The following is a 72,089-nucleotide window of genomic DNA, read 5'->3' on the forward strand; positions in this document are numbered from 1 at the left end:
TTGACTCAAGACATTTCAGCTATTAATTATTTTGTATTAATAAAAAATAAAACAAATATAAAAACATAATTCCACTTTGACATTATGGGGTATTGTGTGTAGATGAGTGACACAAAATCTAAATGTAATCCAATTCAAATTTAGGCTGTAACASAACAAAATATGGAAAAAGTAAAGGGGTGTGAAAACTTTTTTAAGGCACTATAAATTTAGAGTTCGCATGTTAATTAAGAACAATCACTTGTAAAAATCGACTTTGCAGTTTCATATGTGAAAAACATTGACATTCAAATATCTCACTTTCACATGTGGAATTGCAAGTTCCAATATGAAAATCAATCACGTGAAAATCTAATTTGCAGGTTCACATGTAAGAAAATTCCACATATGAAAATCTGAATTTTACACGTGGGAATTGCATTTTCACATGTGAAAACCATTCACGTTAAAATCACATTTGCAGTTTCATATGTGAAAAACGCCCCCATAGTTTTTCATGTGAACTTGCAATATCCACATGTGAAAGTGAAAATCAAATATGCCGTTTCACATGTAAGAAAACTCCAACTGTGAAAATCTCACTTTCGCATGTGGAACTGCAGATTCTCATATGGGGTTGAAATAATGTTATTCTCCTCACATGTGAAAAAATGGTGCTAAAACATGTTGTAGTAGCAATGTTTCCACCGGTGGAATAAGGGTGACCACATCTAAAGAGTCAAAATGCGGGACAAGGGAACAATTTTGCGGGACATTCGCGGAACAGTGGACAGAATACATTTTTGGGGGGCAGGTTAGTGGATCACTTTCAAATGGCGACACACAGTAGTTCTGCTGTATGAAGATTCACTGCCTTTTAAAGACGCCATCCTTAGTTGCTACAMCCAAGGTAAACAACTACTGTATAGATTAAAAAACATGGTTAAAACTATAATATTGATATCATGGATGGTCAGTCCTTGCATCCATAGCGAAGRCTATGGATTTGAGAGCGGTTGCATTTCTCCAGCCCCATCCCTCAGCTTTTTACTGAAACGGGGAGAACACTTTGTTAGTGTTTCAATTAAAGATTGCCGCTTTAAACACCTTTAGTAMAGTCATAGTGTTATTATATGGTGCAATTCCTTAGTGGGGCGAGTTACTTTGTGCAATTAATATTAAAGAAATATGTGCTCTAAGCAAATTGTCTGAATTACTGTCTGAATTATTATTATATCTAAATCTGAATTATTCATTTTGGGTGATTTTAATCTGGATTGGTTGATGCCAGTTTCAGATAGGCTGAAAGTATAAGGCTGAAATATATTTGTACTGAGCTAAATATAACTTATCTGATAACTAAACCTACTCGCTCCAACTTTAAAGTTACAGACGTGCAAATATCATACCCCCAAGACATGCATTTTTTGGGGGGGGGTATGATATTTGTGCGTCTAACTTTCTCACTCATCCTTATTCACGATTCATTCAGGACTATCCGTAATCATAGTAGTATCAACATTAATGTAGAAGTGTTTAGAAACATATTATATTCTTATTTAAAATAAATGTGACTCCAAAATGACACAATACATGATTTACTATTCCTTTCTATTGGGCACAAAATAATCTGAAACTCAACCAAAACAAACAACAAATGCATCCAACAAGTTTATAGTCACAAGCTTTATGTAATCATTGTGTGCTAGYAATATGAGACCAAATACTAAACTTTTGACTACTTTAATACAAGCTCTGTCAGGTTGGATGGGGAGCGTCGCTACACAGCTATTTTCAGGTCTCTCCAGAGATGTTCGATAAGATTCAAGTCCGTGCTCTGGATGMGCCACTCAAGGACATTCAGAGACTTGTCCCGAGCCACTCCTACGTTGTCTTGGCTGTGTCCTTTGGGTTGTTGTCCTGTTTGAAAGTGAACCTTCACCCCAGTCTGAGGTGCTGAGCACTCTGGAGCAGGTTTTCATCAAAGATCTCTCTGTACTTTGCTCCGTTCATCTTTCCCTCGATCCTGACTAGTCTCCCAGTCCCTGCCACTGAAAAACATCCCCACAGCATGATGCTGCCACCACCATGCTTCACCGTAAGGATGGTGRCAGGTTTCCTCCAGACGTGAAGCTTGGCATTCAGGCCAAAGAGTTCCATCTTGGTTTGATCAGACCAGAGAATCTTTTGGCAACTCTAAGCGAGCTGTCATGTGTATTTTACTGAAGAGTGGCTTCCATCTGGCCACTCGACCATAAAGGCCTGATTGGTGGAGTGCTGCAGAGATGGTTGTCCTTCTGGAAGGTTCTRCCATCTCCACAGAGGAACTCTGGAGCTCTGTCAGAGTGACCATCGGGTTCTTGGTCACCTCCCTGACCAAGGCCCTTCTCCCCAATTGCTCATTTTGGCCGGGTGGCCAGCTCTAGGTAGAGTCTTTGTGYTTCCAAACTTTTTCCATTTAAGATTGATGGAGGCCATTGTGTTCTTGGGGACCTTCAATGCTGCAGAAATTGTTTGATACCCTTCCCCAGATTTGTGCCTCAACACAATCCTGTCTTGGAGCTCTACAGACAATACCTCCAACCTCATTGCTTGGTTTTTGCTCTGACATGCACTGTCAACTGAGGGACCAACTGAGGGACACAGGTGTGTGCCTTTCCGAATCATGTCACATCCATCGAATTTACCACAGGTGGACTCCAATCAAGTTGTAGAAACATCTCAAGGATGATCAATGGAAACAAGATTCACCTGAGCTCAATTTCGAGTCTCATAGCAGAGGGGCTGAATACTTATGTAAATAAGGATTTATTTTTATTTTTTACTGTTAACACATTTGCAAAAATGTATAAAAAACAGATTTTTCCTTTGTCATTATCAGGTATTGTGTGTAGATTGTTGAGAATTTTGTTTATTTAATCAAGTTAAGAATAAGGCTGCAACATAACAAAATGTGGAAAAAGGGAAGGGGTCTGAATACTTTCCGAATGCACTGTATCTRGCCCTTCCAAAGGTTTAGAATCCCTGGCCAGCTCTCAGGTAATTATTTTTAAACTTCTCATTCTATTCTAAATGTGCACCCGTCTGGTTTTAGACCTGGATTTAGCACCGTTTCAGCTGCTACACTTGTTTTAGATGTGTTAAATTGCCTAGATCATTAAAAACATTGTGCTGTCTTATTTATAGACCTTTCCAGGGCCTTCAACACTGTTGACCGTAACATTCTTATTCAAAGCCTGACTGAAAGAAGCCTGGATCAGGCTTCTTGCCAGTGATTTGAGAATGATCCTTCAGATAGGACACAACGTGTGATTTCTGATGGWGTCAAGTCTAGTTTCCTGGATATTACAAAAGGTGTACCGCAGGGGTRGGTATTGGGACCTGTTCTCTTGACTGTTTATATAAATAGTTCTCTTGTAATATTCATCTGTATGCAGATGACACTTATGTTTGCCATTGCCCCAACTGTTGACCAGGCTATGTTAGAGCTGCAATCTGACTTTGTTGCCTGACAGAAAGCCCTGTTCGGTTTTAAAATGTTTACTTAATGCGGGCAAGTCTAAATATACAGAATGCTGTTCTCTAATTCTCAAAAACAAAAAATCAGATGGACTACATATTTATTCATTGGATGGTTCTTCCATCGACCGGGTTCCCCCCTATAAATATCTGGGCACTTGGATCGACAAAGATGTAATGTTAACAAAACACATGGATGAGCTAGTTAAAAAGCTAAGATTTAAAGCGGGCTTCTTTTTAAGAAATAGATCTTGCCTCATAGCAGGAAGCAGATTGTACAGTCAACTTTCCTGCCAGTTTTTGACTATGGTGACACCGTTTAACAGATTGCAGCTACTCTTAAACCTTTGGATGTTGTCTAKTACAGCGCCCTTCGATTTATCACAGGGGACAGTTTTAATACTCAACACTGCATCCTGTATCAAAAGGTTGGRTGGTCCTCATTAAAGTCCCGTAGATCACCTCATTATTCCCTTTCTGTTTGCAAATCTCTACTGCACCAGCTTCAGACTTCCCTAACTTTCCTGTTCCAAATATAAAAAACATGAGATACCAAACCCGTTCACAAGGTTGGTTAACTCTTGAGGTTCCTCGGGTCCCAACCGAACTAGGTAAATCCGTTTTTTAAGTTTTAAAGCACATTTTGATTTAGAAATTGTGTATGCAAGGCTCCCTTGTGAAAGGAGACCCTGGTCTCAATGGTGACTCCCTGCTTAAATAAATGAAGAACAAAATTCCTAGTATTGCAAACAAAAAMAATGATATTGAAATAGAAACATAAACCCCAAAGTATTCATAGCAAGGCAAAATAATGCAAGGAAATAATTTATAAATGCGCGTAACAAATGATTTGTAAATGGATGCGCGATTGAATAAAACACCTCCCTCTTTCCTGTAATTGTCCCTATCGATGGCTGTTATACTAGCCTTTGCTTTTGCTGCCTTTTTCCAGTTGCAAGTTTCAAAGAAGGAATACTATAGCACCCTGCGTCCCACTGCTYGTTTGTTTCTAAAGCTAAGCAGGGATGGTCCCTGGATGGGAGACCAGATGTAGCTGAAAGGGGTGAAAAAGAAATGTGTGGAAATGAGGTGAAAACAATAACATGAGGGAAAGTTTTATGTGAAACTTCACACATATGTCTGAAAACCACATATCTGACTCATGAGAATTATTGTGACATTTTTCACGTGATTTGCTCACGTGTTTTTTGTTGTTGTTCTAAGGGCCGTTTCATGGGACCCTCGACATCTCATCACAGTTTATGAGTGATGCTGGAGGGGAGTCAAACAGAGTTCCACCCCTCTCCATCCCCTCCGCCATGTCTTCTGAACCTGGCTGTCCCAGTACATATGAGRCACACCCGCTCGCTTTTCACAGCCCCATCATCAACACATAGACACACTCCACAGGACCCACAAATATAACGAGTCTCAACCCATTCCCATCACCACAGCTCTGATCCAATTTACCTTTGACTCAACATCACAAGAAACATAACTTTACTGTAGCTTATGTAATACTGTGGATGCTGACAAGTAAGAACGTTCATGCTCATTGGGGGACAAGACACTATGAATATCAGGAATGGCTGAATTGCAATGCTCTTTTAATGTTATTTCTGCCAGCCCAGACACCACAAGCAGAACCAACAGGGTTTTGACCAGAGGTCYTCTAGTTCCCCACCCTTGTCCAGGACATATCCTGTTTACCTTCCATGTTACTGGCACATGTCATGCTACRGCCAGTGCTACAGCACATCCCCATTATGGCTGAGAAACGAGAGCGACCAGCAGTTGGCGGGAGAAAGATCAACAGTACAGTAATAGTGGACTGCAGCACACTGGTGCTGGAAGGCAAAGAAAGCCACATTAGTCACAAGAGACAATGTTCTTTACTGAATAATCCCRGAACAAGACTCCCAATTCTCATTGTCCTGTTGACAAAATATATTGGCAATCTTTGGGGATGTTTGTTAACCAGAGTTGGCTGTAGAGAGCCATCTTTCTGTGGGAACACATTGTCCTCTATCCTGAACCGTACTGGTGGGGAAAAGATCCAGCTGAGTTCTACCWTTTCTCTTAGTAGGTGCAGAAGTGCTGCTGTATGGTCCGTTAAATTGATTAAGAAGCTTAGAAGTGTCGACCAAGTGCTGACGAAGCAAGTGTAGCTCTTTCTAACAGATTAAGGGACTGTAAAGTTGCGCAAGGAGACCTCAGGGGCKCAGCAGTGGTGCTTCAGCAGCGCAGTCTGGAAGTTTATAGGTCTGTGTTGGTGTTTAGAGTAGACGGTTGGTTGGAAAACGTGAGCCGAAGTGACATTGATGTCAAATTTACGTAATCTCTTGTAACATTTATTGTTCACTTTCATTTCATCTGGGAGCGATTATTATTTTTTACAACAGGAAATAAACTATACACGTGGGGGAAATGAAGTTAATTACAGCAATGCAGTGACAGAGTGGAGAGCTAACTATTCCAGGTCAATTTAACTACAGTTTTGTTTTGAACATTGTTTTGGTAGTGGAGGTCTTGGACTGTTTGTGTCTTTATCCGAATTTAGATCATGTGATRGAACATATTGCTTGCCAGCTGTGTCTGGCAACATCATAGAAGATATGGAAGAAGAAACTGGAAGCCAGGCATGCAAAGCAGTGATTAGCTAAGCAGGAAATGTATTGGCCATATTATGTCACATGTACTGTAATGTCTGGGGTTTCTCAGAACCAGTCAAATGTATATAGAGGTAGCATCATATCTAACATTCAGATACACTTTTGCTCCATCACATTGTAACAGCTGGAATCAAGCATCTCTTAAGTAACACTAAAGTGGGTGTGTTAGTGACCACACACACACACACACACACACACACACACACACACACACACACACACCCACCACACACACACACACACACACACACACACACACACACACACACACACACACACACACACACACACACACACACACACACACACACACACACACACAGCTCTTGTACAGCTAACCTTGTGGGACATACAATTCAGTCCCATTCAAAATCCTATTTTCCCTAACCCCTAACCCTAAACCTAAACCTAACCCTAATCCTAACCCGTACTCTTACCCTAACCCTAACCCTAACCTTAACCCTAACCCTAACCCTAACCCAAAAACCTAAACTTTATCCTAACCCTAAACCTAACCCTAGCTCCTAACCCTAACCCTACAACTAACCCTAGCTCCTAACCTTAATATTTAACTTAATTCTAACCCTAACACTAATTCTAACCTTACCCTAAACCCCCTAGAAATAGCATTTGACCTTGTGGGGACTAACAAAAATGTCCCCAGTTGGTCAATTTTTACTTTGTTTACTATTCTTGTAGGGACTTCTGGTCCCCACAAGAATAGTTAAACACGTCCACACACACACACACACACACTCTCACACACACACACACACACACACACACACACATCTACCATTAAGCACCCAGGGACCAGTGTGGAGAAATCCTCAGCACCCTAGGAAAATAATGAGCTGGACCCAGCCTAGGGCTGGACGCGGCCATTGACACGCATTGGGGCGGACCATGCAGGCTCTGTTTACTCCCGTTGTTGTGGTTACAGAGTTCATCCAGCTGTTTATGTTGTCCTTGACTCACTTAGAGGCCTCTGTTAGGGGCCATGTCATCATTGCTGACATCATCACTCCCCGCCAAGGGCTCTGGGTTTGACAGGATGGACCTGATTCGTACAACTAGCCCTAAATATTTAGAAAAGGCCTGGGATCAGAACGGACCTGATGCGTACACCTGGCCCTAACAGCCATGGGTCAGCAGAACAGGCCTGGGATCAGAACGGACCAGATGCGTATAACTAGACCTGGCAGCCAAGGGACAGCAGGACAGACCTGGGATCAGTGGCTAGAGACCATGCTGTCTTCATAGCATCATTACACTGTGGTGTCCAACCTGCATGACTAGGTCACTAGTTCCCCATGTGACCAAAACAACTCTGCGCCTGTTATGTAACTACAGATAACAGCTAGGGGGCTCTTCGAGATGAGAGCAGAGGCCAGCTTGAAGATTCATGTTTACGCTATCATCCACATYAAACGATGGCCTGAAGTGCAACCCGCCAGCACTGTTTATTTTAACTGGCATTGGTGGCATCAGAGGAGAGGTCAACTGTTCAACTTCACTCACCGCAGTCATCAACATAGATAGATTCCCCAGTGGTCGTTTCCCTCTGGGCAAACACTGGTTGAATCCACGTTGTTTCCACATCACTTCAATGAAATGACGTTGAACCGACGTGGAATAGACGTTGAATTGACGTCTGTGCCCAGTGGGTCTCCTGCTTGTGTTCTTTAGAGTTCCACTATCTGGCAAGCACATCCTTCTCAAAACGAGCCCATTACGTGTGAACTGACACTTCTAATGAAGCACTACGAATGTCCGTTTGAGTCAAAGTCACTCAAACCTGAACTCGGGAATGGCGAGGGATTCCAATTGTTGAGTCCTCAATGCAATTTGCTACAACAAGCTTTGGCCACACCAAATCCCTGCCAGTAACATCCAAACTCTGAGACCTGTTCCAATATGTTTAAGCAGTTTGTTATTTCTGAGTGTTTTTATTGGATGTACGTTTGTGTAATAGTAAGYCTAATAGAGGCAGAAAAGGAGTGCCTAGCATCATTAGTACATGGTTGGAATAATGAGCCCCCTGCTCTTTCTCAATTGGTTCCCCATCCAAACAAGAGCTTTTGAGCAGGATTTGTTTCCTCATACCTGGCTCTGTGCATCATAACACTGTGACAGTGAGTCAGGCCTGGCCTGCTCCCAGAGCARGATGGATTCCAGCTGGGTTTACTACGAGATAGCAGGGACATCTCGGTCACAACAGACAGCTCCTTCCAACTGGTCTAAGTTTAGGTTTTGTGCACTACTTTTCACCAGATCCGTATGGGCTCTGGGGCACTATACAGGAAATAGGGTTCCATTTTGGACGCACTCTTAAGTGTATGATGTGGCCTTGATCATTCAGACTGATGGAATTCACCTTTGTTCGGAACACCAAATTGAGATGAATGAGAGACATTTGGTAAATATCTCAGTTGGCCATATATGCCAAAAAGCAAGGCCAACAGATGGCAGTAGAGCCCTGCGTTGCCAAGTCCTTTCCTATGGTCTTACCAGGCCTTGATGTGTCAACTTTTAAAACACTGTAAAAATGAGTTACACCTCTAAATGCAATTTACAATAACATGGTGGAAAAGTTGGGGGTTACAAAAGAAGTGAACATAGCAGACATTGCATGTAATAGAAACATATTTGAYCAAAACACTGGCTTGTGGTTCCTTCCTTCAGCACTAGTGTCAATTTTCTGTTTTGACCGCATCCAACCTAAAAAAAAGAAAGACATTATTTAAATGATTCGAGTCAACACAAATAAGAAGCAAAGTCACTCCAACTTGAATCCATTGATTTATTTTCAAACTCCACTTAATAAATAATGCACATGATTCAGAACATCAGGTACACAATTAAAAGGGTCAAAATATCTTTATTTTTTTCCTTCTCTCTATAAAGAGAACGCAGGCACTTTACCAGCTATACAGTAGAGGTGTGCAACACAGTAACAAGTTACAGGAACAGTACAGCTGAGAGGCACAGAACGCCTKCCCACAGACACACAAACTGTCACAGCGTACGGAAAAGTAGTAAAATAGTCGCACAGTAGAAAAGAGAAGAGGACCACAAAGGAACACCCATAAAACAGACCAAGGGCAGTGAGCAGCTTATCTGCCCACAAAGTGCCATTTGAAAGGCCCTGCCAAGAGGCCTATAGATGTGTTGTACATATACATGTCCTGTTTATGTCCTCCTGAGGGAGAAGTCTCTATTCAAATGCATGCTAACATTGGCAGGCACGTACAATACAGTGCAGGACTTCATTTGGCAAAAAAAAACTGAGGTGTGACAGTGTGTGTGTGTGTGTGTGACAGAGATAGAGGGAGAACGAGAGAGCGCCTAAAACACAACAGGTGTAACTCTCATATGAACAGAAGGACTCAAAGCGTATCTATTTGAATGATGAATAAAAACCAGAAATATAACACTTAACACCCACTTTCTTTCTAAAAACGTAGCTGAAAGTAAGAAAGCGGCAGGGAAATTCATCTGCTAAGTTATCTTCAGGATGTGGTTCCATGTCTCGTGGTGTGCTTCAACAATGGCATGCTTTGGATAGGAACTCAAATGGTCACGTTAAAAGTTCACKCAAATCTACACCACACGTGTATGTTTTTGTGTATGAGTGGGGTCGTCTCATTGACAACAGTTATAACTTTTTCACTTACGTAACTATGAACACAAATAACATCTAGCCCCTTTTTTTTTTTTATATATTAGTCCCAACAACCCCGATAACAGTAAATCAAGTGACGCCTGGGAGGAGGAAGTGGAGTGGGAAATAATGACAAAAAAATTATTAGTGACTTTCTCAGCAGAGTAGCCAACCCAGTCCACCTCTTGTAACCTCTTGAGCCAATGGAGAGGGGATGATGTTCAGGAATCATTACAATACCAACAACAAGAGAGAAAGAGCAARACCCAACAGAAATATCAACAACGAAAGAGACTGAAATAGAACATCTGACGGCATCTCCTTGCCCTGAAACATCACGCCATTTGCTGTGTTAAGAGAGGGTCTGGATACAGGGGAGAGTAGACGATCAACGGTCACAGCCAGGGACCACTTCCTGTCTTCCTGAGGGCCAGGTTGGCTCTGATTGGTCACGTTTGATTGGCTTTCCTCTTGTCGTTGTTGATGACTGTCCACTATGTCCAGTCCCCTTTCTGTCAGTGTGAATCCTGACAGGAGGGGTCAGGGTTAGAGGCTCACACCTGGCTGACATGCAGGTCTGAGTCCTCGAAGCTGAGGGAGGAGAGTTCCGGTTGGTCGCCCTCTACCTTGCTGCGCCGTCTCCATGGCGACAGCTCCTCCTGGTGGGCGTTGGTGGGGTAACGGGACGAGGCGCTCACTTGGACAGACGGGGGGTCTCCTGGAGAGAGAGGCGGGAGCGGTGCGGTGGTGGTGSCCCCTGGTGGCCTCGCCAGGGCAGCAGGCCCAAGAAGTCCTGGCTGTCCCAGGTCAGGGCCCGGGCCCCCCTGGGGCTGGTGGTAGGGGAGCTCTGCCTGGATGGGCGAGCGAGGGATGGGGGGTCCCGCCTGATTGCTGCTACAGTAGAAGGCGGAGGGGGTGTGGTCGCTGTGCTCCTGCAGAGTGTTGGGGGAYGGAACGGAGGTAGGGAGGGGGACAAAGTCATTCAGATTCAGAAGCACTGGATGCAGGGGAGTCAGTCAGGTCAGTCACAGCGCTGTAGCAYGGGCAGTGGCACAGGGTGGCAAAGGGAGGCAGGACAGCATCAACAGTAGTTGAAGCAGTGGTAGTATCTATAGTGGTGCAGGAGCAAAGAGGAGTAGTGGAGGAAGCTGGAGGGAAGCAGCMGCAGACTGAGGCAGCAGATGTAGTTGAAGGAGGAGGATGGCAGCACAGACAGTGGTGGTACAGTAGACAGTGGATGTACAGTAGAGCTCACTTGGGAAATGTTAGTATCTCACTGTCACATTTGACTCTCTGAAAAACACGACAGAGACAAAACAAAGAAAACAGATGGCCAAACGTTAGCGAAAAGATGACCGGTTACGACGAGCTAAAAACCTGTTGAGGAATGGCGAGTGAAAAAGTGGAAAAAGTGACACACAGGGTGAGATTTGAGACAAGAAGGACAGAGGGATGAAACCAGAATAAATGGGTAGAGCTCYYYGAACYTAAGTGTGTGTTGAAGGGGTGGGGGTGCACGACGACATGTTGACAAGAATCACAGTACTACTGGGTCATTAGAGAGCATGAAAGGCTTCAAACTACTAGACACACTTTCCCCAAACCAAAACGGTAACTAGAGACTTTAAAAGACATGTGGAAGTGTTAAAAAGTCTCAAAGTTGGTAAGTGTAAGATGTTGAAGCCAATGAATGAATGAAAGAATGAAGATATACTGTGTGTGTGTGTGTGTGTGTGTGTGTGTGTGTGTGTGTGTGTGTGTGTGTTTCTAGGATAGATCGGGGAACATGCAACACCAGCCTTAGGCCTAGATACCAGCTACAGGTTACTGTACTACAGACTACTGCACTACAGCGCCCCACCCTACATTGGAACCCAGTGACGTAAGTGGTATCTATGTGGAATATTTGCTTGCACATGGAGGCCAGATAGAAGGCCCTTTTCAGTTTTTCCCTCCATTGTCTGTATAAAGGAATGGGATCTCAGTAAAAAAAAATGGCCACAAACTGACCTGGAAGTCACAAAATGTGTTAGAAATGTATTCAAATCAGTTGAAGAAGAAGGTAACCAGTGATGCCAGAGGAAGTTTTCCAAGAAGCCTAGTCAAGAACAGACCAGTCGATACTGATCTCTGGAAGGAGGAGGAGTGAGGTCATGTGGACCYGGCGAGTTAGTCTGGTCAATCAATAGCAGATTAGAGGATGTCTGTCCAGAACAGTTAGGATGGAGAAGGGGGAGGGGCTAATGATCAGCACTCAAGCATGAGATGGAAGTCTATCTARTATCTAGTGACTGGGCTTGCTTGGGTGTTTCAGAGGGGAATAAGCAGTCAAAGCTTCATTCCACTATACTGGACCAGGACTGTGTCTGAGATGGCACCCTATTCCCTACATAGTGCACATCTTTTGACCAGAGCTCCCCCTGGTCAAAAGTAGCGCACTGTTTAAAGAATAGTGTGCGATTTCAGACGCAACCTAGGACTACTACTTGGCAAAAGAGAAATGAAGCTGCTGGACTGACACGGGGGATCACATACGTGCTGCATTCACCATTGCGGAATGTATACCTCTGTATACAAGGGTTCGACAGCCGACGGGCTTGACGCATCTGCAACAACACAGTAGTGCACAGCTTCGTTAGGGGGGGGAAGAGAGAGCGAGAGAGAGAGCGAGAGCGAGAGCGAGAGAGAATGGGGGGAGGACACTCCGGCCAAGAGAAGGAGAGAGAGAACAGGAGAGTGGCTGGATTTGGAGGCGGGGGTTTCTATTCTGTGCGGGTGTGACCGCCGGTTACYGTTCGAGGTGGGGTATCTAGCAGCGTCACCAGGTCGAGTAGAGATAGAATACTGCCTTGGGTACTGTAGTGTAAGCTACACCTGCAGTATGTCAATGAAAAACCTGGAACCCCTCCCCCAACTGTGATTGGAGTTTCTAAGCTGGGGTGGTGGGTGGGTGAATGGTTTACATCCAAACCGGATCTTAACGTTTACTCTTCAACAGCCAGAAATAGACTAACTAGAGACATTCTAGCCAAACCGGAACAGCGGATTTCGATCAAATATGGTTCCCTGCAAAGACAGTCAAGTTTCTCCATCTCGGAGCAGAGATCTCAAAATACTCTTCCTGGGCACCCACATGTCGTGCAGGCTTTTATTCTAGCCCAGCACAAACACACCTGATCCAACTAACCATCAAGCCCTTGGTTAGTGAACCAGGTGTGTCATGTAATACAAGGCTGGAACTAAAGTGTTGAAAGTTGTGACACCCTGTGGGTCCCAGGCAGAGCCAGTATGGAGGACCAGTGGCTCAGGCCCAGCCCCAGACTGAATACGTACAGAGGCAGCTGAGCGTCCAGGCCCCCGCTGGGCCACAATGGCTCCAGAGATGGCCTTTATCCAGCTGTGCATCTCCTCTGGACTGTCCGACTACAGAGGAAGGAAGAGGGGTCACAAAGAAAGAGAGAGAGAGAGAGAGAGAGAGAGAGAGAGAGAGAGAGAGAGAAGGAATAGGTTACTGTGTGCCATTGGCAATGGACAGTTACTCTATCTCTTCAATGGAATTCAGTCCATATAGGCAGACATTAACTGGAGAAAGAAATTGTCTTACCTGTATGTAAAAGGTCCTTGAGCTAGTGACCACTTCAAATAGATTGTCCCTCTGCATTAAGTCACTGGATAGAAAGACATGAACACCTCTTTCAATAATATTCAAACATCCCAGTAACGTAAATCACTGGGTGTGAACGTAAGAGAGCGCGTCGCCGTCCAAGGACGACAGTAAGCCAATTCCGTGAGTCCATATCCAACATTTACACTTCTCATCTGTGAGGACGCTACAGTTGGCAGCCATGTCTGCGTCCCACACGGCACGCTATTCCCTATATAGTGTATGTAGGCCCTGGTCAAAAGCAGTGCAGCAAATAGGGAACAGGGTGCCATTAAGGACACAGCCCACATCTCCCTCCCAGCCCCTATCACCTTGGCACTTGTCCCGCCGGTGTCGATAGCCAATCTGTCTAGCTCAGTGACTAAAGAGTAAAAGACACTGACCTCTGTTTGCACTCCTGAACTTTGTGAACCTCTTTCAGTGGGATCACACGCAGTGGCTCTCTCTCCTGAGAGAGAGAAAAAAGAGAGAGAGAAAAGAAAGAAAGAAAGGAGAAAGGGAGAAGAGGAAATAGCCACGGAACATGTTACACCATCGCAATACATCATTAATTCAACACAAGCAACATGACATGAACAATCCAACGTGTAACATGACAGCACAGGAGCTAGTCCCTGATGTGCCCTGAACAGAGAGGACAGGCTGAGAGGGTAGAAGGGGGATGAAGGGGKGTACTCATGATCTGCCCTCACAGGCCTAGCTCTGATCCAGGGAGTTTCGTCACACTTGCTTTTTACGGGAGGCTCAGCAACAGCACGTGACACCCTGGACAACAGCTATCACAGGCCTAGAATGAAGCTAGAGGACAAAAATTCATCCACCGTAGGACTAAACTGAGGACTTGCCTCATTTTCCCCATCTGCTAAAAGGTTCTAGGACTAAGCATATGATCATTGACAATAGGCTCTCTGACATTATGCTAGATTACTAGGAACATAACAGGATCCCTGCCCACCTGCTGCCAACCACCCATCCACACACACAGGCTGGGACATGCTARGCTGTCCACAAGTGGAGCACCAGGAATGGAATTCACGACGCATTCCACGACGTGCTGAGACAACAATCCCCAAAGGCAATACCCCAGTCCCCCTATAACCCCCCACACACACACAAACTATGAGATTACAGTGTGTGTGTGTTTGTCTGGATATGTTGTGTGTCTGCTTTTGTGTAACAGTTTTGCTTCCGTCCCTCTCCTCGCCCCGACCTGGGCTCAAACCAGGGACCTTCTGCACGTTACCCATCGCTCCGCAAAAAGCTGCGGCCCTTGCAGAGCAAGTGGAACAACTGCTTCAAGGTCTCTGAGCGAGCGACGTCAACAATTGAAACGCTATTAGCCTCGCACCACCGCTAACTAGCTAGCCATTTCAGACCGGTTACACTTGTCTGGATATGTTGACGTTGCAAGCCCGTGGACAGTCAATAGCGCAACCCCAGCATTATCATCTCTATAGGAGACGTAAACTCTGCATGCCTTTGGCCCTGGGATAGAGACACTAATGGCATTTCAGTAGGAGAGGATGGAGAGACGAAGAGGTCTGGACAGAGAAAGCACACACTCAGGCCCAGTGTTAGGGCCAATGGGAGTCAAGCTAATTCCACTGCGGCAGCACACCAACCACTCCTAAGGGAGGGGGAAGAGGCAGACAACGTGTCCCTCTTGTCTGAACTCGTTCTCTACCTCTCAGATCATGAGAGAGGGGGTGCAGAATGTGAGCGGGACAAAAACAGATCTATCAAACAATCTAGAAGTCATTTAGRCACAGTTCAGAATGTGAACGCTAAGAATCTAACCTTTCCCTCATAGAGGAGAAGTCAAAACCAGGCTTGTCGATTTGGAAGTCCTATTTATTAGTGGCTGTGCCAAGAGCTTTGGGAGCTGTGAACAATGCACAGGCCTGGAGTCAACTCTTATCTGATTGGTGTGTGTGTGTGTGTGTCCGTCTGTCTGGGGCTCTAGGGCTCTGTCAAACACAGGTGCAACACAAAGACGAACTGCTGGCCAACGGGGTCACACAGTGCCTTTGTATTGTGTGGTGTGTGTGTGTGTGTGTGTGTGATGGGGCAGGCGGGTGGGCAGCTCAAGGACATTTTATGTGGAGTGTGTGTCACCTCGCTCACAGACGCAGCGGTGGAGAGGAGAGACATTCCCACTCACCAGGTCTGACTTAAAGTAGCTGACCGCGTTCTCCTCCAGTAAGAAGTATCTCCTCTTCCAGTTCTTCATCTGCGCAAGAGAAAGTTACAAACATTCGAAAGTCAAACATTCGAAAGTCATATACAAAATGGCCATCAACATTTCCAGCACCTCCAAATCCTTCGACTTGCTAAGAACGTGGCTAATTGATTGCTATTCTGATATTGTATAGGACCACGGTTTGCTTTAGAATGGCTGGATTACTGTGGTTAATATGGTCTATTTATAGGGGATAAGAGAAGGTACAGTAGTTTAAGGGTAGGACAACAATGAAGGATATAAATCACCCTCAGCACCCTGGCTGTGTCCAAAATATCTGGTCAGCTGCTTTCTAACTCATCATCATCCTAACACAACAACAAACACACAGCGCTGGTAGTGTTAAATGCTTGTAGCTGACAGAGAATCTCTCTGAGCCTGTGGTGTATTCATTCGGTACCATCCAGAGGAAAACGGACAAAAACCGGGAGCGACTACCTGGACTTGTCCAATAAGAAACACTCCTTTTCATTGTCTGTGCAAAACGTTTTCCACTGCATTCCTTTATGAATACGTCCATGGTTTTGAGTGTAGGCTGCTACAGCACTCTCTCCCCTCCCCCCCAGAAAGCYTCCTCCTCTACTGTCTACCTACCAGGGCTCCCTGCTTGACACAGTATCCAGCCTTGATGAGCGCCTGGTCCTGCAACCCCCGCCCCAGGAAGTAGGGCAGCTGGCTGTGGGCCTTCCGCAGGCCCCCCCTGTCTGCTCCGTTCTGCCCCCCGTCGCCCTGCTCCTGCACCASAGGGAAGGAGGGAGGACACATACACAAACTCAGCAACAACAAAAAAGCGTCCTCTCACTGTCAACTGCGTTTATTTTCAGCAAACTTAACATGTGTAAATTGTTGTATGAACATAAGATTCAACAAATGAGACAAACTGAACAAGTTCCACAGACATGTGACTAACAGAAATMGAATAATGTGTCCCTGAACAAAGGGGGGGTCAAAATCAAAAGTAACAGTCAGTATCTGGTGTGGCCACCAGCTGCATTAAGTACTGCAGTGCATCTCCTCCTCATGGACTGCACCAGATTTGCCAGTTCTTGCTGTGAGATGTTACCCCACTCTTCCATCAAGGCATATGCAAGTTCCCGGACATTTCTGGGGGGAATGGTCCTAGCCCTCCGATCCAACAGGTCTCAGACGTGCTCAATGGGATTGAGATCCGGGCTCGTCGCTGGCCATGGCAGAACACTGACATTCCTGCCTTGCAGGAAATCATGCACAGAACAAGCAGCATGGCTGGTGGCATTGTCATGCTGGAGGGTCATGTCAGGATGAGCCTGCAAGAAGGGTACCACATGAGGGAGGAGGATGTCTTCCCTGTAATGCACAGCATTGAGAATGCCTGCAATGACAACAAGCTCAGTCTGATGATGCWGTGACACACCGCCCCAAACCATGACAGACCCTCCACCTCCAAATAGATCCCGCTCCAGAGTACAGGSCTCGGTGTAACACTCATTTCTTTGACGATAAACGCGAATCCGACCATCCCCCCTGGTGAGACAAAACCGCAACTTGTCAGTGAAGAGCACTTTTTGCCAAGCCCTGTCTTGGTCCAGCGACGGTGGTTTGTGCCCATAGGCGACGTTGTTGCCGGTGATGTCTGGTGAGGACCTGCCTTACACAGAGCCTACAACCCTCAGTCCAGCCTCTCTGAGCCTATTGCGGACAGTCTGAGCACTGATGGAGGGATTGTGCGTTCCTGGTGTAACTCGGGCAGTTGTTGTTGCCATCCTGTACCTGTCCCGCAGGTGTGATGTTCGGATGTACCGATCCTGTGCAGGTGTTCTTACACATGGTCTGCCACTGAGGACGATCAGTTGTTTGTCCTGTCTCCCTGTAGCGCTGTCTTAGGCGTCTCACAGTACGGACATTGCAATTTATTGCCCTGACCACATCTGCAGTCCTCATGCCTCCTTGCAGCATGCCTAAGGCACGTTCATGCAGTTCATTCTTGTGGTGTTTTTCAGAGTCAGTAGAAAGGCCTCTTCAGTGTCCTAGGTTTTCATAACTGTGACCTTAATTGCCTACCGTCTGTAAGCTGTTWGTGTCTTAACYACCGTTCCYCAGGTGCATGTTCATTAATTGTTTATGGTTCATTGAACAAGCATGGGAAACAGTGTTTAAACCCTTTACAATGAAGATCTGTGAAGTTATTTGAATTTTTACAAATTATCTTTGAAAGWCAAGGTCCAGAAAAAGAGAGTTTATAAGTGTACGAAGTACAAACACACATATACTTAAAAAATATATTTTTTAAATCTTTGTTCGATTTTTCGTTCTGTTGTATTGCTGTGCTCAGGGCACCTTTGAAAATGAGACCCTGGTCTCATTGCATTTTCCATTACTAAATAAAAGTTGAATAAATAAAACACACACAACTACAAAACCAATCTGGCACGCCAACGCAGACAGACAGACACACAGAATCAGATGTGTGTGGGAAAAGCCCCCCACCACATCGTCTACAGTGACTAGAGATATGATAGAGAATTCACTGCCTGTTGCATGTGTCAAGCAGAAGTCGAGGCCCACTGCACCACCACCACCCACACAGGAAGTGACATCAGAGGCCATAGCTTGTGCATCTGGATGTGAATTTTCACTTTCAGTTACTATTGGCTGGCTATACACCAGATACCAGCACAAGACAGGATATGACTTGTACTGCTCATAGCTCATACACAGCAGCAAACAAACAGTGACTGAGCTCCTCAGTCAGTGGAACACTATGTTCAATGTCCGTCACTGTCTGTCTAGCTAAAAGATGGCCTGATCCATGGACACCTTCAGACAGACAGTCTATTTACAGCGCATTCGGAAAGTATTCAGACCTCTTCAATTCATCCACATTTTGTTACGTTACAGCCTAATTCTAAAATGGATTGAATAAAAAAAAAAATCCTCAATCTACACACAATACTCCATAATCACAAAGTGACAACAGGTTTTTAGAAATGTTAGCAAATTCKTTCAAAATAGAAATACATGATTTACATACAGTAAGTATTCAGACCCTTTGCTGTGAGACTCGAAATTGAGCTCAGGTGCATCCTGTTTCCATTGATCATCCTTGAAATGTTTCTTCAACTTGACTGAGTCCATCTGTGGTAAATTCGATTGATTGGACATGATTTAGAAAAGGCACACACCTGTCTGTATAAGGTCCCGCAGTTGACAGTGCATGTCACAGCGCAAAGACCAAGCAATGAGGTCGAAGGGATTGTCCGTAGAGCTCCGAGACAGGATTGTGTCGAGGCACAGATCTGGGGAAGGGTACCAAAACATTTCTGCAGCATTGAAGGTCCCCAAGAACACAGTGGCCTCCATCATTCTTAAATAGAAGAAGATTGTAACCACCAAGACTCTTCCTAGAGCTGGCTGCATGGCCAAACTGAGCAATCGGGGGAGAAAGGCCTTGATCAGGGAGGTGACCAAGAACCCAATGGTCACTCTGATGGCTTTCCTTCTYGAAGGTTCTCCCATCTCCATCTCTGGAACACTCCACCAATCAGGCCAGACGGAAGCCAATCCTCTGTAAAAGGCACATGACAGCCTGCTTGGAGTTTGCCAAAAGGCACCCAAAGGACTCTCAGACAATGAGAAACAAGATTCTCTGGTCTGATAAAACCAAGATTGAACTCTTTGGCCTGAATGCCAAGCGTCACGTCTGGAGGAAACCTGGCACCGCACATCACCTGGCCAATACCATCCCTACGGTGAATCATCGTGGTGGCAGCATCATGCTGTGGGAATGTTTTTCAGTGGAAGGGACTGGGAGACTAGTCAGGATTGAGGGAAAGATGAACGGAGCAAAGCACAAAGAGATCATTGATGAAAATATGCTCCAGAGCGTTCAGGACCTCAGACTGGGGTGAATGTTCACCTTCCAACAGGACAACGAACCTAAYCACACAGCCAAGACAATGCAGGAGTGGCTTCGGGACAAGTCTCGGAATGTCCTTGCTTGTAACTGTCTGAAACCACACTTGACTGAACTGTTCCAAGCCACAACAGAGCAGGTGGCCTTCAAATATATGTCAGATATGACATAAATATGTCAATATGTCAGATATGTCCAGAAGTTTACAGTAACTCTCCCAAAATCCCAGAAATGTCCCACTTTCTCCAGAAATCCCAGGTGAAGGAATCCTGGATATCCTGCTGATTCKAGGAATATTCTAACCAGGACTTCTGGAAAACCTGAGAACTTCATTAAAAGTTACTTGAATTTTTTGCATGTTCATATGAGTGGGCAAGGTTAGGGTTCGTTAAGTGCTGGGCCAGACTGGTGATCCTTCCTTACCTGTGTGGCAGTGATGATGGGTACCCCTCCTATYATCTCAGTCTTATAGGAGATCTGCTTCATGGAACCCAGCACCTCCTGAGGCATCTCTGCACTGGGCTGGCCGTCCCCCGACTTTGGCACCTGGAATATGTTAAATAAACATCAACTCCCAGAGTGCATCAGGAGCCAGGAGTCCAGGACCAGCAGAGTGGACAACATGCTCCGATAGCMTGTTAGATGTGTCCCTCTGCAGTCTCTGTAGTGATGTGATGTACTCCCTGCCTGCTTGTTAGTATATTTTCCATCAACTCTAGCCTGGGGGCTTCAGAGAGCCACTGCTACACTGTGGTGACTGGGGTCATCGATTGATGTGTGTGTGTGTGTGGCCCGRAGGCATTAGGGAACATCCCCACCCCTCTACTAGTGGCCAGGGCTCACACTCCAGTGCACGCACACAGTCAAACATTGACAAGCATGGTCTATTAATAGCAGTGTGTGCACAATATATGGAGTGTGTGTGTAGTAGGGCCTTTTGTATGCCTGACAGAGAGTGTGTGTTCGTGTATGGAGCTTGTTGAGTAACAGCGCGACTGTGTATGGGAGCTTGTTGAGTAAGTAACAGCGCGGCTGTGTATGGGAGCTTGTTGAGTAACAGCGCGGCTGTGTATGGGAGCTTGTTGAGTAACAGCGCGGCTGTGTATGGGAGCTTGTTGAGTAACAGCGCGGCTGTGTATGGGAGCTTGGTTGAGTAACAGCGCGGCTGTGTATGGAGCTTGTTGAGTAACAGCGCGGCTGTGTATGGGAGCTTGTTGAGTAACAGCGCGGCTGTGTATGGGAGCTTGTTGAGTAACAGCGCGGCTGTGTATGGGAGCTTGTTGAGTAACAGCGCGGCTGTGTATGGGAGCTTGTTGAGTAACAGTGAGACCGTGTATGGGAACTTGTTGAGTAACAGCGAGACTGTGTATGGGAGCTTGTTGAGTAACAGTGCGGCTGTTTTGTAGTCTGTCAGCAGCAGGATATAACTCAATGATGAGCACAACACTGTATTGAAGTCATTATAAAAGTTCATTATTACGTTACTATGCTCAACGCCCAGTCCCTTCCTCATACATGGATGTGGTTTAAGAGTAATTGGAGTGAGACWTCCTCTCCACTGAATCTTTMTCAAAGCTGATCCATAGGCACACAYCTCTGTTCTGTCCATGCACCGCCTTTTCAAAGGGAGAGCGTTATTCTCTCAAATCTGTAGAGACAGTCCGTGACTCACGACACTCGCCTTKCCCTTTGTCCTGCCTGCTCTGGTCTGTGTGTGCGCGTGTACGTGCCTGCCTGTGTGTATGTGTGCATGCGTGTATTCCAGGGCTAGTCAGAGGGGAGGGAGAGGAGCAGAGTAAGCCACTTTCGCTGCCCTGGCCCTCAGTGACGCACTCAGGGAAATGATCCCCCCCGTCCAGAGGGGTTTGGATGCCCTCTAGGAGACAGACATGGGCTCCTGGTCCCAGCAGACCGTAACACTGTGTGCAATGACTGTTTCATAAGGTATTTCTCTCCCGTGTTGACTTGACAGTAGACACGTGTGGTATGCCCTGTCTTGTCATCCTCCTCCATCACGCCTTTCTTGTCCTGTAAAACTTCCACTCACGCTAGCTGAAATGGGATAACAGATCCTTCCCAGAGGGGTTGAGATGGGAGCAGTCTTGTACTACAGGAGGTGGTGCCTGTAGGGGGCTGTGACAAAGTGCTACTTATGACAGGTAGCAGGGCGGGGCACTCACTGTGATCTTGGTGGCGTTGTTGAGCACGTTGACCCACTCTACCAGATCCTGCTGATCGTTGGCCTGGAGGTAGAACTTCCTCATACCAGCATTGACGACTTGAGAGAGAGAAAGAGACAGATTTCCAGTCAGTTTTCAAACAGAGAACAMTAGCAGTTCTGCCAGTCAGGCCCATATGCGTCGCTGTAATATATTCCTGCTAACTAGTCTGACACTCAGAATATCATGCTGTTAACAGTCGACTGGATCCCAAGTTCGGAATCCAGAGAGAACTTTTATTGCATCCCAAATAGCAATCTATTAGTCCACGGGCCAGAGGTAAAATGTGTCCACTTTGGGGTGGRAAAAGTTTGATGGTATTAAAATATGATAGCCACTCCAAAATAGTCGCTTTTTTTTTAGTTTCATACTTTTCTATATCTTGTTTATGGGAGTCTACGCAACAGAATGTTTGCKGGCTGATAAAGGAATGATGAGACAAGTTGGAATGTAAACATTCGCATTGAAAATGACCGTTTCAAACAACAATGGAACATTGTATTGGGTGGATCTTGTCTTAAAAACCACGGATTTTGGTAAATATTTGCCATCAGATCTAATGATCRATCATTGAAACAATAATGTTACAAAACATAAATTGGGCTTGTTTTCGGGGAAATTTGTCATACTGAGAAATAATACAAGCCCCAGTCATCCAAATCTGGAACTTCCTGGGATAACTCAACAAATGACAGGACACCTTTAGAATGCTGGCCATTGCTATACAACAGACTATTACAGATGGCAATTAATAAAACCAATATTCTGAACACAAAGATATGCAAACACAAATGGTCTCTAAAAAGGAACATTGGTGATTACGARCTCTTCTGTCCCTGGCCATCGTGATTTTAAAGTGATGCTCTCTAACCGTACAAGTTATTTAATGAAATATGTTACCTAATCATTCTGTAGCCATTAGTTCAGTGGCTGGTTAACAAATGTAATAGAAATTATGCAATTGGTGATMAAAAAAAACATCCAGCCTTTTATCAATTGGACCATTGCTGKTGCCCTCAACAACCCTCAAGAGCCACTAATCAATACCTATTCAGTGGCCCTATACTACAATACACTACTGCATGAACACTGTAACTATATACCATCTATAAAATGCAGCGATTATGAAGTGATACACTTCTTGACTATTTCCACATTTTACTGTGTTATGAGTTGAGTTTTGGGTTATTGTCCTGCTGAAAGGTGAATTTGTCTCCCAGTGTCTGTTGAAAAGCAGACTGAACCAGGTTTTCCTCTAGGATTTTGCCTGTGCTTAGCTCTATTCAGTTTCTTTTCATCCTAACAAACTCCCTACTCCTTGTCGATGACGAGCATATCCTTAACGTAGGTCGTCATTGTAAATAAGAATTTGTTCTTAACTGACTTGCCTAGTTAAATAAATGTTAAATAAAATAAAATAAATAAATAAATAAAAACATGGCGCAGTATGTTAGACTCAGTCAGGGCTGAGGAAGGTTAACTTCATTAGGGTAGGGGGCACTATTTTCACCTCCGGATGAAAAGCGTGCCCAAAGTCAACTGCCTGCTACTCAGGCCCAGAAGCTAGGATATGCATATAATTGGTAGTTTTGGAATAACACTCTAAAGTTTCTAAAACTGTTAAAATAATGTCTGTGAGTATAACAGAACTGACATGGCAGGTGAAAACCTGAGGAAAATCCATCCAGGAAGTGCCATTACTTTGAAATGGCTGTTTTCCAATGAAAGCCTATCCACCATTTAAAGGGATAGGACCCAGATTCCATTCCCTATGGCTTCCACTAGTTGTGAACAGTCTTTAGACATTGTTTAGACAGGCTTTTATTCTGAAAAATGAGGGAGATTGACAACATTGAGTGAGTGGACCCTGGGATGTCCTCAGAGCTGGTTACTGCGCACGACCGAGAGCACGCCTTTCTTGTTTTCCTTTTATATTGACGAAGCTTTTGTCCGGTTYAAATATTATAGATTATTTAGGCTAAAAACAACCCGAGGATTGATTATAAACATAATTTGACATGTCTCTACAAACTTTACAGATACTACTTAGAATTTTTGTCTGCCTCTTGTGACCGCATTTGAGCCATTGGATTACTGAACAAAATGCGCCAACAAAATGGAGGTTATTGGATATAAAGAYGGACTTTATCGAACAAAACAAACATTTATTGTGTAACATGGAGTCTTGTGAGTGCAACCATACGAAGATCAAAGGTAAGTGATTAATTGTATTGCTATTTCTGACTTTCGTGACTAATRTACTTGGCTGGTAACTGTACGTAATGTTTTGTGTGCTGAGTGCTGTCCTCAGATAATCGCATGGTTTGCTTTCGCCATAAAGCCRTTTTGAAATCTGATACGGCGGCTGGATTAACAAGATGTATAACACATATATTTTCAAGAATGTTAAATATTTGAATTGAGTATTTTTGAATTTCGCGCTCTGCAATTTCACTGGATGTTGGCCAGGTGGGACGCTACCGTCCCACACCCCCTAGAGAGMTTAACCTCGACAGTCAGGTAGCTAGTCCTAAAATTGCAGTCACAACACAAATCTGTGTAGTGGCAGAATAGATTGATGGGACTATTGGGGGAGGAATCCAAAAGTGGATCTGGATCATGCAAATAACTAGGCTAAAAATATCCCAGAGATTTAGAGAGGGGGGGTTCCGATTGGGACGCCAGCATCCTGTCATGCAGGAAAGCGAGAGACCCCGACACCCCCCTCATCCAATGACATGCTTGGGTCGAGCCAGCGCTTTGCAGTCACTGGCGGGTCATCCTACTGCTTCCTTCTATTGAGTGTGGGGGAGCTATACTCTTGAGTGGGGCCGCTGAGGGACAAAGGGCCTGTAGAACAACAGCACGTCATATAGGAAACTGTCCCATCCAAACCTCCGCAAAGTAGGGAGGGAGGAAAAGAGGGAAAAGGAGACTGTGGAAGGAGGGGACAGGTGAACCGTGCATTTACTGGCTACCATCTATGAGCTGCACGGGACCTCACATCATCCACCTTAGTGAACTAACTCATTCTAGTCCAATTAGTATGAAGGGGCCCTGAGAGAATGACACTGAAGACAAAGTATTGTGTGTGTGTGTGTGTGTGTGTGTGTGTGCGTGTGTGTAAAGCACATGTTACGAGGCCCTGGTTTCTCGTTTGAATCCCCTGGGGAGGAGTTGACAAAGCCCCCTACAGTGTGTTTGTCCGGTCTACTCTGATGAACAATAGCTGAAGGTTAGGGGCCTCCTTGCTACAAGCCTACTACCAACCCCCGAGCGCTCCCTCCCCAGTGCCCCCTGCTTCCTCCTTCAGAGCCCCCTCAGACAGCACAATGCCACCAACCAGCGCCAACCTGAGAGACAATACTTACCTCTGCGCTAGCCAAAACACACAGTACTCATACACATATAAAAACCACCGTCGAGTGTCGCAAACATTTGGTTCACGGATCCACTGTGTCAAATCCAGAGGTTGTAGGACTTACCGAAGCAGAACTCCGCCTTCGGTCGCAGCTTGGTGGCATCACTCACCTAGGAGAGAGAGTGATAGAAAGAGAGGAAGAGAATGAGTGAAAGTGGGGCAGATGTTAATCTTTCCCATATAGGCACTTAGCAACGGCACCTGATCGCTGCTATTCATTTTCGGGATAGAAAAACCCTTTCAGTAGAACCTTAAAAATGACTAAACAGAAAGTATGTAGACTAGATCATTTACCTATATATTGTTTTGGAATATAAATCTTTAAGAACTAGAAAACCCCATAAATAAAAGCTAGACTGTCAAGGAGAATTAAAAAATAAATAAGAATTTAGGAGCATTTTTGTGATGGCTGGATTACTGACAGGACACGCAGGGCACATCCCCAGGGACCACGATTGGCGTCCCCAATGGTTTTATAATATAATGTTTGAGCATATGAACACAGAATTAGCCATGAAAAAACGCATAGAATTGCAGGAAATTTTTCTTTTCACAAAGGAAAAAAAAAAAATGTCTCAGCTCCATGGAAATGTACAGAATAATAAGAAATGTGCCAAAAAAACCGGCACATTTTTCTCTCTGCCGCCAAATATGGACCTATTTAAACCACGCCAATGGGCTGACCACGGCTATTACGACCCCCACCACTCCCCACGACGGTTGCCACCACCAAATAAATAAAAACCTAAGGGAAACACTGGATGTTCACACCTAAGACTGTGGTTTGCCATGTCTGTGTCTGTCAGACGAGATATAATTGGACAACTTGACTGACCTTTGAGATGTAAGAGAGTTTGAGGGAGCCAACATGTTCAGCTCCTTTGGGCAGGTTCTAAACATGAGACAGAGACAGCGAGAGAGAGAGAGAGGAGAGAGAAATTGTGAGATCGCAAACCTGAAAACAACATAATATAAAGTGCTTAAATAGGACAGTGGTAGACCAGGAAATCAAAGGGACAGCTAGAGAAGGTTCGGAAGGAGAATAGAGCCGGAGTGAACTTGAGAACAGAACTTAAGAGTCGGAAAACTGTCTGAGAATCAAAGAAATTCAACAGTGATAAAGCATGAAACTTTTAGCAGGTCTTGGAGAAGGAGATGGAAACTAAACTGAATTAAATAATTCAGAGCCCAGGGCAGCATCAAWAAATTACATCTTTTTTTGGGGGCATGACCAAATCGGTCTTTGTACAAGTATTCCTCACTGAGCTCCCACTCCCAGCCAAACAAGATGACATGCATTTAAAATGCCCTGCATTCTCAGGAGAGTTCTTTTTCTGTTTACACCGACGTTTGATTGATTGGTTAGCATCTACATCAGGTTTACAAGATGAATCCTTTCTCTTGTCATTTTATGCCGTGTAAAGGAATGTCCAAATCAGTAACACTGCTGTTATACTATAGGAGCCTCCATACTCAACTGGCGGACCGCTGACCGGATCCGGACCCAGAACGGGGTCAATACGGACCAGAACGGTCAGGCTTCGACCCCGGTATCACAAGCACACAAGACATGGAAGAACGCATATAATTACAGGAAGTTAGCTTTAAAACAGCAACATTTTCTTCCGCCAACAAGAGGGTTTGGGGGGGGGGNGGGGTCGCATTGGTTGCGGTGTGGGGGTTTGTTACTACGCCGATAAATTACATTATCCACCCGGACCTTTGCCACCTAGGAAATTTGGGTGACCGGACCTTCTCAAATAGTACGCGAGTACCCCTGTTAAAGAGCACTATTATACTGTTCCAACTGTAAAGCAGCTATACTTTATATATCGACGGGAGCGTAAAATCCCACAAGTTCAGAGATGAAAAAGCTCAAGTCATGAGCCTTACTTCACACGTCACGAGAGTAGAGATCTGGGGGAGGGACAGGTAGACGGACGAATGGACCGACGGATAGCTGGACAGACGTACGGGTTGCGGTGTGGGGGGGGGGTTTGTTATCCCAGGTGTAACATCATCTCCCCAGCGGACGACACACACATTTCTTCTTGATGGGGCCCAGAGAGGTCTGGCCAGACCAGACAGATCAATCCAGTCCAACACGTTATGAGATTAGCTCAGTCCAAACACAAGCAGCTATTCAATCCATCCTACTGCTATTGTCCTACTACAGTGCACACAGTAAGTACACGAGTCAGCTTCAGCTGCTGCCCATTCAAGTAATGACATCAGCCTAAATGCATGCGTTAAGCAAACAGACAGACAATGACGACTGTTGAGGGTAGTGAGAGCGTCACAGCCCAACTCATGATCTCCTCTGTGAAATGTATGTAGTCCAGAACTACACGTCCCAGGGTATGTTCTGTGTACGTGTGTCTGCTTCTGTGTGTGACTGCGTCTGCTCCTGTGCGCGTGTGTACTCCTCTGCTGTCCTACCTGTGGGTTGTCCATGTACCATACCAGGCTACCCTCCTTGGTGTCCAGGATGAAGTAGCGTCGGAGGAACTTGCCGCTGTTCTCATTCTCCTCGATGTCCAGGAAGCCACAGATCCTGTTCTGCCGATCCACGTAAGGCATCTCCCCGCCTCAGCCTGCTCATTCCACTGCTGCTAAGGAGGAGATGATGAGGAGGCGAGAGAGAGAGAGAGAGAGAGAGGAAGAGGAGTGTGCGTGTGGTGATAGAGAGAAAGAGAGAGGAAGTGGAAGAGCGATAGGAGAGAGACAAGAGGGAGAGAGAGCGAGCAGGAGTAAAAAAAAAAAAAACGGTCTTTCAGCTAAGCAGCCAAAGAAGCGATAAGTTAGTCTAGTCTACAGCTGTAGACAACGGTACACAGCTACTACACCATTCCTACTCTTTATGGGACAGTCACATTCAACACTCCCCTCCCTCCCTCCCCCTCTCTCTCGCTCTACCACACCAATAGCAGAGAGGCACGGCTTATCCCTGATATGAATACAAGCGGGCAGATTTCACAAGGGGCTTAGGGAGGGTTTATAATGCCATAAGTCAACATTTCAACGCTGGCTACAGAGAGAGGTGGAAGGCTTATGCTGCTTACGCACTCCCACTCACCTGTAGCCCCTTGAATCCCAGACTGCCCCTTTAAAATGTCATGACAGCCAAACACTGATGAGTTCAACACAAGTCCAACTCTCTTTATAATCTCTCTGAAAACAAAGTGTTTCTTTCCATAAATGATACGCGAAGCACAGGAAAAAGAGGTCATCTAAATGTTAATGTGGTAACGTTCAGTGACCTTTTCTACTTTCCCCAATAGGTTAGGTCGAACTAACTACAGCACAAACTTCCCCCTGCATAGTCCCCCGTCCTGTAGGCACAAACTTTCTCCCTGCATAGTCCCCCGTCCTTGTAGGCACACACTTCTCCCTGCATAGTCCCCGTCCTTGTAGGCAAAACTTCTCCCTGCATAGTCCCCGTCCTTGTAGGCCACAACTTCTCCCTGCATAGTCCCCGTCCTTGTTGGCACAACTTCCCCCGCATAGTCCCCGTCCTTGTAGGCACAACTTCCCCCTGCATAGTCCCCGTCCTTGTAGGCACACAACTTCCCCTGCATAGTCCCTGTCCTTGTAGGCACAACTTCCCCCTGCTAGTCCCTGTCCTTGTAGGCACAACTTCCCCTGCATAGTCCCTGTCCTTGTAGGCACAACTTTCCATGCATAGTCCCTTCTTTGTCGCACCGTGCAAAGCTTCAAAAAGTGCATCTGCTGATGCTCTCGACGGTTTTAAAATGACACTGCAAATACCAGAGGCTGTTGGGTCGTGTTCATTAGGCACCAAACAGAAGACGACAGACCAAACAGGGATGGACTACCTGGAACTGTCCAATAAGACACGCTCTTTTAGTTGCAAAATGTTTGAACATTTAGTGTGCCCATGAAGACGACCATGGTGAGCGTGCTGTATTGAGGCCATACAGGCAGGGTAGAGTATATGCTGTCCCTGTGTAGCTTAAAGTGACGCTCGAGAGATTTTCTATCATTTCAGCCAGGAGTTTTGAAAGAAGTGCTCACGAGCCAAAACAGGTCCCCACAAATTGTGCACAGTTGTGTACTGTATCATCCATTRAGTATGTTATGTTACATCCTGCAAAAYAAATATATACAGTATATTAAAAACAAAAATGCAATTCAGATTTGTACAATATGTTACGAATTTGTAAGTGCTTAAGATCCCGGACTGCATCTTCAACTATCCAAAGCCTTCTGACATCAAAGGGCCCAGGCCTGAGGCCCCAGCTCCTGTATGTGGTGTTGAGGTAATGGTGCTGAAAGCTAGGCCCGGCCATGCACGCATGCACACAGACKKACGGTCCAAATTTCCTGCCGCCCCGGGTCTGTCCAGGGGGAGGAAGTGTGAGCGTGGCTGAGGCATGGGACTATTTACAAACAGGCCGCCCCGCTCCAGTGCGAGGCTCAGCTGGCTGGATGGCATGCCCCCAGACCATGGGATCTCTCCAAGGCCAGTTTCCCATGTCGCCCTCCTCCGTCAATCACGGGCATCGGGGAACGTTGAAGTTGAGCCTGAAGTGTTGGGGGGAGCGTTTGGTGTTCAGAGGGGCTGCTAGGTAGTGACGTGACCTCTGGCCCAGTGGGAATAACTAACACACAGCGTTAAGGCTGTGGCTCAGGGGTTCAGGCTGATGCACAGGAAGAGCACTGCTGGGTGAGTAAACACACTGGGATTAACACACTTAGCCTGGCCAGGTGCCCTGGAGATCACACACACACACCGCAGGGTGGTATTTCAGGGCGCGTTCTCAGAGCATACGCAGAACAGCTGGCAGGCATACTCACAGTAATTTTCAACCTCTCCTTGCCCCAGTCTGTAATCCCCACATGTTTTAAGATGACCACAATCATCCCTGTTCCCAAGAACTCTAAGGCTTCATGCCACAATGACTACCACCCTCTAGTACTCACATATGTAATCATGAAGTGCTTTGAGAGGCTGGTTATGACACACATCAATTCCATAATCCTAGACACCCTAGACTCACTCCAATTTGCATAACACCCCAACAGATCCATAGACGACGCAATCTCAATTGCACCCCACACTGCCCTCACCCAACTAGATAGGTATTCCTCTTATGTGAGACAGCTGTTCATTGACTACAGCTCAGCGTTAAACACCATTGTCATGACCAAGCTTAGGACCCTGGGACTGAACACCTCCCTCTGCAACTGCATCCTGAACTTCCTGAGAGGCCGACCCCAGGGTACGGCAAACATCACCTCCGCCACATCGACCCTCAACACTGAGGCCCCACAGGGGTGTGTTCTTAGTCCCCTCCTGTACTCCTTGTTCACCCCACGACTGTGTGGCCACGCACGCCTCCAACTCCAGCATCACGTTTGCTGACGACACAACGGTGGTAGGCATCCTCGGTGTCCAAATCACTAAGGACTTAAATGGACCACACACGCACGCAGTCGTGAAGAAGGCGTGACAGTGCCTCTTCCCCATCAGGAGGTTGAAAAGGTTTGGCATGGGCCCTTAAATCCTCAAAAAGTTGTACAGTTGCACCACTGAGACCATCTTGAATGGTTGCACCACTGCTTGGTATGGCAACAGCACCGCCCTCGATCGCATGGCGCTACAGTGGGTGGTGAGGTACAGCCTAGTACATCACTGGAGCTGAGCTCCCTGCCATCCAGGACCTCTATATTAGGTGGTGTGAAAGGAAGGTGAGGAAAATCCTGAAAAGATTCCAGCCACCCAAGCCATACCGGTGCATCAAGTCTGACACCAACAGGATCCTGAACAGCTTCTATCCCGAAAGCCATAAGACTGATAAATAGCAAACAAAATGGATACACAGACAATCGGAGTTGACTCACGCACACTGACACGTCCACACCCATAATGTGCTCACATACACATAACATGCACACACATTTATACTGACTCGCCACACACTTACATACGATCATCATATACACTGCTGCTACTCTGTTTATCATATATCCTTATGCCTAGTCACCTTACCCCTATACCTCTATCACTCCAGTATCCCTGCACATTGTAAATATGGTACGGAAACTGACCCTGTATATAGTACGCTTACTTACTTTCTCGTGCTCTTCTTATTTTCATACCTTGAGTGTTTTTGTTCTACCTTTTGTTATTTTTAGTACTACATTGATATCCATTACTGCATTATTGCGTTTAAAGCTTGCAATAAAGCCATTTCACTGTACTTGWGCCCGTGACATTAAAACTTAAAAACACACACACAGGTCTGTACAGCAGCGGTGTCCTGCAAACAGGACACTGCTGCTATGCTATAACGAAGGAAATGAGGAACAGAGTCTGCAGTGACGGTACAAACAATGCACGGCTCAGTGCATGCGTGTGTGTGACTGTGTGTGACTGTGTGTGTGTGTGTGTGTGTGTGTGTGTGTGTGTGTGTGTATTGTGGTGAGGAAGCAGAGGCACGCCCAGTAAGATGTAAGAGAGCTCAGTCAGTCATTCTCAGCCTCCAGACATTCCCGTGAGGTTAGGGTGTCGAGAAGACAGGTCGCCTGAGGCGTTGTGGACAGATATTTGAAACCATGAAAACATTCCTGGGGCCTGTCACTCCAAAGTGTCCACCACTACGTCACAATGGGATTCGAGCTGTTAGCGTCCAGTGCTATACGAACAGTGTGATGCGCTAATGCTTCTAATTACGGAAGACCAGTACAGCCAAAATGATGTTCTTTTCATCCCCGCTATGTAAACAAGGCTGATTTCCGCGACAAATGTTCACTTGTGACACGCTGATGCTCCTTGACTGGCTCTCTGGCTATGGGCCTGAATGCTACAGCACATATCCATTAAAATCTTGGGTGTTCATGGATCATTCACTGCATTCCCTGGGCCATACGCTCAGGCTGCTTTCTGAAAKCGCCACCCAATTCTGTAGATGGTGCTCTACTTTTGACCAGGYGCTCTGGTCAAAAAGTAGAGCACTTTAGAGAATAGAGTGCCATTACGAATGTGCCCTCTGCCTGGACGGGTCCCGCACTAAGTTACTAGACTGGGTGCTCTTTTCATATCTAACTTGTGTACTGTAGGCCTAGTGTAACAAGTTGGATGTGCTTTCAGTCATTCAGCCTAATTACAGTGTGTTTGGAATGCAACAAAAATATCTGTCTAATGGGGTCACACAAGGAAGATAAACAGTGTTTGCATACCAACCAGAGATAATGAGAGAGGGGGAGGAGAGAGGGAGAAAGAGGGGGGTGGAGAGAGAAAGAGCGAGCAAGAGAAAGATAGATACACCACTGTTTTGTTGTACACCAGCTTCCAAAGAAGGCGAAACCGTCAAATGAAAACCAACACTGTATGCTACCTGTGTTAGCTGTGGAAAGACATTCCTGGAAACTAACTGTCAAAATATGAGACAATTGAAGACTTCAATTAACTATCTAAACTGAAGACCATAATAAGTGGACAAGCTGAAATCAGGTGTCAGTGCTGCGCTGGAACTAAATCAAGACCACCTTGCCACCTGGCTGCAGACCTATGTCCAGAGCGACACACAGAGCAGAGCAGGGGCCCTCCTGGGGCCAAAGTACCAGGACCTCAGAATAGCTCCCTCCCTCTCCATCTGCTTCTCTCCTCCCTCTGACTTTATCCCTTACTTACTCTCTCTCTTTGCAGTTTTCCCTTCTCTTCTCGCCCTCTCTCTCTCTGTATGTGTACAGCTGTGACTTAGTCCTAGCCTCCCAGATCTCATGGTTGCCTGAACACACACACACCCTCCAGGGAATTGGGTTTTTGGTATTATTTTTAGGACCAGAAAACAGAGAGTGAAAAAGCGAGTAAAAGAAAAGAGAACCTGAATGTGGCCGAGCTGACGTTCAACCTTTTTATATAGTCGACCACACATGCAAGCTGCCACACACACACACACATCTTTGACTCATGTCCTTGTTTCCACTGCGAGTGTACAAGGCCCTGAACTCAACCGCTCTGTAACCAATACCTATCAACACACGCCCTCCTACATTATGTTATATGCTTACTTTCGCGTATCACTGATAGGGGACAGTATATGGGACATATAGAACAGCGCAATGAAAAGGTGTGGTTTGGGGTTTTCGGTTATTCAAACAGTCATGGTGTGTTTTTTGGGCAAACAAACGAGCAATGTACAGGTATGAAGTACGAAGAAATTGACTTTGCCTGAAATACACTTCACTCCCGTCAGTGTTCAATTGATTGGTGTAATAACATGGTTAGGCCTATTATAGCTAATATTATTATAGTAAACATGTGGAGTTTTTTTTCTAGACAATTGGCCTTTATTGGTTTTGGCCACATCAACCACGTGCTCACACCACTGATTCACACTCCCAATGTGTTATTTCCTTTTTAAAAGATTTTATTTATGATAACGGATTTTTTTAATAATACAAAATATACACATCCAAATGATAACAATACAGATGCATACAAACACGCACAACATCAGCCCTGCCCGGACCCTGTATGCACAACATCAGCCCTGCCCGGACCCACCTGCTCACACCCCCATCTCCAGCGCCCGTATCACTCTCCACCACATGGCCTCAAACGGCACCATCAGTTTCTCTCCGTCGCCCACGCACTTTCAGCATTTAGATAATAAAGAATTTGACCTTTCCATTGTGTCAACGCTGGAGGATTGGTTGATTTACAGTTAAAAGTCAAAATGATTTGAAGACGATTGACGAGAAAAGTATCGTCCAACCCGTCGGGTATCTCACTGCACCCTCATATGCCATGTCTTGAAATATGCAGACAGACGGATTAAAAAGTACATTTACATTGTAATACTTCAATGTGTTATTTRCATTTCCTGTCACTTCACTGAATACAATCATCTGCTTAGCTGACTGTACAGTATATGAAGACCTACTGCCACATTAGGAAAGGTTGAAATTCCTCTGGCGTAGGTGTTCTCAGCCAGTGTGCTATGTAGGCCTATATGAAAAGGACGCAAATGACATGGTTCCATTGCATTCAGCTCCAGACAAATGGTAGATATGTTAATGTTTCAGAATGATATAGGCTGGCTACACACATAGGCACAGGTGCAAAGATCCTCCTTGTCMTGGTTGATTACACACATTGTATGAATGTGTGTTTGTTTTTCACTTTCTTCAGGCCGAGCAACTTTAAAATGTCTCCCATTTGTCTTCAGAATGATGAGATGGTCTTTCAAATGTATGACATCTATTTCCCTATAAAACCCCAAACCATAACAGTGGTGTGACTACTGTTACAGCATTGCCCACTTGTGCTGGCTGGTATTCAAACAGCTGTTTAGTGGTTGAAGGGCGCAGCCTCAACCTTGTTACAGTGGATTTGTGGGAGTATCGCCTCGCCTGAAGTATGCATCACTATTTCCATCAGACATAGCGGCACAGCACACTTGGCCTGTGTACCAAATGGCAACCTACTCCCTAAATGGGTGATTCTAAAGAAGTGCTGCAAATTGCAGTCCCAACTCCAAAAAAAGGTTTTTAAAAACAGTTAAGTCTCCAAACTTAGGACATTTATTCACATGATATTATGCTATAATTTAATCCAAGGCAATAAGAAACATTTTTTTATTAATGTAGTACAAATGTATTGTTTATACAGCTATTTTTATTTAGAGGTGCTGTCCCAAACTCTGACTCCCAAACTTCATGTTTGAAAATAAAGAATTTACTGATTTTTGTATATTTTTAATTCAATAAAACATCTTGAGTTGTTCTAATATTCCTATCAATGTGTCCCCTATATTAATTTAGCGGGACGCCACTGCTAAATCTTTGCCGCCACTCCAAAATATATGATAAAAAAAAAAAAAGGGATGGTAAAACATTTTCAGTGTAAACTTAAACGACTAAAACCAGATAAAGTATGTAGAAAAGATAATGGACCTATATACTTATAAAATCAGCTTTGAGAACTAACAACAACCATAAAAAAAGAGACAGGGATAATCTAACATAAAAAAAAATMGCATTGATTTTGTTATAATGTTTGAGTTACTCAGATCGCATAAGAACACGGCATTATCCCRGGCAAAATGTGTAGAATTGCAGGAAAGCTTTAAAACGACAAATGTACTCTCAGCTCCATGACAGAATGTCTAGAAATGTTCTCAGTCCCATGCCAAAATGTGTACAATTGCAGGACATTAGCTTTTAAAAAACTCAATCTGAGGAGAGGAGGGCTGCAGCATTGGCCACGCCCACTACCTCGCCACCCACGCTAACTTTACCAACTATGCAAAAAAATATCCTAGGGGAAACACTGAGTATTATTACATTGAAAGATACTGATCTAACTTGTAATTTTTTACACTTTTTTCAACATCTTTCTCTAAAAAAAAGCTGGCCCACCTTTTGTGGTCACTACCGAAACACATACAGTTGAAGTCGGAAGTTTACATACACCTTAGCCAAATACATTAAACTCAGTTTAACAATTCCTGACATTTAATCCTAGTAAAAAATCCCTGTCTTAGGTCAGTTAGGATCACCACTTTATTTTAAGAATGCAAAATGTCAGAATAACAGTAGAGAGAATGATTTATTTCAGCTTTTATTTCTTTCATCACATTCCCAGTGGGTCAGAAGTTTACATACACGCAATTAGTATTTGGTAGGCATTGCCTTTAAATTGTTTAACTTGGGTCAAACGTTTTGGGTAGCCTTCCACAAGCTTCCCACAATAAGTTGGGTGAATTTTGGCCCATTCCTCCTGACAGAGCTGGTGTAACTGAGTCAGGTTTGTAGGCCTCCTTGCTCGCAATGCTTTTCCAGTTCTGCCCACAAATTTTCTATGGGATTGAGGTCAGGGCTTTGTGATGGCCACTCCAATACCGAGACTTTTGTTGCCCTTAAGCCATTTTGCCACAACTTTGGAAGTATGCTTGGGGTCATTGTCCATTTAGAAGACCCATTTGCACCCAAGCTTTAACTTCCTGACTGATGTCTTGAAATGTTGCTTCAATATATCCACATAATTTTGCATTCTTAATGATTCCATCTATTTTGTGAAGTGCACCAGTCCCTCCTGCAGCAAAGCACCCCCACAACATGATGCTGCCACCCCATGCTTCATGGTTGGGATGGTGTTCTTCGGCTTGCAAGCATCCCCCTTTTTCCTCCGAACATAACGATGGTTATTATTGCCAAACAGTTCTATTTCTGTTTCTTCAGACCAGAGGACATTCCTCCAAAAAGTACAAACTTTGTCCCCATGTGCACTTGCAAACCGTAGTCTGGCTTTTTTAATGGCGGTTTTGGAGCAGTGACTTCCTCCTTGCTGAGCGGCCTTTCAGGTTATGTCGATATAGGACTCGTTTTTACTGTGGATATAGATATTTGTACCTGTTTCCTTCAGCATCTTCACAAGGTCCTTTGCTGTTGTTCTGAGATTGATTTGCACTTTTCGCACCAAAGTACGTTKATCTCTAGGAGACAGAATGCATCTCCTTCCTGAGCGGTATGACGGCTGCGTTGTCCCATGGTATTTATACTTGCATACAATTGTTTGTACAGATGAACATGGTACCTTCAGGCATTTGGAAATTGCTCCCAAGGATGAACCAGACTTTTGGAGGTCTACAATTGTTTTTCTGAGGTCTTGGCTGATTTCTTTAGATGTTCCAATGATGTCAAGCAAAGAGGCACTGAYTTTGAAAGTAGGCCTTGAAATACATCCACAGGTACACCTCCAATTGACTCAAATTATGTCAATTAGCCTATCAGAACTTATAAAGTCATTGCAACATTTTCTAGAATTTTTCAAGCTGTTTAAAGCCACAGTCAACTTAGTGTATGTAAACTTCTGACCCACTGGAATTGTGATACAGAGATTATTTCACTTATAATTCAGTCTGGAAACAATTGTTGGAATAATTACTTGTGTCACGCACAAAGTAGATGTCCAAACCGACTTGCCAAAACTATAGTTTGTCAACAAGTAATTTGTGGAGTGGTTGAAAAACGAGTTTCAATGACTCCAACCTAAGTGTATGTAAACTTCCGACTTCAACTGTACATACAAATATTGTAGAATGAATGTTCCTTAAGCCACACCCCTACAAATATCTCCATGTGATGGGATTGCACACCACTCCAGCATGGCCACATGGTGAGTAGTCTGTCTGCAAACATTTAGGAGAATATGAGTACGCAAGTTGGTATATCTTCATGTATTTTTCGAACTACCGTTTTGGGATTTAAATATATGTTTCCTAGGACATACATCTGTCCAAATTAAAGATAGCCAGCCATATGTTAGCTATGGGGGATTCTTTAAAGTCCCCCCGAAAGAATTTTTTTTTGTCCAAACCAGAACGGTCAAAATTGAAACAATAGACACCATAGAAATATATATAGGTCTCATCTTTGTATCTGTGCCATTATGGCGTCTGTGACAGGAAGTTGCATGCGCCAAGCTCTACCAACTGAGCTACAGAGGACCACCATGTGCGTTGTGGACAAGTGCACACTATAGGAAAAAGTGTAGACTATTGAGATGCATAGCCAGCAAGGGGGCTCAAACCCTCCAAGAGCCCAAATAATGGCCAAAACATAGACATCTATAATGTACTGTACAGTAATGCAGCAGTTCTCACCTGATCGGTCACAACCCACATTTTTGAATGGTATTTGAGTGGCTAGCGGGTGTCTAAAAAATAAATGTTCATGAAAAAAATACTCTAGTCTGAACTGAACTGACTAAAACCAGGTAGAAAGTGTTAATAAATTATAATTTATATAATTTATTTTATTTTAAAATAACTTCATCCCTGAATTTTTTTTATTTAATACCAGTATTTTCAATGTAGAGCTATTAACGCTATTTAGCAGATGTAGTTGATCTTGTGGTCTCAAACCAGTGAGCTTCTTAATATTCTTAAATCAAGAATATGGGCAAAATMTAATTATAAACAATGGAAAAGGTGGGAATGTTGTTCCCTTGTCATTATTGTCACATTTACTATCAATATAGCACTAAAAATTGTTTTCCAGATTGCATTTTGGCCTATTTTTTTCATGCGAATATTGGGTTGTGACAGAAAACCTGGTTCAATTTGGGTCCCGATACAAAACCAGTTGAGAACCACTGCTGTAATGTACTCTACTGTACTGTACCCTAATGTACAGTACTCAAGTTTACTCTACTTGAGTTTCTTACAATTGAAGACAGGGSCAATGTACTCTTGATCAAGGCCAATGGACAACAACAACAACAACTCGGTCTTTAACTTGTCATGGTCTCAACATACTGGGTCTGGATCTTGGTGCCAATGTCCTGGTATAGATATTGGTCTTGGCTCCTGGAAATTACCTTTGGTTTGTAAACCAAAGACTAAGGCAACCCAATTTGAAGACAATGCTTTCTTATCATTGGCTGATCACTCCCAACCCATAGGAATTCCCACCCAGTTGACTACTTTTAAACAGTGGAAGCCCTCAATGGCAATGTCTATACTAAAACAAGTTATATCCATCTACAGTCCTTCATTTCTCTGTGATTGACACCGAAATGCCTGTTATTCTGCCAAATAAAGATAGGTAAAGTGATAATTGAAACATCTAACCACATCATTAATTAGATGCATAATTCATTCAATCATTTAAGTTTCCGATTCATACAATCAACATTGAACATTTTTACAGAGAACAGGAGATAATATCTATAKATTAAATGTAAAGGTTTTGAAAATGAGGTTAAAAATAATGTCTTTACTATGTTGTCAATGTGGTATGCAAATAACATCTCTAAAATTAATTTGTAATATGAGCTTAATCAAAATTATCACCACGGTGCATGATTCTCCCTTTATTGCAACTTTTTCACTCTGTTTATGCAGTGACAAATTTAGTGGTGTTAAAGAATTCAGGTAAATATTTCAAATAAAGTGTGCCAGTAGTATATACAGTGCCTTGCAAAAGTATTCATCCCCCTTGCTATTTTTCCTATTTCGTTACATTACAACCTGTAATTTAAATGGATTTTTATTTGGATTTCATGTAATGGACATACACAAAATAGTCCAAATTGGTGAAATGAAAAAAAAATTATGCACATGTATTCACCCCCCCTGCTATGAAGCCCCTAAGTAAGATCTGATGTAACCAATTACCTTCCCTGAAGGAGCTGCCAAGCGCCACAGCGGGCATTGGAGTGTCTGTCCATAGGACCACTTTAAGCCATACACTCCACAGAGRTGAGCTTTACGTTAGAGCGGACAGAAAAAAGCCCTTGCTTAAAGAACAAAATAAGCAAACACGTTTGGTGTTCGCCAAAAGGCATGTGGGAGACTACCAAAACATATGGAAGAAGGTACTCAGATTAGACTAAAATTMAGCTTTTTGGCCATCAAGGAAAACGCTATGTCTGGTGCAATCKCAACATCACCTCGAGAACACCATCCTGTGGGGATGTTTTTCCCCATCGGCAGGGACTGGGAAACTGGTCAGAATTGAATAAATGATGGATGGCGCTAATTACAGGGAAATTCTTGCGGGAAACCTGTTTCAGTCTTCCAGAGATTTGAGACTGGAACGGAGGTTCACCTTCCAGCAGGACAATGACCCTAAGCATACTGCTAAAGCAACACTCGAGTGGTTTAAGGGGAAACATTTACATGTCTTGTAATGGCCTAGTGAAAGTCCAGACCTCAATCCAATTGAGAATCTGTGGTATGACTTAAAGATTGCGTACACCAGCGGAACCCATCCAACTTGAAGGAGCTGGAGAAGTTTTGCCTTGAAGAATGGGCAAAAATCCCTGTGGCTAGATGTGCCAAGCTTATGGAGACATACCCCAAGAGACTTGCAGCTGTAATTGCTGCAAAAGGTGGTGCTACAAAGTATTCACTTTGGGGGGGTGAATAGTTATGCACGCTCATGTTCTGTTTTTCTGTCTTATTTCTTGTTTGTTTCACAATTAAAAATATTTTGCATCTTCAAAGTGGTAGGCATGTTGTGTAAATGAAATGATACGAACCCCCCCAAAAATCTTTCTTAATTCCAGGTTGTAAAGCAACAAAATAGGAAAAATGCCAAGGGAATAATTTCGCAAGTCACTGTATTGTACAGGTGTTTCTACCTGAGATATGCTGGAAGGCATGTGCGCTGAAAGTTTGGGAAAAATGGGATACAAATGAGCTTTTTTTTTTACCACCAATTTGCACCACTTCTGTAGAATGACCCATATACAGATGTAGGATCTTAATTTGATTACCCTGTAGTGCTAAGCGATTAGTGCTTTTTGGAGGTCATTATGGTTTTGGTTCGATTATTTAAAAAATAATKGTTTTTTCCATTTCGGTTTCGATTATATTGGTTGAATGCTATAACACAGAATAAAACAATGAATAAAAGTCCCATGATGGTAGTGACTTCCCATTACTGCTTATCACTTATTAACCATATATATTCACATTACTTTACAAAAATATTTCAGTTGTGAATATTACATTGGTTTTATTTGATGACTATTATTTAATTCATCTCATCTCTATAGAGCTGCTGTCTATGCTGTCTAACAAAATCCCTATTTTGTAGTTCTTCAAAGTAAATAAGGCATACTTTTATGACTGCTGAATATCAACTATTGAATCACTTGGATCATGTACTGTATTTTCAAGTAGAGTTACCTCGAAGCTACACCTGCTCTCTATATCCCTCACGATTATGCATTCTTGGACAGTACAGTGAAGCACAGTATAGTACAGTAAAGAAAAGTACAGTAGAGTGCAGTACAGTATAATGTACTGAACTCTACTGTGATGTGCTGTATTGTGCCATACTGTGATGTCTAGACTTGTAAAATATTGACGTCTATGATTGGTTCAGATTTGGTCTTTTACTGAGCGACCCAAATTTAGTCTTGTTTGGGGGCGGAGCTCATTAGAATAATAGCCAATGTGTAGAATAATACCCATATATGCAAAGGGTGATATTGCATATTTCTACCTTTGTGTACCTATTCAGGATGCATCACCTCGTAGAGAATGACGTTCATATCCATAATTAATAATTTATGTTATGTACAGAAAGGGGGACCTATGATTTAATTCCGTTACTGGGTGTAAATCCACGTCACTGACAGTGTAGTTCAATAACCAAAATAGATTTTCTCAAAGTCAAGGTGTCATGTCATAGCTGACACCGCATTCTTTCTGCAGACATCTTTGAATCTTAATTCTGAGCAGATAATTAGCCGTTTTTGGAAAACGTGAGGGAGATTTTACCGTAATACTGTTCCCAAACGTTGCATCTGCACAGTTCTCCAAGTAAATGTGTTTTTGTGAAAATGCATGTGTACATTGTTCCAACGTAGTCCTTGTGCATAGAGTTGTATGATTTGTTACACTTTGAAATCAATGGTTTTTGTTTGGCATACAGTTTAAAGTGAAACATCTGAGAGTCTCAGCGTAATTCCGTTCTCGTGGAATCAAGTAGATCAAGTTTAGCGGGTTGTTTTTGAATTTGATAGATTTATAGGCTACTGTTACGTAGCAGTTTGTATGAACAACAATAACAGACAGTGACACATTGAGGACAGTTCAGCATTCCACACAACCATAATACTTCCCCTGATATGACGAGAAACACATAGGCCTAAATATCATGTGCGACCGTAACATTGTATAAAGTAACTTTGATTCTAACAATGTACTGATACACAGTATCAAAAAGTGTAACATCGAATGAAGTCGGCTACTGTAAAATTGGCTATGTAGGCTATATTTACATTCAGGGTGCGTGCAATGTCCCTCGAGCTCTACGTGTTCATGCGAAGCTACGTTATATCCTAACATCGAATGCTAACACAATAAAGAACCTTTCAGGAATACTTACATATTTCTGTTCTTTCGGAATGCTATTTTCAGCTTGAGAGATCTTTTTGGATGAACCGAAAGGAGTTTCAGCACATCTCTCCACCACGTATATTTCATCTATGTGAAGCTAGCCACAATAAGGATAAGACACAATAGAGGAATTTGCGGTTCGCCTTCAAAATAAAATCCCCCCATTGAAAGTGATTCAAACGGATGCAAATAGTGGAATCGTGCCATATTTGCAATAGATAATGCTAAACAAGGTTTGAATGTTGTTATATAAATGCAACAAAAGACAACTAATTTAACACAAAAAAATCGCACTGTGGATGTATTAGACTTTAGAATTGCATTGGGGCGTGCGTATATGCTTATATGCACTGTACAGCATAACCTATGGATGTTGCACCCATGGAATGGGTTATCAGCCTACTCGGTGACTCTCACAGAACACAACTATGTAGAGTTTACACAAATATTAGCATCTTAGCTCTTATTAGAGAGCTTATTAGGGAACTTTAACTGTGGGAAATCAGCTCACTACACAGCCTATTGTGTGTATTGAACATACGTATTGGACTGTACAGCCTAAACTAGYGATTGTGCACCCATGAAATGGGGTATCAGCCTACTCGGTGACACCCACAGAACACAACTATGAAGGGTTTTCACAAATATTTGCGTCGTAGCACATATTGCTGGACTTTGAAATCAGTGTGAAATGAGCAGCATTAAGTCACCAGTCAACCTACTATGTACTAAACATTCATATTGCATATTTTGTTGAATTGTTGAATTTATATAAGATCATAATGTTTAACATTATCTAGCCCAAAAATGGCATGATTCCGCTATTTGTATCATTTTGAAATTACTTTCAATGGAGGACTTTTATTCCCTATTGTGGCTAGCTTCACACAGGTGTATATTTCCTTCCTATCCCAACGTTTTGGGAATAGGTGGAGGGTGGAGGGCAGGCAGGTGGGGCGTGTAGAGGAGCTTACAGTTTTTATGGTTAGTGTAGGCTAGCATTAATATTTCTTTATACAGCAGACCAACCTTTATTTCAGGGTGTATCACAACCGGCCATGTTTGGGAGTCCCATAGGTGTAGGCCGTCATTGTAAATAAGAATTTGTTCTGAACTGACCTGCCTAGTTAAATAAAGGTTACATTTAAAAAATACAAACTTTATGAGGCCACATATTCAATTTCCCCACCTTAGTTCATATGCTTCAAACGTATAACGAGACAGATTAATTCAAACCTATCATACTTTTGCCTATTATGTTCCCTTCTATTCTATTTAATTTGGTTTCTGTCTATTCTATTCTACTCCCTTCGGATCCTTCTATTCTACTCTGCTCTCTGAAAAGCCACTAAGGTCCTTTGCCAGCAGAATTCAAACCTATCAAAGACTTTTATATCCCCTCTAACTCACCAAAATAAAAATATTTCACATAGCCTCCCAGTAAAAAAGGATGCATGCTTCAAATCAAATCAAATGTTATCAGTCGCATACACATATTTAGCAGATYTTATTGTGGGTGTAGCGAAATGCTTGTGTTCCTACCTCCTACCTACCACAAGCATTGTGTTCCATGACTATGTACATAGGGCAGCAGCCTCTAAGGTGCATGGTAGAGTAACCAGGTGGTGGCCGCCTAGTCACAGTGACTAAAGTTCAGGGCAGGGTACTGGGCGGGGGGCGGCTAGTGGTGACTATCTAACAGTCTGATGGCATTGAGATAGAAGCTTTTTTTAAGTCTTTCGTCCCAGCTTTGATGCACCTGTACTGACCTCGCCTTCTGGATGGAGGTGGGGTGAACAGGCCATGGCTCAGGTCCTTGATGATCTTCTTGGCCTTCCTGTGACACCCGAGTGCTGTAGATGTCCTGGAGGGCAGGCAGTGTGCCCCCAGTGATTCGTTGGGCCGACCACACCACCCRCTGGAGAGCCCTGCGGTTGTGGATGGTGCAGTTGCTGTACTTGGCGGTGGTACAGCCCGACAGCATGCTCTCAATGGTGCATCTGTAAAAGTCTGAGGGTCTTATGGGCCAAGCTGCATTTCTTCTGCCTGAGGTTGAAAAGGCACTGTTGCGCTTTCTTCACCACACTGTCCGTGTGCGTGGACCATTTCAGATTGACAGTGATGTGTACACCGAGGAACTTGAAGCTTTTCACCTTCTCCAGAGCGGCCCCGTCGATGGGGATGTGCTCCCGCTGCTGTCTCCTGAGGTCCACAATCAGCTCCTTCATTTTGTTGATGTTGAAGGAGAGGTTATTTTCCTGGCACCACCCCTCCAGGGCCCTCACCTCCTCCCTGTAGMCTGTCTCGTTGTTGTTGGTAATCAGGCCTACCACTGTTGTGTTGTCTGCAAACTTGTTGATTGAGTTGGAGACGTGCTTGGCCACGCAGTCAAGTGTGAACAGGGAGCACAGGAGGCGGCTGAGCACGCACTTTTGTGGGGCCCCCATGCTGAGYATCAGTGTAGTGGAGGTGTTGTTGCCTACCTTCACCACCAGGAAGTCCAGGACCCAGTTTCACAGGGAGGGGTTCAGACCCAGGGCCCTGAGCTTAATTATGATTTTGGAGGGCACTATGTTGTTGAATGCTGAGCAATAGTCAATGAACAGCATTCTTACATAGGTATTCCTCTTGTCCAGATGGGATAGGGCGGTGTGCAGTGCTATGGCGATTGTGGCATCCGTGGATCTATTGGGGCTATATGCAAATTGAAGTGGGTCTAAGGTGTCATGTAAGGTGGAGATTATATGATCCTTAATAAATAGACTCTCAAAGCACTTCATGATGACAGAAGTGAGTGCTACGGGGCGATAGTCATTTAGTTCAGTTACATTCACTTTCTTGGGTACAAAATATTTTGGTCTTTGGTCAGAGCACCCCAGTTACTTGCTGACGAATACTTTCCTGAGAATTGTACATTGACTGAAATATGTGCCATGTCTCGCTCTCTATCAGGGCGCAACCTGGGACTGGATGAAGGCATAACAAGGAAACAACATCTGGATTACCATTTTACATTTGACAGGGGGACTTCCCAGCCCTCAACTGATCCTTAATATGCAGCGAGTTGCTCTCGGATGGAGTGCATTTCTGTGTTTAGACAGTAGGGTCTTTGTGAAGACGTGAGTTTAACCAAGTTTAAAGACGTGAGCAAGATGCACACTAGCGCTAAAACAGGCAGACAGTGTGACCTAGAATCCTCTCGTACCCACTCACTGTGGGAGCTGTGCACTGCATTTCCACTACAGTGCATTTTGAGATCATAGGCTCAATGGAGAGATCGGAATATAGATGCAATTTGATTTTTGAGGCATCGCTTAATCCATTCTTGACAGTCCCTTGTGATATGCAGACACCAGTTTTTCCATGGCAATTAGCTCKCCGGCATAAGTGGTCGGTTAAATATTGCACAGCATCCTGACATGATGGGTGTTTTACAGGAGTTGAGAGTGGTGTGTTGGTTACCAGAGCCACAAAGTGGGTGGGGGAAATATTGCACAGCCTTAGGGAGCATGGAGCAGCAGCGTAACAACTTTGAATTTGCAATGGTCCGTCCTGAAATATCTACTCAGTTCTGGGCTGGGGCTGGTCCACGATAGGAGCTACAGGATTGGACTCTTCCTTAGTGCAGTCTGCCCATGTGAAAATACATCAACTACAGAGAATCCATGCTCCCTTGTTWCCTATAATTGAAGCTCTCTTAAACATTAGCCATGCACACAACATACACTGAGCATACAGAACATTAGAAACACCTGCTCTTTTCATGARATACACTGACCAGGTGAATCCAGGTGAAATCAATGATCCCTTATTGATGTCACTTGTTAAATCCACTTAAATCAGTGTAGATTAAGGGGAGGAAACGGGTTAAAGAAGGATTTTTAAGCCTTGAGACATGGATTGTGTATGTTTGCCATTCAGAAGGTGAATGGGCAAGGCAAAAGATTTAAGTACTTTGAACGGGGTATGGTAGTAGGTGCCAGGCGCACCGATTTGAGTGTGTCAAGAACTCCAACGCTGCCGGGTTTTTCACGCTCAACAGCTTCCCGTGTGTATCAAGAATGGTCCACCACCCAAAGGACATCCAGCCAACTTGACACAACTATGGAAATCATTGGCGTCAACATGGGCCAGCATCCCTGTGGAATGCTTTCGACACCTTGTAGAGTCCATGCCGAGACTAATTGAGGCTATTCTGAGGGCAAAAGTGGGTGCAACTCCATATTAGGAAGGTGTTCCTAATGTTTTGTACACTCAGTGTATTTGAACTGAAAGGCCTGAGGTTATGCACTCTATTTTGAGKAATATAGAAGTTTAGGTTAGTGGGCAACTTAACAATAAGTAATTTATGAATGGTATAACTTATGTTTCCTAAATTAATCAAACTAGCATTTACAATTGAGACGATATTCAATGTGTATGTTCTGGTACATGTTCATTTTAGATGAACTGGCATCACTAGCTAGGTTTTCATCCAATTGACAACAGATTTTCATGTGAAAATAAAAGATCTGCATAAAAACAATATGCGCATTTTCCCACCAGAAATATGTTTCCATCAAATGAAATTGTTGCGGATAAATGGCTYTGCGTGATGACGTAGTGCACATAAAAATAATTTTTGCTGTTAAATAAAAAACAACAACATTAAATTGGTWTGCATCGCATTTTCAACTCAGTTTTTTTTCCCACAAAATGTTTTTGCGTTATATAGCGAATGTGCCCACTCTAGCCAACAGCGTGCATATACGGTATAGTGAGGATATAACCTATATGAGATTATTATGGACAAAAGAGCAAAATAATTTATAATTTGTATTCGTCAAAAGGCAGCCAAGCATCGATCATCATTTCACCAGAATAACACCCTCAATATTTATTGGAAAGGAGCATCAAGCTCATCACTTTGCACTTTCACCACCCTGTGAAATTCATCATCATTTATTTAATCTGTAACCTAATAAACTGCATGCTTGTTTCCCGAGTCGTAGAGGGAGGACCACACATGTCATCGCGTGARTCCAAGTTTACTTCAATATGATGGTTATTATATCAATATTTGCGCGAAAAATTGGTTTCCACCGCCATTAATCGCATWATTAATTTTACCAACACAAAAAGATTCCACGTTGTCTAGCGTATTTTGTTTAATCGCAATTTGGAAAATGTACACAAATTTGCTGTTTCTATTAGGCCTGTCTTGGATGTTTTTTTTTTATCGCATAAAAAGGTTGGATAGATCCGTGGTAAAAGAAATTAGAGATATTGAGTCTTGGCAGGCCCTGCTAATGACCTGCTGACGAAAACTGTACATCTAATGAACAGCCAATCCACATGAAGTGCTCCTGCCAGGTGTATATAAATACGAACCATGTTTATCAGTCACTCAAGGAGGCTCCTCAGAGGTGGAAGGGGCTAACCATCTTCCACAGTGAATTTCATAAACATTTCAATTGTGAAACATTAAAAAAGTAATCATTTTTAGATTAAACTAGACTAAATATATTAACGGCACCAAATAATTCATTAAAACACACCGTTTTGCAATGGTCTACAGTAGCCTCAACAGCACTCTGTAGGGTAGCACCATTGTGTAGCCGGAGGACATTAACTTACATCTGTCTCTTATACACATCTAGATGTGTATAAGAGACAGATCTAGTACTGAAAGCATAAGCTACAGCTAGCTAGCACTGCAGTACATACAATGTGGTGAGTAGTTGACTCAAAGAGAGAGAAACACAAAGGTCTGTCTCTTATACACATCTAGATGTGTATAAGAGACAGACAGTAGCCTCAACAGCACTCTGTAGGGTAGCACCATTGTGTAGCCGGAGGACATTAACTTACATACAAAACCTAGGAGGCTCATGGTTCTGACCCCCTTCCGTATGCACAGTAATTATGACAACTTCAGAGCTTTTGCAGCATGAACTGACATGTTGACCACCCGATAAAGGATCAGAGAAGAAATCTAGTACTGAAAGCATAAGCTACAGCTAGCTAGCACTGCAGTACATACAATGTGGTGAGTAGTTGACTCAAAGAGAGAGAAAGACAATAGTTGAACAGTTCTGAAGAAATCGATTCCTTTAAAAATGACGGAGAAATAAGAAAGAGAGAGCATRTTTTTCACTTTCACTTCGCTAGGGAATGCAGCTAGCTAGTTTATCCTACTCAAACACCCYGCTCAAACAGAGAGGGATGTTATGTTAGCTAGCTGGCTATAGTTATCCAACACTGGAACTCTTCCAAGTTAAGGTAAGCTTTATTATTGTTTTTTTCAKCTTGTCACAGACAGCTGATGTGTTGTGCACTGAAGTCCACAAGTGAAGGGAAAAGGTGAGATGGAATTATACAACGTGTGAAATGTTCATGCTGTATGTGGCTGCTATGAAAGTGAACTGGGTTTGCCTGTGATTGGGGGTGTATTCATTCCGCCGATTCTGTTGAAAAACAGAAGCAAATGGAACAAAACAGGGATAAACATACCTGAATTTTTRCAATAGAAACTCCATTTGCAACTGTTGGACTAATGATTACACCCTACATCAGCTAGATGCAGGCAAGATCAGCRAGATACAGGCAAGAGTTTGCTATATTTAATGTGTCACTGTCACCTTGATTACTAAAACAATTCTGTGGACCTGTGCACCTACGTTGTAAACTTTCATTCATTGGCTAGGTTGTAGTAACCTCATGATGGGTATATATCAACATTTTGTATCATGTAGTAACCTAAACCAGTCGATGTTACATTGAGGTGGGTGAATGGAAAATTAATGAAAGTCATCCAATATGCTGTAATAGAAATAAGGCCATGCTCATAAAAAAAAGAATCGTCCTCCCTCATCTTAAATGTCACAGACCGCCACTGCATTGACTCATGAYTTTGCCAATAAACCTCAGTTTTCCTGGGCGGCTCTACATTTGTGTTTTCTCAGCTGTACCTGACCCTACAGTACATAACTCCACTGGTCAGAATTTTACCCACTGACAGTCAGCATTTTTTAGACACAGAGAGACTTATTACTCTGCTTCCTGGTAGAGCAGGGGCCTGAACCACATGGGTCAACATTTATAAAGCCTCCAGACAACTGCTCACCACAAGGCCAGCAACTGCCTTCAAAGAGCTATCTCCCCAGAGAGGGTGTGCAATGCCCCTTGTGGTTCAGCCTGGTCTCATACACTAGATGTAACATAGTAAACGGTAGTGATTGGAGACCGAGGCTTTCTGAAGGCTTCAGAGCTTTCATCAAATTGTGCTGAAAAACAGTTAATTACGCAGAGCTTCATTATCTGTTTACATTGCACATTAATGACATCTGCTTGTCAGCAATAAATAGCAGTGTGTGATTATCAGATAGATATTTTATTTTCTCCACTGTTTTCATCAAAACTCCGTGGCACAGCCTATAATAAGTTGGAATACCAGGTTCTCACATCATGCTTCTCTTTTTTGCCTTAAAGTTGACTATTTTTTGAAAACAGAATCTATGGCATTGTAAGACAGAAGTTTATACCTAACTAAATAAAAAAAACAGTACAGAAAGTGTCATTTCARGTAAAACTATTTTCAAAATAGTGTTCCTTTAATGGGATTCAACGTCATACCCTCATGTTCCTGAATGTTCCATAGTTCCCTACCTGTTAAGATACCGGTCAGGTGAAACTATGGGTGTTTCTCAAAATGCACACTACCATGCTCCGAGCATGAGTTGGTCAGAGTACGAGTCCAAATCAAAGTATACGAAGCGGAGGGCACTTCTCGAATGCGTACTCCATTTGTACATATTTTGAAGCATGCATCGATGCAAACTTCAACAGAAAGTATGCAAAGAAATATGATGCAACCAAGTAAGAAATTACGTAAAATTTATTGAAATCAATTATTTAAGCTGACCAACTGGCAGGTGTCTTCACTGACATTTTCAACATGTCCCTGATTAAGTCTGTAATACCAACATGTTTCAAGCAGACCACCATAGTCCTTGTGCCCAAGAACACAAAGGCAACCTGCCTAAATGACTACAGACCCGTAGCACTCACGTCCGTAGCCATGAAGTGCTTTGAAAGATTGGTAATGGCTCACATCAACAACCTTTATCCAGAAACCTAGACCCACCTCCAATTTGCATACCGCACTCAAGAACAGATCCACAGATGATGCCAGCAGTCTATTGTACTCCACACTCCGGGCAGCGCTTTCCCACCTGGACAAAAGGAACTCTTGAGTCGTGACGGAATGCTATTGCATTAGACCTCAAGCCAGACCGACGGCGGTGGTCGAGAGACAGCCGATAGGAGCCACGCTCAAAGCTCACACAACTAAGCTAAGTATCCTGGACCTAAACACCTTCCCTCTGAAACTGGATCTCATGAACTTCCTGAGGACGGCGCGGCCCCCCAGGTGGAGCAGATTTATGTAGCAACACATTACCGACACTGATCCTGCAACACTGGAGCCCCAGGGTGCGTGCTCAGGTTCCCCTCCTCGTACTTGCCTGTTCACCCACAAACTGCATGCCAGGGCATGAACTCAGAAGCACCAATCATTTGAAAGTTTGTCAGACGACAACAAAGTAGCTGAAGGCCGTGATCACCGTAAGGACAACCGACGACGTACTAGCCTATAAGGGAGCGAAAGTCCACGAAGACCCTGGCACCGGGTGGTGCCAGAATAGCGAGCAGTACTATTCCCATCAACGTAACCAAAGACTAAGAGATTTATTGTGGACTTAACAGGAAAGGAGGACCGAGCACGGGGGCCCCAAATTCTCATCCGATGGGCTGTAGTGAGCAGTGTGGTCCGAGCTCATGTTCCTTGGTTGGTCCACCGACTGATAACAAACTAAAATGTGGTCCACAAACACACCAAAGACAAGGTTGTGAAGGAGGGCATCAATAAAGGCTATTCTCTCAGCGGTATCGGAACTAAAAAGACTGATTTGGCATGGGTCGTCTGAGAATCGCTCACGAACAAGGTTCTAACACCTGCGCACTGCAACAGATGGGGAATGGCGTCGAGAGCATCCTGACTGGGTTGCACACTGCCTGGTACGCGCAATTTGCTCGGCCATCTGACCGCAAGGCACTACAGAGGGTAAGTGCGTACGGCCTCAGTACATCATGGGGCTAAGCTGCCTGCCATCCAGGACCTCTACACCAGGCGGTGTCAGAGCGAAGGCCCTAAAAATGGTTCAAATGACCCCAGCCACCCCACGTCATAGGCGACGTTTTCTCTACTCCGCATGGCAATGCGGTAACTGGGACGTGCCAAGTCAGGACAAAAAGGAACGTTCTCAAATCAGTTTTTACCCCAAGCCATAAGACTCCTGAACAGGGTAATCAAAACTGGCTACCTGGAACTACTTTTTGCATTGTGTCCACCCCCCCCGCCAACCCTCTTTTACGCTACTGCTACTCTCTGTTATCATATAATGCATAGTCACTTTAACATCATCTTACATGTACATAAGGTTAATACTACTGTAGGGTCATTTGGCGCCGACAATCAGGTTGCCCAATTCCCGCACATTGGCTAACCGGGCTATCTGCATTGGTGTCCCACCCGCCAACCCCTCTTTTACGCTACTGCTACTCTCTGTTCATCATATATGCATGTCACTTTAACCATATCTACATGTACATACTACCTCAATCAGCCTGACTAACCGGTGTCTGTAGTAGCCTTGCTACTTTTATAGCCTCGCTACTGTATATAGCCTGCCTTTTTACTGTTGTTTTATTTCTTTACCTACCTATTGTTCACCTAATACCTTTTTTGCACTATTGGTTAGAGCCTGTAAGTAAGCATTTCACTGTGAGGTCTACACCTGTTGTATTCAGCGCACGTGACAAATAAACTTTGATTTGACGCGAGGGAAAATCAACTCTGAATTCAGAATGAAATGTGGCCTATTCTCATCTCATAAGTTGCCTGACTACACTATTTTATCCTGATATGTTAATATGTWAAAAATGAATATGTTAATTTTGGCATGTTTACCTGCCTACTTACTGTAGAGGTAATACAGTAGGGGGAGTGCYGGTGCTTCTSAAATGTATTGTTTTATGCACTCTCCACCCTCTCGTCCTCACAAGAATGTACTCAAGAGAACGTGGTCGGAGAATGCACTCGGAGCATTAGTGTGGAGCATGGTAGTAAGCATATTGAGAAACACCCTTCATGTAAAAATATCCTTACTATATTTGTAAGTACGGTGTTCAGTAGAGGTCAGTGTTTGAAAGCAGCTTGGAATTGAAGAAAGCACCAGAACCACAACGAAATCAGAGGGATCTTGCATTTTGCAACACACGGTTTTTAAAAAAAGCATGTGATGAAGCAAAGCTTCGGACGACACTGATGACATGCTTCTGATAAAGTTATACACTCATTGGCACACTGCTTCGAAGTTCGCTGCTCGCATGTTTCAGAGCTCCGGTATCAAATGTAACATCATTAATGAATGTAAATCCTGGACACTCAAATTAGTGTGATGTATTACATTTAGTATGGTTACATAAGACATAAGGTTACTTGAAGCAAACACGYGAGGAGAGTGGGTGGATGGGTAGGCATATAGTGCGAAGGTCTAGCAAACCGAAGGTTGCGTGTTCGAATCTCATCAAGGACAACTTGAGCTAATTAGCTACTTAGCAACTACTTAGCATGTTAGCTAACCCTAGCCTAGCTAATGTTAGCCAGCTAGCCAACATTAGCAACAACAAATTGGAATTCTTAACATATCATACATTTTGCAAAATCTTAAAATATTGTACTTTTTGCAAATTTGTAACATATCATACTAATTGTAAGTCATAACATATCCACAAATTAATACATACCATACGAAACTTAACATATCATACTAAATGGAATGTCTTGGATTTACATATACATAATAATACAAAATGCTCTGAGARCAGGTTGTGTGGTTAGGATACATTACAGCCAGCACAGTTTGCATCCCAAGTGGCACCATATTCCCTTTYAAGTGCACTACTTTTGACCAGGGCCCATAGAGTTCTGGTCAAAAGTAGTGCACTGTATAGTGCACTAGTGCCAAGTGATGTGAAAGTGCATGAATCTGCTCCTTGTCTAATTACTGTAATTGTGTCCCTTTTACTTCGACAGAGTAAACCATGACCTGTCTCAGAGGAAGACTGCTCTTTTAACTGGTTTAGTCAATGGGCATAGCTTGGTTGAGCTTGGTTTGGGTTAAAACAGGCTGTTTGCCTAACAGATAACSACATCTTATTTTCTATCAAGGCTACACCACTGAGAAAAGTCCTCCTGCCTGGATATGTCTGGATACTTTAAATCAGACAGGAAGTGTGATGTTTACGTGTGTTAATGAGCACCACGGAGACTGTCTGGCAGGGGATCYGACTGCAGGGAAGGCGAGGGCAAAGGTCACGAAGATGGGCAAGCTGTGGCCATGAACACCTGCACACAGAGGAAAGAAGAGGTAAAGCAGTTCAGTACTCATCTATCAGAACCCTCTAAATACAACATCAATTTGAAAACAATGCCCTGTTAGCTAGTATCTGAGTCAATCATCTTGAAGTTTATTTGTTTAAGCTACCCAAGTTATCAATTTACTTTTTTCCAACTAAACCACAACATTGCAGTACTCATATCCTGAAAGTACTAYACCCTATCTCCTGTCCTGAAATCTCACAAACACTTTCTCCACCCTCCCTTTTCCTGCATCATCCCTTCTCATCCCTKCATACCTGGRTCTTGCAGGTGCGCTTACTCAGCCCAAACTCCTGGTTGATGGGACTACTTTTGAACTCCCGCCACTGGACGTGCACACGGGCCTGCATATTGATCTGATAGGACACGGCCAGATCTGTTATCATACTGAAGGGGTGCCTCTCACACGCCCGCACAGACATGGCAATGTCCCAGTGTCTCAGTCTCTGCAGTGGACCACAGGTACACAGCCATTCACTCCTCGTTCAATACTGTGTTTACTTGGTGTAATTTATCTGCTGCTTATTGCTTTTAACCTTGCCATATGCACTTGAGCAGGTAGCCTAGTGGTTAGAGCGTTGGGCCAGTAACCGAAAGGTTGCTGGATTGAATCCCCGAGCTGACAAGGTAAATATTTGTGGTTCTGCCTCTGAGCAAGGCAGTTAACCAAATAATCCCTGGGCGCCGAAGACGTAGATGTCGATTAAGGCATCCCCCTGCACCTGATTCAGAGGGGTTGGGTTAAATGCGGAAGACACATTTCAGTTGAAGGCATTCAMTTGTACAACTGATTAGGTATCCCCCATTCCACTTTTGAGAGCAAATATCCTGATTTATGGTTCTAATAGTCCTAGTGACACCTAGTGGAGTTAGTTTGAAAAGCAGATACCTGCCACTGATCTGTAGTACAAATGAGATCATGTACAAGAAATGTCTTGTGATCACTGGTGTACCTGACACACCCGCAGCCCACGCAAGGTGGGGGGGCCACGCTCTATTTTATTTTKTAAATCATTTTGACATTAACCCTCCAAAAATTCATTCATAAACCTTTTTAATATCCTTATTTACTAGGAAGCCAAGTATTTGTTTCTTCTCAGTGAGGAAAACAGGCCCGCAACCTGGACCTACAGGCCGTGGTGAAAACATTTGACACAAGAATGCAAGGAGACGCAGTCGCARACTGTAGCTACTATAGGCCRCTACTGTATGTGTAAAAAAAAGAGAGACAAGTACAAACGAGGGAACTTTTTTCTAAAAGAAAGAAAGAGCAAAACAGAAGCAGGAAAAGGACCTCAGAAGACCAGGTGAGAGTCTCTAAAATTGGATTTAATTTCATTTACCAGAGATTGCAGCCCATTGGTGTAGGCTATTAGCCAGACAAAACCTGCTGAGTTCAACAATAGTGGATTCATTTGTCATCAAGCTGACTACTTTTCCCCTCATTTTTAGGCTATTTGATGTGTAATTTTTATAAAAATATTATAAATAGCATCTAAATACTGTATATAGATGGTAGGCTAGACCGCATAATGAAACAATCCATAGTATGCTAGTGTGGAGGGTGGACTGACTGTATTATCTGGCATAAACAGACTGGTTTTACGCACAGCTTTCTAGCGAGGGCGGTTCATGTCGTGCAGCTTCAGGTAGGCTACACAGGATAATTGTATATTTAAAAAAGAATCTATTGGTTGCTAATTAGTATGCTGTTGTATAGAAATACATTTTGCAATCTGCAACGTTTGAATTTCCAACTTTAATTACTGAACAAGTAARAACATTATTGCCYCCAGCCAGCATGGCAGCCTTGCGACACRGTGTATATTTTCGTGAAATGTTAGGCTTTAACATAAGACAATGACGACCAGATAGGCCTACCAATAAACATTTYTCCATGAGCTAAAGCAAAGCTGTAGGCTACATGCTCTGGCACCACGGAAAGCCTATCATCGATTTGCATAGACATGTCGCAATTTCAGGACCATGGACAGTGATCGGTAGATTATACTTTGTGAGTAGCTGTCTGGCTGACGCATGTGTTTAAGCATTTATTGATGACACAGGTTGWGTTCCAAATGGCATTCTATTCCCTTTATAGTGCACAGTGGCGACCCATCAWTCAGGTCCGGTGGGGCCGAGTCCCACCTGTTTTGAGCCCCACCTGTCAAGCTAAAACTTATTTTTTCCTGTTTTGCATGTTAATTTGTCATTAATACAGGTCACATATCAGTTTGCAAACAATTTTAAGTTAATAAAGCCTCATARAAACATGGTCTCCTTTTTGCTTTCTTGAGTAAGGCAGCTCTAAAATGCCGGTGTTTCAGCCTAGCCTCAGTGCTTTCTGTGGTGGTGGGGCAGCCAGCGGAAAATACAGAGCGTAGGGGTTGGTAATGTTCTCTAGCTGCGCCGTGATTGGCTCAGTGTTCTGTCACTCATGGGGACACTACGTCACTGCAAAATCTACAGGGAGAGCTTGAAAATTCAAGCCCCTTGGGTGCTGCCATAGATTTACATTAGAAGTGCCCATCCAAGAAGACCCAAGGTCATTGGCCACAGATAACATTAAGTCAAATCACGTTATATCTACCATAGCTTTGATTGGACTGATCATGTCAACATCATACTTTCAAAATCTTAGCTAGCAAGCTAGACAAGCAGTCATCATCATGAATCAAGTCGACAATCTACTGGCAAATCCTTTTCAATCCTTGTCATATGAAGAGAAATTATAGATAAAACGTATCAGTGCTCATCGGCCAATTGGACATAAGCATTACACAACAAGTTGTAKATCGCAAATTTAACAATGAGTGGTTTGGAAYGAATCAGTGYCTAACTGCACGTGTTGCAAAGCAATCACTAGCCTGCTGTTCAGTGGGGAGGGTGTGTGGMCCAAGTCTGGGTTTAAGGGTCTCTTTTCCAAGCTTAAAAGGATAAACATTCAAATGCAACACAATGGGCCAGAAAAGGTTGAATACATTGGCCATGCTGTCAATCCAGCATGACTTCTGCCGCATTCAAAACAATTGCGAACACAAAAAAAAAAACTATTTAAGACTGGGAAAAACATTTTGAACGGTCATCCAACTTGGGAACTCGAGCCTCTCAGACCTGAAGATCACTGACATCATGATTCAACCTTGTTTTTTTCCGAGTTCCCAGTTGTCTTGAAAGCAGCATAAATCCAGAGAATGCCAGACTTTGATGACAACGTTTGATAACAAAATTTGCCCACAAGAAGAACCGCCACGCCACTTTCCTGTTCAAGTGACCACAGCACAACAAGGTTAGTCCAAAAACGTCTTGTTATGCTGCTGCAAAAATGATGTAATATGCCAGGGATATATGTATACTGTAGCTAAGAAAGTAATACTAAATGTATGTTGTGTAGTAAGCTGTTTGTATCCCATGTGCCTCACCCTTATAATTTGGTCCGTTTCCCCCTCATAACTTAGCCTACTGTTCTGACTTGGTGGTGCACATGTAGCCTATAGCCTGTTTTAGAGAAATGTAATTGAATATTGAGAGCTTTGCTTTTCTGCTTATATGCACCCTTTATTTATCCCACGGTTCTGATTTGGTGTTCAGGGAGAATATTGTGAAAAGGCTCATGTTCTGAATTCTGTCACTGTACATTTCCAAAGTGCTGAACAAATCGTTATATTGACTATGTCCGTCTTAGCGCGCTCATTGATGTCTTAATCGAAATGACGGATTTCCTCTTATCCACTCATCGTTCCCTTATGCCATAGCTTGTACATCTCAATTGTCAGTAGAAACAACATTTGTTTAAGCAAGTCAGCCATATCAGCAATATTTTTTTTTAAGCCAGTAAATGAGGCTGAATGAACTGTTGTGCTGCCAGACAAGGCTCCGCTGATAGCCAGGTGTAGCGGCTGTCTCTTATACACATCTAGATGTGTATAAGAGACAGGTTTTATGTAGGCCCTAACAGTTTGTGGGCACCGTTTGTCACCATTACAGTGCAATTAATGTATTGTTTAGTGTTGTGGTGTTCTCTTATACACATCTAGATGTGTATAAGAGACAGGCTAGGTGTAGCGGTGGTAAGGATTCACTCCATGGTGCTGAAAAGAAAGCTCTGCTGTTGGGACAGTTTTATGTGGGCCCTAACAGTTTGTGGGCACCGTTTGTCACCATTACAGTGCAATTAATGTATTGTTTAGTGTTGTGGTGTGTAGTGGCTTTGCTGGCATGCATCAAAAGAAATTGGGGGGAGTTTGCCCCACCAAGATTTACATGCTAAAATCGTCACTGATAGTGCACTACATTTGACCAGGGCCCATAGTGAATGGTATGCTATTTTAGACGCAGACACAGTGTTGATGCACCCTGACCTGCAAAGAGAAGCCATGCGAGTCTGGCTTTCTCACGTTGGCTGCTTTGGGCAGGAAGTAGAAGCCATACAGTTCAATGGTTTGAGTGCAGTACTGAGGCTCCTGTAGGATGACACCAAAACAATAGCACCAATGACTTACAAAACAAATTTGTTTTGCCATTTTACCAYGTAAGGTACCTAACAGTAATTTAGACTTGCCCTCTTAATGACCATGCTGAAGRGCACTGCTTGTTGGGAGCAATCTGTTCCTTGCATGTCTCCTCCACCGTGGAGCTGGGATAAGAGAGGTGGGGATCAAAGGTAAGGGTTCATCATCAAGCGAACACTCACCATAACGTCACTCACATTTACCCTTTCACACACGCACGCACGCACGCACAACACCACCTCTGATGACTGCCAAACAACTAAAAAGCAACTATGTGGAAGCTGTTAACAGTTGCCATGTAACACCTAAACAAAATCACAACCCGCCAGTGATAATCTATGGCTGGCGCCAGTGGTCTGAGATTCATTTAATGTTGACTAACACATTCAGTGCCTCAAGTCAATGAAAAGAAAAGACATCTGCAGAGTTTCAGAATGAGTCACACCATGATTCCAGGAATCTAAGCAGAGGCTGAGAACTTGTTATTTGCCTGGGAGCTTGCCCACTTAGGCATTTGCCAAGGTGTGTACTGTGCTTGGTTTTCACAGTAGAGGAGGCTGTTTATCAGAATTACACTGGGAGGCTAGTCACGTTGTGTGGTTCTTTAATATCAAACTGATATTAAAACTGTCTGCTCGCCTAAGGACCACTAGTCCGCCGGCCCCTGCAGCAACACATTGCATGTGTCTCCAGCTGCACGATGGGACGGACACGGGCTCCAGTGTGTTGTAGTCACGTACAGAGGCCACGGCCAACAGGTCTGTCTTTAGTTAAGTCCTTCTCCTTACACCATTGCGYCATAGTAATAATGAACACATTGCACTATGAAAGGCCTTTTGAACATGAATTAATGCGCTAAGTTAACAAGAGCAAAAGAAGGAAGACGCCAGCCCTGGAGTGAGAGAGAGAAAGCTTGTGGGGCAGTGTAGTTACATGTCTACCAGAATCAATGTTCAAACAAACAGAACGAACATGTTATCCATGGACAGTTGCCTACGAACAGTGGTGGAAAAGTACTCAATTGTCATACTGAGTAAAAGTAAAGATACCGTAATAGAAAATTACCAGTAAAATACTACTTGAGTAAAAGTCTAAAAGTATTTGGTTTAAAATATASTTAAGTATCAAAAGTAAATTGAATTGCTAAAATGTACTTAAGTATCAAAAGTAAAAGTATAAATAATTTCAAATTKCTTATATTAAGCAAACAAARGTRACATTTATCGTTTATTCTTTTATTGACGCATAACCTGGGGCACTCCGCAACACTCAGACATAATTTACAAACAAAGCACTTGTGTTTAGMGAGTCTGCCAGTTCAGAYGCAGTAGTGATGACCAGGGATGTTCTCTTGATAAGTGTGTGAATTGGACCATTTTCCTGTCAACATGTAACGAGTACTTTTGGTTGTCAGGGAAAATGTATGGAGTAAAAAGTACATTATTTTACTTAGGAATGWAGTGAAGTAAAAGTTGTCACAAATATAAATAGTAAAGTACATATATWAAAAAAAACTACTAAAGTAGTAATTTAAATGATTTTACTTAAGTACTTAACACCACTGTCTATGAARTCCCTCCACTTGAATGGACATAAAACGAAACTTACGCCTGAAGACTCCCACCTTGAGCCCTATGTGATCTGTACCTGGAGAACAAGGTCATAACGAACCTATGGTAGGAAAGGATCTGAGCAGCACTGTAGCAATACCCAGTACAGCACTGTCTTCAGGAGCTGGTACTCACAGGCAGCAAAGACCCTGGAGAATATTTTTATTTAACCTTTATTTAACAAGTCAGTTAAGAACAAAGTCAGTTAAGAACAAATTATTATTTACAATGACGGCCTACCCCAGCCAAACCCTAACCCAGATGACGCTGGGCCGATTGTGCGCCGCCCTATGGGACTCCCAATCACAGCCGGTTGTGATACAGCCTGGAATTGAACCAGGGTCTGTAGTAATGCCTCTAGCACTCAGATGCAGTGCCTTAGACTGCTGACCCACTCAGGAGCCCGAGAAGGCCGAAGACAACCAACTGTGTGAGTTATGACTAGAATAGGGTGTCATTTGAGTTTGACATCACTCTAAGGGTGGTACTAGCCCCTAGCAGCTACCTGGGTGAGCTTAAGGTCTCGTGGAGGAGTTCAAAGGGTAAGTCTCTAAGGTCGATGAAACATGTCAACTCAGTCACCAGGTAAAGCTCCAGCCATCGTTCACATGCTCTCTGAAGACTGGTTTCGTTACACTGAACCACACAGAAAAATAAGCAAACACACACTCACACAGATGTGCACAAAAACATATATCAACATGCACACAAACAAAATGTCACAGAAACAACAACAGACAAACATGGATGGACACACAATTCAGACAGCAGTGTACACGGTGAAGAAAAGTAGCAGGAGCTCTTCAGGTATTCCACAACAACCACAAGTGCTCTTGGAGGAGAATCGTATTTGAAAAGCAAAAATGATGACCACAAATGGGTCCTATGCCACTCAGCACCTGTTTATGGTTATAATCTTTCCTTTTTTGCTTTTCAAGCAATGGATATGTGTTTGAAGAGATTTGGCTCCCCCTACTGTATATTTTTGAGAAGCAACTTTTTTACCCACCCACACACAAAGCAGGCGCTATCTACCCCAGCTTACCTTGCACGTACCCGGCGAAAGTCACACGCAGTGGAAGAGTTTATCTCATTTATCATCTCCGTTAGGCACCTGTCAATCACACACGTATTGTCTGTCACCTCCGTTATAGACCATAATGCATTTCTGCTCTATTTACGATACAGGCCAGGGTTTTTAAGTGGCCGGGTGCAGTGGTGCCTGGAAAAGTGGGTATACTATAATTTTGCACAAATAAAATAACATTCTATGAGAAACCGTGACACTCTGAATGACCTGAAATTATAAATCCCATATTGGTCTTTCACAGACAGGCCAACCCAAGCTGCACTGTGCAAGTAGACTAATAGTAGGCCTACTATTGGAACAGGTAAACGAGGCTGTCAACCGAGTCAGAAATTCACAGGTTTCAGCTTTTTCTGGGTTTTGCTCTCAAAGTCACACTTTGTTAATAGAACAACAAAACTGGATATTGTAAATCCATAACAATGCTTAAACCACATCATGAGACCACTTTAAAGTTCTGGGAAAATCGAATATATATATATATATACACTCACGTTCAAAAGTTTGGGGTCACTTTCCAGCTTCAATAGTCATTTACAACATTAACAATGTCTACATTGTATTTTTGATCAGTTTGATGTTATTTTAATGGACCAAAAAATATGCTTTTCTTTCAAAAACAAGGACATTTCTAAGTGACCCCAAGCTTTTGAACAGAATGTGAATATATATATATTTGTGTGTGTAGTTACCCTTTAATTCAAGCGCACAAAGCACTGTTGTTTAGTTAGAGGTGTTTCTGTAGCATATGAGGTGGAGCAAAACAAAATGGCCACTGGATTGATGCAAATAATAATGATATAATTCTGCCAAGTAAGCATAGGCTACTTCGTAGCTAGTTCAAATGTTATTGAGAAGGGTATCTACCAGAGTACGGTTAGGCCTATCATTAGCGTCTCAATATTTTTCCTGTTCCTTAATCGTTTGAAACCTGGGCTTTTTACGTAATATTACAGTGGCGACCTGTCATTCAGGGCAGGTTAGCGCCACCTGTTTAGCTAAAAAAGTCAGATGAGAGCAGATACAAATTCATTGCTTTAACTAATTATGACAAATGTTAAGAAAATGTTGAGCAATGTAATAAAGTCATGGCTTTCCAAATAAGTTACATTGGCTGACAATTTGTTAGCTACGTTATCCTTATGAACTGCATAGCATTACTACAGTATTTACCAGTAGTTACCTAACGTTAGTTGGCTACTACAACAAACTTGCCAGGCAGTATATTAACTACTGTATCTTATATCTAACTAACTACCCATCGTTTATTGACTTGATTATTCAGATCATTCTTAGCTAAGTGGTATAGTTGTTGGGCGTTTCAATGGACATTGTTAATTCTGGCTATCTACTCCGATTTCAGAGCACTCTCGTCTGAGTGTGCCAGAGCGCAGAATAACTGATGAATTTCAGAACAGTCAACACCTGTTGAATATGGGTGGTGTCAGTAAATGTTGGCCAAAAAAAGCATGGTTAAATTGTTGCCAGCAGCACAATTACAGTCACCAACTCTCGGGATAACATGAAAACAGCCGAACCAGCTCTGTTAGGGCGAGTAAAATGGTCAGAGTGAGGTGTTCTCTCATTTGTGTCTGGAAGTAGCTAGCCAAAGTTAGCCAGTTAGCTTGACTGCTGTTGAACGCTCGGATCAACCCTACTCCTCGGCCAGAGCATTCAGTGTGTGCGCTGTACTAACGGACAATCTGACAACGCTCTGGATTTATGAATGCCCAGAGCACCCCCTGCACTCCAGATTGAATTTACGAACACACCCGAAATCGTAAAATGTCTAGCTAGTCATTTGTTATGCTAACAATCTAGCAAGAGGTTGCATAGCAACAGCATCAACTTCRGGGGGACAGGCGAAGCGCTAGTACACTCGACTGAAACGAAACCATTCGTTTACAGTATACTAAAATGAACTATTAGTATATAGTATGTAGTATATACTCATTAAGTATGTAATATACTGTATGTTAGTATGGGTATTCGAACACAGCTATGGTCTATTTTTTTGCTTTCCTGAGTAAGGCAGCTCCAAAATGCAGATGTTTCAGCCTAGCTCAGTGCTTTCTGTGGTGGTGGGGCAGCCAGRGGAAAATACAGAGCGTAGGGGTTCGTCATGTTCTCTAGTTGCGCCGTGATTGGCTCAGTGTGCTGTCACTCATGGGTCAGTGTCTCGCCGCAAAATCTACAGGGAGATCTCGAAAAATTCAAGCTCATTGAGTGCTGCCATAGAGTTACATTAGAAGTGCCCATCCAAGAAGGCTCAAGGTCATTGACCACAGATAAAATTACYTCAAACCACGTTATATGTACAGTAGCTTTGATTGGACTGTTCATGTCAAGATCATAGTTTCAAAATCTTAGCAAGCAGTCATCATCATGAATCCCGTCGACAATCTACTGGCAAATCCTTTTCAATCGTTGTCATATGAAGAGAAATTATAGATAAAGAGTATCGGTACTCATTGGCAATTGGACATGAACATTGCACAACAAGTTGTAAATTGCAAATTCAACAATGAGTGGTTTTGAAGGAATGAATGGCTAACTGCAGGCGTTGCAAAGCAATCACTAGCCTGCTATACAGTGGAGTGGGTGTGTGGTCCAAGTCTGGGTTTAAGGGTCTCTTTTCCAAACTTAAAAGGATAAACATTCTTGCTGTCAATCCAGCATGACTTCTGCCGCGTTCAAAACAACTGGAAACTCTGAACTGGGAAATCTCATACATCAGTGAGTTCAAGACAACTGGGGGAAAKAAACTCAGAAGCTCCGACTGGGAAAATACATTTTAAACAGTCATTCAAATCGGAATTCCAAYTCGGGAACTCTGGCCTCTTTCTAGAGCTCCGACATGAAGATCACTGACGTCATGATTCAACCTTGTTTTTTCAGAGTTCCCAGCTGTCTTGAAAGCAGCATGAATCCAGAGAATGTCAGACTTTGATGACAAAGTTTGATTACAAAATTTGCCCACAAGTACCGCAGTGCCACCTTCCTGTTCAAATGAGCACAGCACAACAAGGTGATTCCAAAAAATMTATTGTATGCTGCTGCATAAATTATGTAATATACCAGGGAGATATGTATACCGGTACTGTAGCTAAGAAAGTAATACTAAGTGCATGTTGTGTAGTAAGCTGTTAGTAGCCCATGTGCCTTACCCTAATAATTTGGTCCCTTTCCCCCTTATAATTTATCCTACTGTTCTAACTTGGTGGTGCACATGTYGCCTATAACCTGTCTTGGAGAAATGCAATCATTGACTATTGTAAGAGCTTTCATTGTCTGCTTATATGCCCCCTTTATTTATCCTAAAGTTCTGACTTGGTGTACAGGGACAACACTGTAAGAACTCCCGTGTTCTGAATTATATGGCTGTACATTTCAAAAGTGCTGAACAAATAGTTATATTGACTATGTCTGTTTTAGCTGGCTCATTAATGTCTTAATCGAAATTGTGGATTATCCGTTCGTCATCCCCTTATGCCATAGTTTTTGCATCTCAATTACCAGTAGAAGCCACATTTGTTTAAGCAAGTCAGCCATATCAGCTATGTTTTTTAAAAAGTTAGTAAATGAGGCTGAATGAATAGTTTCGCTGCCAGACAAGGCTCCACTGATAACCAGGTGTAGCGGTGGTAAGGATTCACTTCATGGTGCTGAAAAGAAAGCTCTGCTGTTGGGACAGTTTTATGTAGGCCCTAACAGTTTGTGGGCATCCTTGTCACCGTTATAGTGCAATGTATTGTTTACTCAATGCTAACTGAAGAAACAAGTGGGTATAAGGCGTATACCCTRCGCTACACCACTGACTGGGTGGGACTCTTGTATGGGTGTTTATGAATTCAGCTTGAAATATCTTACAGTACATTCCAGGACAAGCTGAGGAAACATGGGCAAGTTTGACATGGATTGATCCAACTGAGGTCAGTCCCACAAGAGATGGGGTGTATTCTGGAGGCATCCAGAATACACATATCTCATTACAAAATGAGTTATCCAATCTGACATCACTTTATACAAGCAGGGGAAAAGTTAATCCCTGTACCTCCTTYACCTTGTTATTGTTGAAAATAGGATGTATTGGTTTTGGCTGAGTGATTGCCTGTGTTTACAAGCCACAGCATTGTTTACAGTGTGGAGTTCCTCCCAACAGTGTTGCTGGACAGTCTAGTATAGTGAAGTTCAAACATGGAACTTGGTGACCCACAGGGTTGCACATATTTGTTCTAACCCAGTACTAGCTTGTCAGATTCAACTCTCATCAAGCACTTGATTTGTTGAATCAGGTGATTCAGTGCTACAAATATGCACTCCTATGGGTTTCCCAGGAATAGTGTGTTGTGGTAGTCTGGCTCCTCTGGAAGAGGTGTGGCAGGGCCATGGCAGAGAGCACCCCCTCTCCCCAGTGTTCAGGWAATGCCTCTGGGTTATAGGTCCCGACGGCTAAGGAGAGGGCTGGGGGAAACCACAAGCTTAACAGTCTGACCATTCAATTCATTCATCGGTTATCAGTATACTGTTTGAGCGATTATGGGTACATGAACTGAAATTTAACCAAATATACGGGTTGTCAATTGGAGTTAGGATTTAATTTAACCCTCCTGCTGTGTTCCGGTTGAAGTTCTCTCTGAAAACTGTAGTTAATTTAATCTGTCATAAGGTTCCATGACTTTGTCCACATAGGGGATCTGAACACACAAAATATATTTTGATGATTTTCATAAAATTTTGGGTGTTGTATTTAACTTTTGTACACTTGTGGTGTTCCCGGTCAAAAATGACCGGTCATTAGAAATTAATGGGTGAGACTACAATTAGTGTATAAAATTGAGTTCAGGCACATGCCCATTCATCAGGTGGACACACTTCCTCTCCCAGACCCCCACATGCATGTGTGTTTGAGCACACACCTCACTCCCCTCCTTAGCTTCCATGGCAACCCCCACAGGAACCTTTCCCCAATAGAATCTGTCCCCCACGGGAACCACACCTGTTGGCATTCTCAAACAATCGCAACAACGTTTCAATAATATATAGAACTTTTCTCGAAGCTCTGGTATATAAAGCTTTTTTGAGGCCTTMCTCACAATCCATTCTGTGGCAGTACAATGACCAAATGATATACTGTATGTGAGGCTCTTGATCATATCTTTGATCATGACACTGGTGAGGAGAGAGTCCTTGTTAAACTTTGACACAAAGTAGTCTGTGATAAATTAGCACAATGTCTCATCTGAGTATTTGTTATAGTCAAAATAATCAAAATCATTATACTGTACATTATGCTTTTTTTACTCAAAAATTAGTTGCATGAACTCAGGTCAATGAGGCCTACAGGCCATAAATAGCAAATAGAAGTTCAAAACTTGTAATGTTCTCAAGAACTTAAGTTGATAAAAAGATATAACACAATATTAGGTGATAATATATGTATTATTATGGATTTATAATCAGCTATAATGGGGCGGTCATTTTGGACTGGGAACACAGAAAGAATTAAAATGAAACGAACACAACAGGAGTGTTGATGTCCCCAACGAAAAATGTTTGTTATGGGTGCTGGTGGCATCTTTCACAGAGAGTTGGAGGACCAGGGGGCCTGTGTGTTCCCCCCCCCCCCCCCATTCTGTTTGTCCCTGTTCGAGTTGCTGCTGTCTGGTCGACTGTGTGATTTGTCACTCCCACTCTTACCACTGTCTGGTCCATGCAAGAACAAACACATGGTACAATTATGGCAGAAGTAATCAGATGACATAGATATGCACACAAACACATACACCTAAGATACAAATATTGTGATAAGGCAGTGATGAAAAATAACCCTTTATATATTTAACAAGACAACACTTATTGGTTGGATTTACTGAATGAGAAAATGAAACCAATATGCTGGGGGAGAACAAAGCCAATAACCTAATCACCTCTGTCCTTGCAGAAGGGACTGACAAAAATTGTCTATCCTCATAGAAAATGAATTCCGGATTGTCACCATAACATACATTTCCTCAAAATGTTATCAGAGGATAAGTATTTGGCACTAACTCCTGTGACTAGGGCCATGTCTGTCTCCCACACCAGATAGGCCCAATGATAGGATGCAGAGACATTAGGACTCTAATACTGTTATCTCCAACACTCCAGCGCAGATAGTTTTTCTCGATTTGCTTGATTTGTCCAAACAGATTCAACTTTTTCAAAACAAGTAACACGCAGCCCTGAACTGAAACACGTTGGTCAAAATGACACATTTCATTTGCAAAATGCATTAAGACTCTGAAAACATTCAAAACATGACACAAAATCAACTACCTCCATCAAAATATACAACTCGTTATCTAATGAAAAGTTATTTCAATCAATCGGTACACAATGGCCCAATAAATACTAGCTACAGCTATCAATATACCCTAGCAATGTCTGTGCCATTTGTTGATACTATAATTATAGTGTGCACCATAAAGGGCAAGTAAACATATCACAGCATGGGCTGTATTATTTTTACCTAAAATTATTTGCCCAAAGATGACCAATGCAGAAAGAATGTCACTCAAGAGCATGAATATCTGTCAACAAAAGGCTTTATTTGACCTTTGTAACTGAGAGCTGAACTATTGACAATCTTCCTCTATGGGCCCCTCTCTCCCTCTCCTTTCCCTCTGCCTCTTACTTGGTCCATTCTTGCAAACAGCAATCTCAGAGGTGACCTCTTTTATGCATGAATAAGGACTGATTGAACAATTGTGCAAAGAAGTTTAGCACACGTGCGGAAGAGGTTCACATTCATGGGAGTAATTTGTATCAGCTGTGCCAATTTTTTATCTTCCGTTTTTTTTGTGATTTACTCAACTGAATTTGGCATCTTTTGTAGAGCGTTGTGTTTACTGTTTTGCACAAATGTGCATTGTGTGTGAAACCAATGAGAAATGACTTACAGTTGTGCTCATTGGGTTATGATGGAGATCAAATGGCAAAGTCAGTAAGAGATGGAGAGATACTGTACTCAGATAAACTCTGCAGATATGCTGTACTTGGATAAACTCTGGTAGATGGGGGGGGTACATTTAAGCGCCACACCTGCACTGTCCTGAAGGCTCCTTGCCCTCTTCTGCCTGGCTGACATGTAGAGGTCACTCAGGGTGCCTGACTCGGTGAGATGAGGGCAGTGCAGCTCCCACTGGCTCCCCAGGCACTCCAACACCACGTCTGACAACCCATTGACCATAAAAACACAGACAACACACTGAGCCAGGCGAGTTGTTGTTGTTGTTGTTGTTTACGCTTTCTGACAGCTCCCACTGCTACGGTATCATGACCTTTCATGGCACATTTTTCCACTGGGGGTCGTCAACCTTTCAGTGAGGCAGCACCCTCCAAGCATTTCGTTGCTGTACTTTCAACATTGAAAATATTTCACTTCATTAAAAGGAGCAAAAGGTGAGCATAATAAATGAAAACCACATTCGTGGAGAGGAGACGGGGAGAGAGAGAGCCAGAGAGAGTAGAAAAGAGAAAGAGAGAACAGACGGATGGACGGACAAATAAAAACCTGGTTGGTTGTTATGGACAACCCTGCGCGACAGGAGGTGGAACAGGTCCTCTGGAGTAGCCTTGCTGGGATGACCTGGCACACTACACATACAAAGAAAGAAACATCGTAAGCGCACACATCCTAATTGAAAACTCAAAACTGTAGACACTTATTTCATGTAAACACTGTGTGTGAACTCTTGTCTGTGACTTGAAAAAACAAACAAACAAACAAACAAACAAGGTGAGCACTTCAGAACACAACCATCGTAAATCACCCCTCCCGTCCAGCCCAAATGCTCCAAGCGTGACCATCTCATTAACTCTACAGGTGGCTCTGCCCCCTTTATGGTGGCCATTGTGCTCCACACAAAAGCAGACCAAATGAAAGATAATCATGTTCCAATGTGGCATGCAGCCTGCTCCATACTGGTTGCATGCAGCTGGCAGCAGGCCCGTGGTGGGAGATGTGTCCCAAATGTCTGATCAACTGTCCTCCCTCTGTCTCTGCTTCTCTATGGTTGTCAGTGTGTGCCCCTGTGGGCCTGGCAGCGTACCAGCGTCTGGGGCTGCTGGGCAGGCTGGTGCCCGCTGGGAGGGTAAGCTGTGGTAGGGGGGGCTCATCATGCGTGCAGGACTGTGAAGAGTCAGCTGGAAAACAGACAGAAGGAGGAGGAGGTGTGGTGAGGAGGGTGGTGATACACAGTGGGGTTTGGACTCAACAGTAACATTGTTACTGTGACAGTAACAATGGCAAACTTTCATGTTAAGTTCAGAGGTGAAATTATGATAATGTAAAAGCCCCCAAATGACCAGTGTTGAAAAACTTCTCATTTCAACTTGATCTGGTATTCTGTATCCCAATGGAACCTTTGCAAAGTATTCATAATAGTTGCATTTCTCTGTAACCGTTTCCCCTGTGACTCTTCTCTGCTCTCACAGATTCGCACAGCGTATCTGGAAGTGGTCAAAGGCCCAATTGTCTCTGGGATGGCACTGCCGGTCTCATTGGAAAAAGACAGGTGCCAATCTCCACACAACTTTGCCAGTTTCTCAACACCAGGTTGGCGTGGTTGGCACCGATCGTGTCTAGCATCCCTCCTGGTACGCACGGCTCTTGGCTGGGGTACACTGACTTTGGCCCTCTGGACACAGCATGCTACGTACAGATTTCTGCTGGCTAAGAACTCTGTGGTAACATAGGAGGAGTACCTAGAAGAACCCTGGGCCCTCTGCCAACCTGAACTAATCTCCATACTGTACCCTTCAAAACCATCTTAGGATAAAAAATGCCAACACTTCTGCCACACAGTAGACATAGGTGACCGCCACAGACACACACACACACACATCTGTCCTTATGGTCGTGATGGATATGTCGATGTCCACTCTCACGGCTCTCTCAGCTTATCGCGTGCCCCAGCAGGTCACTGCCAAGCGGGTGACCACAGTTGCCAGCGGTTGGTGTGGCCTGCTCGTCTCGGTTGGTGTGGCCTGCTCGTCTCTGTTGACAACCCGTATGTGACCAGGCAGACGGTTGGACACACATAACCAGTCAAAATCGATTAGATAGATAGAAGATGAAAAAAAATGAGGACCCATATGGTTATGATAGAAATGTTAGGCCGCACATCCATGCTCCTCTCATCCCTATTCACTCCCAGTCCTACAACTAACTACCCCTGTAGTCCTACTTAGGAGTCAAAAAAATAAAATAAGACAAAAGTAACTATCAGCACTGGTAAGGATAACGCGGTGCTTACAACATGTCTCTTACTGTTCCCTCCAGGGACCGACCGCCTCGGAATGCCTTGGGAGGAACCTTCAACACTGACCTTATGAACAACATGATCAGGAATGTGTATTCCGTCACGTTAATAACAGCTAATCACAGAGTCATGTATTTTATCCCCCCTGACTTACATGGACTGAAAGCCATACGTTACACCCTTACGAGAGAAATGGTTTCCGGAGATTTTTTCCCATGGAGTTGCGTGAGCTGCATCCACACCCACCCATTGGCAATATATGTGTCGTCGTCGCCCTAAAGATTCCCCTTCACACCAGCGACAGAAAAAAAGGACTGTTTGGAAAGTGTGACTTGGATGACAAAAAAAACCCGGCAAACTCTCTCCGATATGGACAGAGAATCAAGATGTTCTACTAGCGACAGGTGATTATTACGCACGCAAGGATCGGTGCTCTGTTCCATTCCTTGATCATTGAAATGTAATTGATCTGTGCAACCATATTATTATCATAGGGATCATGTCTCGGACTACACATTAGTCACCGTGTCAAAAAGCCTTTCCAGTAGATGGCAGTGAACTTATTTGACTCTCAACTTCATGTCACAAACTATGTGGGCCCAACAACTTCAGTCAGGACAGAAATTAAGTGAGGGATATTATCTCCAAGTAATTCACAACTGGGTATCAATTAATTTGAAAATAACAGAATTACCACCTATCTAGCTGAAACTTGATCAGGTCAAACAGAAGTGCACACATACCCAAATATATTCACATTTCAAACAACACTAAAAGTGGGTGTGGATAGGCCTACAATACAACGTAGTTACTGTATACAAAATGTACTTCACACATCAAAGATGTAAGAAATAATATAATGTGCAGGCTACATGTATGAATCACAGAATAGTCAGCCTACAAATCTATCTGGTGAATGGGAACCTACAACAGTAAATATTTATGTTTAAAACGTACTCGGCCGCCCACATGACCATAAACAAACATTTTAAAAAATGACACTGACTGTTTTTTCAGAGGAATGATACTCTGACAAGGTAGCTGGGGACATATGTTCTGGTGGGATGCATAATTTAATGGAACTGGTCCATCAAACTATGCCTCTCCATAAAACCTTCACTTATTTGATTGTAGGCCTATAGACTTCTCCAGGACAGGTGGACACATTTTCATCTACTTTATGGTAGAGTGTCTTTCATGTTAGAATGCACTTTATTTGGGGCTAATTTTGGCTATTGATAGGGTCTTCAAGTGTTTTTTCTCTCCTTGTCACTGTAGGCTAATTGTTACTTTAGGATCTAGGCCAGCACCTAGTCAAAAGTGCCATATAAATGTAATTTGATTGATTGATTATTTATTTATTTCAGTACGAAATTTCACTACAGTTACCATAATCATTTCATTCCACTAGCTTCGATGACACCCCCAAAGAGGACACCTCTCACCAACAGTCCAATGGTCTTTGCTATCCAGAATCGTTGGGACATCCCTACCCCATTGAAGTTCAAATTTAAAATGGTTAAGGTAAGGGTTAAAGGTCCAATGCTGTATCAAATCAATATCAAATCATTTCTGGGTAACAATTAAGTAACTTAATGTGATTGTTTGCAATTAAAATTGTCAAAAATAGCTTCTTAGCAAAGAGCAATTTCTAAAGCAACAATTTTGCTTGGACAGTCTGGGAATAACCTAATGTAGTAGTCAAAAAATACATGTCTGAAACTAGATCCCCTACATACTGGTCTTGACGTTCTCTTCTGCGCTATTCAACCAATCCAGTAAATGTGGAGGAGGAGCTAAGATGGAGTGCTGTCTTTTTCCAAAAGCAGAAGTTGTGTCACAGGCTCTCTTTCCATTTCTCCTGAAAACCAGAACATCCAGTTGTTGGGAACTCCTCTGTGATGTCACCAGGCAGGCCAAAACTACATCCCACCAAAAC

At 43.3% G+C, this 72,089-nt stretch overlaps 1 protein-coding gene across 5 annotated transcripts; it reads right to left on the bottom strand.

Annotated features, from left to right (window-relative positions):
• Positions 1-9,880: 9,880 nt before the first annotated feature.
• Positions 9,881-42,250, bottom strand: LOC111967740 (pleckstrin homology domain-containing family A member 1). 5 transcript variants are annotated; one of them, XM_023993058.2, is made up of 13 exons: positions 42,145-42,250; positions 27,709-27,881; positions 26,105-26,161; positions 25,334-25,379; positions 21,810-21,907; positions 20,053-20,175; positions 16,332-16,472; positions 15,660-15,728; positions 13,882-13,946; positions 13,439-13,502; positions 13,168-13,257; positions 12,400-12,440; positions 9,913-10,766 (listed from the first exon to the last, which is right to left on the bottom strand). In XM_023993058.2, exons 2-13 carry the CDS (start codon positions 27,847-27,849, stop codon positions 10,529-10,531), a joined length of 1,173 nt encoding a protein of 390 aa, XP_023848826.1. In that variant the 5' UTR covers positions 27,850-27,881; positions 42,145-42,250; the 3' UTR covers positions 9,913-10,528. The 5 variants fall into 5 exon arrangements, with proteins under 5 accessions (XP_023848822.1, XP_023848824.1, XP_023848826.1 ...); XM_023993057.2 differs by having other exon boundaries at positions 12,370-12,440; XM_023993054.2 differs by lacking the exon at positions 12,400-12,440 and having other exon boundaries at positions 9,881-10,766.
• Positions 42,251-72,089: the final 29,839 nt, after the last annotated feature.

The sequence above is a fragment of the Salvelinus sp. IW2-2015 genome, linkage group LG8 (assembly GCF_002910315.2).
Source record: "Salvelinus sp. IW2-2015 linkage group LG8, ASM291031v2, whole genome shotgun sequence".
Classification (NCBI taxonomy): Eukaryota; Metazoa; Chordata; class Actinopteri; order Salmoniformes; family Salmonidae; genus Salvelinus; species Salvelinus sp. IW2-2015.